The following is a 72,089-nucleotide window of genomic DNA, read 5'->3' as shown; positions in this document are numbered from 1 at the left end:
AGGCCATGGGGAGAGGGGTGGAGGGCAGGGGGAGAGGGGTGAGGGGCAGGGGGAGAGGGATGGAAGGCAGGGGGAGAGGGGTGGAGGACAGAGGGAGAGGGGTGGAGGGCAGGGGGAGAGGGGTGGAGGACAGGGGGAGAGGGGTGGAGGGCAGGGGGTGAGGGGCAGGGGGAGAGGGGGTGAGGGGCAGGGGGAGAGGGGTGGAGGGCAGGGGGAGAGGGGTGGAGGGCAGGGGGAGAGGGGTGAGGGGCAGGGGGAGAGGGATGGAAGGCAGGGGGAGAGGGATGGAGGGCAGGGGGAGAGGGGTGAGGGGCAGGGGGAGAGGGGTGGAGGGCAGGGGGAGAGGGGTTGAGAGGGGTGGAGGGCAGGGAGAGAGGGATGGAGGCCATGGGGAGAGGGGTGGAGGACAGGGGGAGAGGGGTGGAGGGCAGGTGGAGAGGGGTGAGGGGCAGGGGGAGAGGGATGGAGGCCATGGGGAGAGGGGTGGAGGGCAGGGGGAGAGGGGTGAGGGGCAGGGGGAGAGGGATGGAAGGCAGGGGGAGAGGGGTGGAGGACAGAGGGAGAGGGGTGGAGGGCAGGGGGAGAGGGGTGGAGGACAGGGGGAGAGGGGTGGAGGGCAGGGGGTGAGGGGCAGGGGGAGAGGGGGTGAGGGGCAGGGGGAGAGGGGTGGAGGGCAGGGGGAGAGGGGTGGAGGGCAGGGGGAGAGGGGTGAGGGGCAGGGGGAGAGGGATGGAAGGCAGGGGGAGAGGGATGGAGGGCAGGGGGAGAGGGGTGGAGGACAGGGGGAGAGGGGTGGAGGACAGGGGGAGAGGGGTGGAGGGCAGGGGGTGAGGGGCAGGGGGAGAGGGGGTGAGGGGCAGGGGGAGAGGGGTGGAGGGCAGGGGGAGAGGGGTGGAGGGCAGGGGGAGAGGGGTGAGGGGCAGGGGGAGAGGGATGGAAGGCAGGGGGAGAGGGATGGAGGGCAGGGGGAGAGGGGTGGAGGGCAGGGGGAGAGGGGTGGAGGACAGGGGGAGAGGGGTGGAGGGCAGGGGGTGAGGGGCAGGGGGAGAGGGGGTGAGGGGCAGGGGGAGAGGGGTGGAGGGCAGGGGGAGAGGGGTGGAGGGCAGGGGGAGAGGGGTGAGGGGCAGGGGGAGAGGGATGGAAGGCAGGGGGAGAGGGATGGAGGGCAGGGGGAGAGGGGTGAGGGGCAGGGGGAGAGGGGTGGAGGGCAGGGGGTGAGGGATGGAGGGCAGGGGGAGAGGGGTGGAGGGCAGGGGGTGAGGGGTGGAGGGCAGGGGGAGAGGGGTGGAGGACAGGGGGAGAGGGGTGGAGGACAGGGGGAGAGGGGTGGAGGACAGGGGGAGAGGGGTGGAGGGCAGGGGGAGAGGAGTGGAGGACAGGGGGAGAGGCAGAGAGGGGTGGACACAGAGTTAAGAGTGGAAACAAGCAATAGTTATTAAAACAATTTTTAAAATAATTATTAAATGCTTTCTATGCCAATTCTATTATATAACTTATTTGTAAACGTACATATTAAAGAGATAGATGGATCTTGTGTTAAGTGCTGTATGTAGCTCTATGAAACATGTCATTCCATAATTGGCTCACGCCAGTGAAAACCATGCATCCTATTAAAAGCTCAGTGCGTTACAGATACAGTACATATCTACGGTAATAAAGTAGACAAACTGTTTCCTCACCTCTCCCTCCTCCCAGACCAGACCTGTAGGCCTGGCCACCGTGCATCCTCAGGCCCCAGTGGTGTCCCAGCCTGGCTCCATCCCCCTGGCCTCCTCCTCTCTGACCCAGCACTGAGGGATGGAGGACAGGGGGAGAGGGGTGAAGGGCAGGGGGAGAGGGATGGAGGGCAGGGGGAGAGGGGTTGAGGGCAGGGGGAGAGGGGAGAGGGGTGGAGGGCAGGGGGAGAGGGGTGAGGGGCAGGGGGAGAGGGGTGGAGGGCAGGGGGAGAGGGATGGAGGGCAGGGGGAGAGGGGTTGAGGGCAGGGGGAGAGGGATGGAGGGCAGGGGGAGAGGGGTGAGGGGCAGGGGGAGAGGGGTGGAGGGCAGGGGGAGAGGGGTTGAGAGGGGTGGAGGGCAGGGGGAGAGGGATGGAGGCCATGGGGAGAGGGGTGGAGGACAGGGGGAGAGGGGTGGAGGGCAGGGGGAGAGGGGTGAGGGGCAGGGGGAGAGGGATGGAGGGCAGGGGGAGAGGGGTTGAGAGGGATGGAGGGCAGGGGGAGAGGGGTGGAGGGCAGGGGGAGAGGGGTGAAGGGCAGGGGGAGAGGGATGGAAGGCAGGGGGAGAGGGGTGAGGGGCAGGGGGAGAGGGGTGAGGGGCAGGGGGAGAGGGATGGAAGGCAGGGGGAGAGGGATGGAGGGCAGGGGGAGAGGGGTGGAGGACAGGGGGAGAGGGGTGGAGGACAGGGGGAGAGGGGTAGAGGACAGGGGGAGAGGGGTGGAGGGCAGGGGGAGAGGCAGAGAGGGGTGGACACAGAGTTAAGAGTGGAAACAAGCAATAGTTATTAAAACAATTTTTAAAATAATTATTAAATGCTTTCTATGCCAATTCTATTATATAACTTATTTGTAAACGTACATATTAAAGAGATAGATGGATCTTGTGTTAAAAGTGCTGTATGTAGCTCTATGAAACATGTCATTCCATAATTGGCTCACGCCAGTGAAAACCATGCATCCTATTAAAAGCTCAGTGCGTTACAGATACAGTACATATCTACGGTAATAAAGTAGACAAACTGTTTCCTCACCTCTCCCTCCTCCCAGACCAGACCTGTAGGCCTGGCCACCGTGCATCCTCGGGCCCCAGTGGTGTCCCAGCCTGGCTCCATCCCCCTGGCCTCCTCCTCTCTGACCCAGCACTGAGGGGACAGGACACTTCACTGAACTCGGGAAAAAAACCACTTCATTTAGATAATGTTGTTTTACATTCTAAATACAGTGCACTCCTTTTTTAGAAGGATCACATCCGTGTTTAGAAGGATCACATCCGTGTTTAGAAGGATTACATCCGTGTTTAGAAGGATCACATCCGTGTTTTAGAAGGATCACATCCGTGTTTAGAAGGATCACATCCGTGTTTAGAAGGATCACATCCGTGTTTAGAAGGATCACATCCGTGTTTTAGAAGGATCACATCCGTGTTTAGAAGGATCACATCCGTGTTTAGAAGGATCACATCCGTGTTTTAGAAGGATCACATCCGTGTTAAGAAGGATCACATCCGTGTTTAGAAGGATCACATCCGTGTTTTAGAAGGATCACATCCGTGTTTAGAAGGATCACATCCGTGTTTAGAAGGATCACATCCGTGTTTAGAAGGATCACATCCGTGTTTTAGAAGGATCACATCCGTGTTTAGAAGGATCACATCCGTGTTTAGAAGGATCACATCCGTGTTTTAGAAGGATCACATCCGTGTTTAGAAGGATCACATCCGTGTTTAGAAGGATCACATCCGTGTTTTAGAAGGATCACATCCGTGTTTTAGAAGGATCACATCCGTGTTTTAGAAGGATCACATCCGTGTTTAGAAGGATCACATCCGTGTTTTAGAAGGATCACATCCGTGTTTTAGAAGGATCACATCCGTGTTTTAGAAGGATCACATCCGTGTTTAGAAGGATCACATCCGTGTTTTAGAAGGATCACATCCGTGTTTTAGAAGGATCACATCCGTGTTTAGAAGGATCACATCCGTGTTTTAGAAGGATCACATCCGTGTTTAGAAGGATCACATCCGTGTTTTAGAAGGATCACATCCGTGTTTAGAAGGATCACATCCGTGTTAGACTGTTTGATTCTAATAACCAACAGGTTCTCTTTGATTATGTTCCTGTATATGTAAGCACTTTGTGACCCCGGGTCTGGGATAGACCCTGGTCTGGGATAGGTGCTATAGACCCCTGGTCTGGGATAGACCCTGGTCTGGTGCTGTAGAAATACATTTTACTTACTTACTTACTATATTAAAAGCATTTGTGTTGTTCTTGTTGTTGTACAGGCTGACACGTACGCCGTCCTGTTCGGCCCTTTCTACTATTTTGATATTTGTGATTCTTGACATTGTACAACATACTGATAAGACCCCAAAACCTCACAACTAAAATCCAAGCGTGTCCCATGGAAGCGTGTCCCTCTGGCTCGGGTCACACAGGATCCTCTGGCTCGGTGCACACAGGATCCTCTGGCTCGGGTCACACAGGATCCTCTGGCTCGGGTCACACAGGATCCTCTCAGCCCCCCAGCCGGCAGGCCTCTGCCTCCCCGCTGCGTCATCTCCTTCCTGGGCCGGCCGAGACGCGTCTGGACCCCCAGGCGCTGTTTCAGGCTCTGTGCAGGACAGTGAGGTGTCACAACTGTAGCTCTGTGAAGGACACACCATTAGAGAAGGTACAGAGTGGTATTACATTACATACAGTCATGGACAAAAATAATGGCACCACTTCTCCCAGAAAATTGTTGCAATTACAAATGCTTTGGTATTCACGTTTATTGCTTTTGTTTGCATTACAATACAAAAAAGCTGAGAAAAAGGCCAAATCTGATATGATTCCACATAAAAAATGGACTGGACAAAATTATTGTAAAATGTCATAATTGTAAAATGTAATATTTGGTAGCACATCCTTTGGAGAAAATAACTGAAATCAATGGCTTCCTGTAACCATGAATGAGTCTTACACCTCTCTACTGGAATTTTGGACCACTGTTCTTTTGCCAACTGCTCCAGGCTGCTCACATTGAAGGGTGCCTTCTCTCAACTGCTGTTTTGAGATGACTACACAGGTGTTCTATGGGATTTAGATCTTCATTTAGCCACTTCAGAACTCTCAAGTGCTTAAACCATGTCTGGGTGCTTTTTGAAGTATGCTGGCCATTGTCCTGCTGGATGACCCATGACCTCTGACGGAGACCCAGCTTTCTGACACTGGGCCCTACATTGCGCCCCAAAGTTCTTCAGATTTCATGATGTCATGCACACAGTCAATGCATCCATTGCCAGAAGCAGCAAAGCAACCCCAAAACATCTGTGAACCTCCACCATGTGACTGTAGGAACCGTGTTCTCTTCTTTGAAGGCCTCATTTCGTTTTCTGTAAACACTCCAATGATGTGCTTTACCAAAAAGCTCTATTTTGGTCTCATCTGTCCACAGGACGTTCTCCTAGAATGAATTTAGCTTCCCCAGGTAAGTTTTGACAAACTCCAGTCTGGCTTTGTTATGTCTCTGTGTCAGCAGTGGGGTCCTCCTGGGTCTCCTACCATAGCTTCCCATTTCATTCAGATGGTGACGGATAGCAGTGTTTCCCCTAGGTTTGCTGCCTTGGGGGGGTGGCATGGACCGTGGCATGGACTTACCCCAGGGGGTAAGACCCTGCGACATACCAGCGTCATGTCCAGGGGGTGTACAAACTTGTACATTAAGCCGCCTCACGCTACGGAAACAGGAGATAGGCTCCTTCCCTATGGGCCATTAGGCTACTTACTTATGTGGTCTTGACTACCTGTCCACTTTCTCACCTGGTTCTTGCTGTCTCTCTCTGGTGTGCTGACACCATCCTGCTCTCTCTCCTTCTCTCCCTCCCTATCCTCCTCTCTCCCTATTTTGCTGTCAACCAAAAGGCAAACATAACAACCAGAGTATTTATAATCTAATAAGAGGTATACATTGATCCATATCAATTTATAACATAATTATAATTGAATTTTGGATTGCTGTGGGCAATGCAGTCACTCTCTCACCTGGAAAAAAACATGTCCAACTATACTATACAAAACAGACATTTCAAATGCTTCAATCCACTGTCCATTTACTGTAAATATGCCATTATGGTATTACCATGAAGCCCAATTCTAGCAGAATAAGAAAGATTGTATATCTAATTTAAGTAAAATAATAAAGTGCATCCAGTTAGCTCTTTAGCTGGCAAGTGTGCAGCAGACTAGCTCATCTCATCACCTCTGAGCTAGCTAGCTAGCTTGATAGTTCTTTGACACTATTTACACAATGGAATTATAGTCATTGTCAAGTGTCAGTCAGACACTTTCTAGTCACAATAATAACGACCAATTTTAACCAACTTTCTCTATCAGAACACTCAGCAATTATATTTGCTAACGTTTCAACTTGCTTACTTTCTATCTGAAGACATCTCACCCGGCAAAAACTCTCTCGCGTCGCGCGCACAATGTTGTATTATTCTCCAGCGCGGCACAGTGCGAACCGAAGTGTGGAGAGATAGGTCTGGCTATGCGAGACTACTGGCGGACTAATGTTACCAACGAGCCTATGGGCTTGCCACTTGCCAGATTCGGGTTGGGTGCGTTTAACAAACGCGGATATTTTAGCTTGTCAGATGTTTGGCGTATGGCGTTTATGTCCGTAATAATTCCTCTTTCTTGGGGGGGCGGGTGGTTCCGCAATGGTAGGGGAAACACTGGATAGTGAGAGCTGACATTGTTGTACCTTGTGTCTGCAGGTCAGCTTGAATTTGTTTGGAAGTTGATTGAGGTTTTTTATCCACCATTCGAACAATCCTTCGTTGCAACCTTTCATAAATGTTTCTCTTCCGTCCACGTCCAGGGAGGTTAGAGACAATGCCATGGGCTGTAAACGTCTTGATGATGTTGCGCACAGTAGACACAGGAACATTAACATCTCTGGAGATGGACTTGTAGTTGAGATTCTCCATGCTTTTCCACAATTTTGGTTCTCGAATCCGCAGACAATTCTTTGCTCTTTTTCCTTTTCTCCATGCTCAGTGTGGTACACACAGACACAAAGGTTGAGTCAACCTTTCTCTATTTTAACTGGTTGCAAGAGTGATTTCAATATTGCCAGCACCTGTGATTTGCCATAGGTGAGTCTAAATACAAATTAATTAAAATAATTAATTAAATTTTGAAAAGGTGCCAATAATTTGGAGTTCTGTGTGGAATTATATGAGATTTGGCTTTTTTTCTCTGCTTTTTTATGTTGTTCCTATGCAAACGAACATGTGAATGCAAAAGAAACATGTGTAATACCAAGTAAGTAGCCTTGAGAACCAATGTGTACAAGTACACCCCCTGGACATGATGCTGGTATGTCACAGGGTCTTACCCCCAATCCAACCCTTAATGCTGAGAGCCAAGCAGGGAGGATCAGGTACCAAATGTTATAGTCTTTGGTACGACTCGGCCGGGGATCAAACTCACAACCTCCCAATCTCAGGGCAGACACTCTAACCGCAAGGCCACTGACCTGGTGTTGTGAATACCAAAGCATTTGTAACTGCAACAATTTTCTGGAGATGTGGTGCGTTATCTGACAGAAGTGCACGGGTGCCAATATTTTTGTCCATGACTGTACAAGTATTCAGTAAGTCAAAATGCTCAACTGCTGATAGAAATGAGAAAGATGTCCTCAAATGGTGCAAACCAATGAATGCCCAGGTGATGGCTCTTTTGCATTTGAATAATGTTAACTTTTCAGCAGTTCTAAATCACCCATGTAGTAATATCTTGAAATACTGAATATGCTTATGCCATATGGCCAAGCAAAATGGATGAGGATCTGCCTGTTACTGGTGTCAAAAATGTAATATTCACACCAGATAATGTTACCACTAGTTATGGGAAGGGCAGCAGTCATGCTATAATTTCTACATGTATTAGCAGCAGTCATGCTATAATTTCTACATGTATTAGCAGCTGTCACAGCAGGACTGTTCAGAACACTGATGATAGCTCTATCCTGATGATGGCCCTATCCTGCTATTTATGCAATTATGGCAAATGTGTTATTGCCAAAGTAGTCTAGAGGTAGAGGCTAGTAGTCTAAGGGTGGAGGCTAGTAGTCTAGTAGTCTAAGGGTGGAGGCTAGTAGTGTAGGGGTGAAGGCTAGTAGACCAAGGGTGGAGGCTAGTAGTCTAGTAGTCTAGAGGTGGAGGCTAGTAGTCTAGTAGTCTAGAGGTGGAGGCTAGTAGACCAAGGGTGGAGGCTAGTAGTCTAGAGGTGGAGGCTAGTAGACCAAGGGTGGAGGCTAGTAGTCTAGTAGTCTAGAGGTGGAGGCTAGTAGTCTAGTAGTCTAGAGGTGGAGGCTAGTAGACCAAGGGTGAAGGCTAGTAGTCTAGTAGTCTAGAGGTGGAGTCTAGTAGTCTAGAGGTGGAGGCTAGTAGTCTAGTAGTCTAGAGGTGGAGGCTAGTAGACCAAGGGTGGAGGCTAGTAGTCTAGTCGTCTAGGGGTGGAGGCTAGTAGTCTAGAGGTGGAGGCTAGTAGTCTAGTAGTCTAGAGGTGGAGGCTAGTAGTATAGAGGTGGAGGCTAGTAGTCTAGTAGTCTAGAGATGGAGGCTAGTAGTCCAGGGGTGGAGGCTAGTAGTCTAGAGGTGGAGGCTAGTAGTCTAGGGGTGGAGGCTAGTAGTCTAGTAGTCTAGAGGTGGAGGCTAGTAGTCTAGAGGTGGAGGCTAGTAGTCTAGAGGTGGAGGCTAGTAGTCTAGTAGTCTAGAGGTGGAGGCTAGTAGTCTAGAGGTGGAGGCTAGTAGTCTAGTAGTCTAGAGGTGGAGGATAGTAGTCTAGTAGTCTAGGGGTGGAGGCTAGTAGTCTAGTCGTCTAGAGATGGAGGCTAGTAGTCTAGAGGTGGAGGCTAGTAGTCTAGAGGTGGAGGCTAGTAGTCTAGAGGTGGAGGCTAGTAGGCTAGTAGTCTAGAGGTGGAGGCTAGTAGTCTAGTAGTCTAGGGGTGGAGGCTAGTAGTCTAGAGGTGGAGGCTAGTAGTCTAGTCGTCTAGAGATGGAGGCTAGTAGTCTAGAGGTGGAGGCTAGTAGTCTAGAGGAGGAGGCTAGTAGTCTAGAGGTGGAGGCTAGTAGTCTAGTAGTCTAGAGGTGGAGGCTAGTAGTCTAGAGGTGGAGGCTAGTAGTCTAGTAGTCTAGGGGTGGAGGCTAGTAGTCTAGAGGTGGAGGCTAGTAGTCTAGTAGTCTAGAGGTGGAGGCTAGTAGTCTAGTCGTCTAGAGATGGAGGCTAGTAGTCTAGAGGTGGAGGCTAGTAGTCTAGAGGTGGAGGCTAGTAGTCTAGAGGAGGAGGCTAGTAGTCTAGAGGTGGAGGCTAGTAGTCTAGAGGTGGAGGCTAGTAGTCTAGAGGTGGAGGCTAGTAGTCTAGTAGTCTAGAGGTGGAGGCTAGTAGTCTAGTAGTCTAGAGGTGGAGGCTAGTAGTCTAGTAGTCTAGAGGTGGAGGCTAGTAGTCTAGGGGTGGAGGCTAGTAGTCTAGAGGTGGAGGCTAGTAGTCTAGGGGTGGAGGCTAGTAGTCTAGTAGTCTAGAGGTGGAGGCTAGTAGTCTAGAGGTGGAGGCTAGTAGTCTAGAGGTGGAGGCTAGTAGTCTAGAGGTGGAGGCTAGTAGTCTAGGGGTGGAGGCTAGTAGTCTAGGGGTGGAGGCTAGTAGTCTAGTAGTCTAGAGGTGGAGGCTAGTAGTCTAGAGGTGGAGGCTAGTAGTCTAGGGGTGGAGGCTACTAGTCTAGAGGTGGAGGCTAGTAGTCTAGAGGTGGAGGCTAGTAGTCTAGAGGTGGAGGCTAGTAGTCTAGTAGTCTAGAGGTGGAGGCTAGTAGTCTAGTAGTCTAGAGGTGGAGGCTAGTAGTCTTGTAGTCTAGAGGTGGAGGCTAGTAGTCTAGAGGTGGAGGCTAGTAGTCTAGAGGTGGAGGCTAGTAGTCTTGTAGTCTAGGGGTGGAGGCTAGTAGTCTAGGGGTGGAGGCTAGTAGTCTAGAGGTGGAGGCTAGTAGTCTAGAGGTGGAGGCTAGTAGTCTAGTAGTCTAGAGGTGGAGGCTAGTAGTCTAGTAGTCTAGAGGTGGAGGCTAGTAGTCTAGTAGTCTAGAGGTGAAGGCTAGTAGTCTAGTAGTCTAGAGGTGGAGGCTAGTAGTCTAGTAGTCTAGAGGTGGAGGCTAGTAGTCTAGTAGTCTAGGGGTGGAGGCTACTAGTCTAGAGGTGGAGGCTAGTAGTCTTGTAGTCTAGGGGTGGAGGCTAGTAGTCTAGGGGTGGAGGCTAGTAGTCTAGAGGTGGAGGCTAGTAGTCTAGAGGTGGAGGCTAGTAGTCTAGTAGTCTAGAGGTGGAGGCTAGTAGTCTAGTAGTCTAGAGGTGGAGGCTAGTAGTCTAGTAGTCTAGAGGTGGAGGCTAGTAGTCTAGTAGTCCAGGGGTGGAGGCTAGTAGTCTATTAGTCTAAGGGTGGAGGCTAGTAGTCTAGTAGTCTAGAGGTGGAGGCTAGTAGTCTAGAGGTGGAGGCTAGTAGTCTAGTAGTCTAGAGGTGGAGGCTAGTAGTCTAGAGGTGGAGGCTAGTAGGCTAGTAGTCTAGAGGAGGAGGCTAGTAGTCTAGAGGTGGAGGCTAGTAGTCTAGTAGTCTAGAGGTGGAGGCTAGTAGTCTAAGGGTGGAGGCTAGTAGTCTAGTAGTCTAGGGGTGGAGGCTAGTAGTCTAGAGGTGGAGGCTAGTAGTCTAGAGGTGGAGGCTAGTAGTCTAGTAGTCTAGAGGTGGAGGCTAGTAGTCTAGTAGTCTAGAGGTGGAGGCTAGTAGTCTAGTAGTCTAGAGGTGGAGGCTAGTAGTCTAGTAGTCTAGAGGTGGAGGCTAGTAGTCTAGTAGTCTAGAGATAGAGGCTAGTAGTCTAGGGGTGGAGGCTAGTAGTCTAGAGGTGGAGGCTAGTAGTCTAGTAGTCTAGAGGTGGAGGCTAGTAGTCTAGTAGTCTAGAGATGGAGGCTAGTAGTCTAGAGGTGGAGGCTAGTAGTCTAGAGGTGGAGGCTAGTAGTCTAGAGGTGGAGGCTAGTAGTCTAGAGGTGGAGGCTAGTAGTCTAAGGGTGGAGGCTAGTAGTCTAGGGGTGGAGGCTAGTAGTCTAGGGGTGGAGGCTAGTAGTCCAGGGGTGGAGGCTAGTAGTCTAGAGGTGGAGGCTAGTAGTCTAGAGGTGGAGGCTAGTAGTCTAGGGGTGGAGGCTAGTAGTCTAGAGGTGGAGGCTAGTAGTCTAGGGGTGGAGGCTAGTAGTCCAGGGGTGGAGGCTAGTAGTCTAGGGGTGGAGGCTAGTGGCTAGTAGTCTAGGGGTGGAACACCTGACTCAGCTAGGCTGCATCAACACCTGCTGTATCAAGATCTGGGCTCCTGATTTGATTCATTCAATCAGAGGTTTCAATGACAGGCTGGAACAAATGCGAAACGTCTAACTGGGATCCGAACGGACCTCTGAAGACAGTCAAGGTAAGTAGGGTAAAGGTTAGGGTGAGGTGAGGTAAGGGCGTTCTAACTGTAACCCTGGTTAGAAAGGCTGGGTTTGGGTGAGGTAAGGGCGTTCTAACTGTAACCCTAGTTAGAAAGGCTGGGGAAATCCTCTGCAGAAAGTAGCAAGGGTTAGACATGAGCTAGGGTTAGACATGGGTTAGGGTTAGACATGGGTTAGGGTTAGACATGGGTTAGACATGGGTTAGGCATGGGTTAGACATGGGTTAGACATGGGTTAGGGTTAGACATGGGTTAGGGTTAGACATGGGTTAGACATGGGTTAGGGTTAGACATGGGTTAGGGTTAGACATGGGTTAGACATGGGTTAGGGTTAGACATGGGTTAGACATGGGTTAGGGTTAGACATGGGTTAGGGTTAGACATGGGTTAGGGTTGGACATGGGCTAGGGTTAGACATGGGTTAGGGTTAGACATGGGCTAGGGTTAGACATGGGTTAGGGTTAGACATGGGCTAGGGTTAGACATGGGTTAGGGTTAGACATGGGCTAGGGTTGGACATGGGTTAGACATGGGCTAGGGTTGGACATGGGTTAGACATGGGTTAGGGTTAGACATGGGTTAGGGTTGGACATGAGCTAGGGTTAGACATGGGTTAGACATGGGTTAGACATGGGTTAGACATGGGTTAGGGTTAGACATGGGTTAGACATGGGTTAGGGTTAGACATGGGTTAGACATGGGTTAGGGTTGGACATGGGTTAGGGTTGGACATGAGCTAGGGTTAGACATGGGCTAGGGTTAGACATGGCAAACCATTCAAATACTTGGATGAAGCTCCAAAAAAAACAGAATTCAGTGTTTCCTTCATTTTTCTCAGTATTTCAAACAAGGCAACAACTCTCCAAATTAGTTCAACACGGTCTGAAAAGACGACGCATAACAACAATTCTATTGACGTGGGGGAAGGGTTCTACAGACGTGGGGGAAGGATTCTTGGAATGTAAGATCCAATGAAATTGGGAGCCCATTCTCCCATCGCTCATCACACCCATTTAAATCCAAGCCAGATCGGCTAATCTAAAATTCTCCAGACCTCCAGGGTATGGGTTCAGGTTAGGGCAGTGGCGGGCGGTGCATTTCACACCTAGGCCTTCAGTGATGTCCGACACATTCCTACCTGAATTATTCTACCTCTTAATACCATCGTTATGACGCCATGGCTCTAGAAACTAGACAGAAACACAGTATAACCGGGCGTTGCATCACCTTAACATAGTCAGACAGAGTTATATTAATATTTCCGAAGCATTTTTAATCAATAAATCCGCATTTACAATGAAGAGTGTTAAACTAACATATTTAAGATCGCTACATTACCCACGTCTGTCGTCTCGTCCACCATAATAGCGACAAAGGGTGCCTTTTTAATCTCCATTTTGATCTCTTCTCCCATCACTTCAGCAATAGCAAAAATCAGGTCGTTTTGTATTTTGCCTGACGTCCCAGTAAACACTTTGTTTGTGGACAGGTGGTAATGTAAATCTGGGTTGTTTTCAGCAAGAAAAGAAAGAAGCTCTACGTAGTTTCCTCTGTTTGTGGACTCGGCGCTTTCATCGTGTCCCCTAAATGAAAGTTATTGTTTACCCAAAAACAGGACACAATCGATCAGTATTATCGATCAGTCAACGAAAGGGTGAGCAAAAATAGGGACATACTGATCACCCTTTCGTTGTGGAGCTCCGTTTCCCTGCGCACTTGTTCGTTGAGCTGTAAATCCACTCGGGTGTCCCCAAAGGTGTTCAAAAGTCCCACATCTACCGGCAAAGTTACGCATCTCAATAGTGAATATCAATAGTGCGTATCAATAGTGCGTATCCAATCAAAAGACGTGCTGGGTGCTGACATCATTGAGCCTTACAGCAGGCGCCGTTGTTGCTTTTGCTCGCCAACTCGAAATCTACGTAGGTTTCCACTAGGAACGCCACAGGTTTTCTCGTTCAACGTTAAGTTACAGGTCGTATTCGCGGCACGGTTTATTGTGCAGGCGGGCAGATTTTGGAGCCCCCTGGCAACACATTTTGATTGGATAAAAGCTCTAACATAAAGGCCAGCCCTCCAAATCTCAATCGGAGACTGGAAGCAGCGCAACCAAGAGGAAAGCTATGAAATGAAGAGAATAGACTATGGGGAATCATTAATACATATTTGTGGAAAAAATATATTTAAATAAAATGTATATTCTGATGATGTTTAGGCCAGCAGAGAAGGCCTTGCTGGCCCTGACGGCACACCACTGGGTTAGGGTATGGGTTAGTTAGGATATGGGTATAGGTTAATTAGGGTATTGGTTGGTTAGGGTATGGGTATAGGTTAGTTAGGGTATAGATTAAGACTAGGGTATGTGTTAAGACTAGGGTATGGGTTAAGACTAGGGTATGTGTTAAGACTAAGGTATGTGTTAAGACTAGGGTATGTGTTAAGACTAAGGTATGTGTTAAGACTAGGGTATGTGTTAAGACTAAGGTATGTGTTAAGACTAGGGTATGTGTTAAGACTAGGGTATGGGTTAAGACTAAGGTACGTGTTAAGACTAGGGTATGTGTTAAGACTAGGGTCGTCACAAGGATCCCGGGTTTTATCTACAACAGAAGCCTGCTTACCCTGTAGGCCTAGCTTTCCAGGACCAGTTACCCAACCTCCTGCTTCAAAGTACATGTGTTCCCCCCCTTTTGACCTCCCCCCTTACCCTCCTGGGCTCCAGGGCGTCCTGCACAGAAGGCCTGTCTTCCATCTGGCGGGCCAGCATCCAATTGCCCACGCTGCCCACTGGCTGCTGCTGCTGCTGCACTGGAGGCGGCTGGGTCTTCAGCATGATGGTGAAGCTTCAGAGGGAGAGGGTTAGAGTTCAGAGGGAGAGGGTTAGAGTTCAGAGGGAGAGGGTTAGGGTTCAGAGGGAGAGGGTTAGAGTTCAGAGGGAGAGGGTTAGAGTTCAGAGGGAGAGGGTTAGGGTTCAGAGGGAGAGGGTTAGAGTTCAGAGGGAGAGGGTTAGGTTTAGGGTTCAGAGGGAGAGGGTTAGGGTGAATCCCAATTCACCACTCCGGCTCCGTTTTCACCCCTACGGCTCCGTTTTGCGCGTTCACGTGTAGCCGTAGTGGCGTCCCAATTCATTACTCATTTAGGGTTAGGGTTAGGGTTTTCCATGGCTCCATTTGGATCAAATCTTGACCCTCGTTCGATTCGGAGCCATGAGACTCCCTTCCGGCATGCATTGCGAAACATCTACAGAAATGTTCTTTTCGCTCTCGTAATACAGAAGCGAGCCTGAAATGTCATTTACTTTTTCTGGAATTACTTGTAATTAAAGACTTGAAAAATTATGATAACCATCGTATTATCTTAGTTTAATGTCATTTCACCTTTTCTTTACAACAAGCATAACAAAAAAAGATCGCTATTATGCCGATATTGTGCCTATGCAAGGAGCGCCCCATGGAAGCGTCAAGCACAGCCTTCCCATAAGGAGCGCGATTCACATCGAGATGTACATTCCTGTTTAGAAATAAAAGATTACCTGTGGCGTTTGACAGCGGATGATGATAGACATATTTAATGTGAAGTTATCTATCTAACGTTAGGCTGATGTGTGCATGATAGACGCGCATGACCTATGTCCATGTTTTATTTACAGCTATGGCACGTATTAAACCAAAACAACCCGCAATCCTATCCGAGCAGTTGTTATTATGTAATATTGTTGATGGGTTATATAATTTAATGTTATTTCAATGCATTATAGACCTTTTCTTTATAACAAGCATAACAAAAGAAATCGCTGTTATGCCGAGGTGCTTAACATAGAAAGTTCCACAGTCCAGCGCGCTTGGGACAGCGGGCAGGACACCGGAGCGCGTTTGTCACAGGCTGGCGCTGCCCCGGCGTCAGTCCCATGGAAGTGTCAAGCACAGCCTTCCCAATAGAAATAAATCGGTGCGCGATTCACATTTCAGAGATGTCCAATCATGTTTATTTAGAAAAATTATTACCTGTGGTGTTTGACAGCATGACCGGCAATCTAATCTGAGCAGTTGTTATTATGTAGCCTAATATTATTGATGGATGTGCCATTTCTGATGGAGGGCAGTGAGTGGGAGACTCATCAAGGACATGTAGTTAATTAATAACAGCGGCTGTTTCTCCAGCGTTCCTGTCACATCGGATGTCGTAACGCCATAAAAAGATATCTGTGCTGTTATATATATATAAATTACATGTTATAAGGCTGATCTGCCCATGATAGTGCTGCATTTTGACATATTTCATGTTTCCGCCCGTTGATGGTATGACGCTATAGTCAGTCCCAATGGTCCAACAGTTAAGCGCTTCGTAACACAGACAGGGTGAATTTTATGAATGAAAGTGAAAGTCACAAAACGCCTGTTACGTATCCGTTACGTATCCTCACACATTTTTAAGTGGGTATATGGAAATCCTTGGCCTTTCCTAGTGGGTATACGGCGTAGTCCTGCGTATCACCTAGACTACCCCACTGGATCACAGGTTTCATACAGGTTAGAGCTTATTCTGTCATGGTCTGATAATGAAGCATTGTTCTTTTTTATTTGATGACTTGTTTGATCGATTGATAGCGTTCAAGTTCATTCAAGTTGTGAATGAATTGCGAGCGTCAATGCTTTTCTACGTGTAATGTCACTTGGACATAGAATAATAAGACACTTGAGTCTGGGTTCAACAAAGGTATAACCAGTTTACTTCGGTTCTCTCGACACCTGTCAGTCACCTACTGGTATATCATGAACTCTCTCTAAGGCGCATGCGCTGTCCTGACTATGAATTAACCCATTCATTACACTACGGATGACGTATTAGTCGTGAAGGGTTGTCCCATTTCCCCCCGGGGAACCACTACGGCTTGTGGCTCTGTTCGGAGTGACTCCAAAACGAGTGACTCCAAAACGAAGTGGTAGAAAAAAGAATCGGGATTGGGCCTTAGAGTTAGGGTTCAGAGGGAGATGGTTATGGTTCAGAGGGAGAGGGTTAGGGTTCAGAGGGAGAGGGTTAGGGTTCAAAGGGAGAGGGTTAGGGTTCAGAGGGAGAGGGTTAGGGTTATGGTTCAGAGGGAGAGGGTTAGGGTTATGGTTCAGAGGGAGAGGGTTAGGGTTCAGAGGGAGAGGGTTATGGTTCAGAGGGAGAGGGTTAGGGTTCAGAGGGAGAGGGTTAGGGTTCAGAGGGAGAGGGTTAGGGTTCAGAGGGAGAGAGTTAGGGTTCAGAGGGAGAGGGTTAGGGTTCAGAGGGAGAGGGTTAGGGTTAGGGTTCAGAGGGAGAGGGTTAGGGTTCAGAGGGAGAGGGTTAGGGTTAGGGTTCAGAGGGAGAGGGTTAGGGTTCAGAGGGAGAGGGTTAGGGTTCAGAGGGAGAGGGTTTAGAGGGAGAGGGTTAGGGTTCAGACGGAGAGGGTTAGGGTTCTGGCCTGGGTTGCACCAATTTGGCGTCACAAGTCATTACTAAATGTAGGCATTTAGTAGTTACTAAACCCTAGTAGTTACTAGCTAGTTTCAAACTAGTTGTTTACTAATTTCGGTTGCACCACGCCAATCGTTTGTCAATCTTAGCCTGTAAATACTTAGTAATGCGCAAGCAGTGGAGCCCCTAGACTTTTGGGGGCCCTAAGCAAACAACATTATGGAGGCCCCTGGTAAGGGTCTTAGGCGGGTGACGATGTGGACATTTTTAAATGTATTTACATCAAGAAGGCACAACAGCGGCTCTACGGGGGTAGTGGTGGTCTAGTGGATAGTGAGTTGGACTTGTGATCGGAAGGTTGTGAGTTCAAATCCCGCCTGAAGCCACACCACTACTAGTGTGCCCTTGGGTAAGGCACTTAGCCCTCAGTTACTCCAGGGGGAATGTCCCTGTAATTCGTCATTGTAAGTCGCTTTGGATAAAAGCGTCTGCTAAATGGCAAAATTATTATTATTATTATTACTTCCTGAGAGTCCTCAGGAAATACCACCTCAAACAGGAGCTGCTTGTGACCTTCTACCGCTGCGCAGTGGAGAGCATCCTCACCTACTGCATCTGCGTGTGGTTCTCCAGCTGCACAGCCGCAGAGAGGAAAGCGCTACAGAGAGTCGTGAGATCGGCCCAGAAGATCATCGGCGCCCCCCTCCCCTCTCTGGAATAGCTGTACAACACACGCTGCCTCAGGAAGGCCTCCAAGATCTCCAGAGACCCATCCCACCCTGGGAACGAACACTTTGCTCGGCTGCCCTCGGGCAGGCGGTTCAGGACCATGTCCGCAAGGACAAATAGACTGAAGCTCAGCTTCTACCCTAGGGCAGGGCTCGACATTAAGGCTTGTCCGCTTGTCCGGGACAAGTACATTTTATGTTCGGACAAGTGGACTTCCTCCTGCAGTTGTCCGGTGGACAAGTCAAAACTAAAAAACAAATCAATATGTATTAATATCTGCAAACATTAATTCCTCCTTCCGATCTGAATAGTAAAAAAAAATATTACAACCAAAGCGATGCCACGCCTCATTCTCGCTATTTCAGTCTCTCCTAGTTCGTTATCGTCGATGTTATAGAGTAGTTCATTCATAGTTCGTAAATTCGCTCAGAGCGCCAGAGCGCACACTGCGTTCAACGTCATAAAGAGACCAAGTCATTTGATTGGACAAAAGGCATTCCATGAGTGCTGATCAGATTCCAGAGCGAGTTTACGAACGCAGCCATAGTGTCACTAGTGCCATTCACGTGAACATGCGCATATTCGCTTCTTCTCAATGCCTATGTCTTATTTTCATGTAGTTCAATGCGATCGTATATTTTAGGTTTGAAGTTGTAAGACCAGCACATCGCAATGCGAACTTCAGAATGACACTAATGATAGATTTCTCAATTTGAATATAGGATACTATCCAAAAGCTAGCAAATAAGATTGCTTCCATTGGGGAGGGACTATAGTTACAAACATGTTTTGTAAATATTCCTAGATATTCATCCCTTTTGTGGCCAATCTTAATCTAAAAGGGTTAGGGTTAGGGTAATCACTGATTGGGTAATCACTGATTACCCCATCGTAACAATTTTAAATAATTACAAAATATTGTTTAATGAATACATTTGAAAATGAAGGATACATCATTATCAAATCAATAGTAGTCAAATGTGTTATTTGCATACACATACACTCACTGGCCACTTCATTAGGCACACCTTGGGGTTGGACCCCCTCTTTTGCCTTCAGAACTGCCTTAATTCTTCGTGGCATAGATTAAACAAGGTGCTGGAAACATTCCTCAGAGATTTGTCCATATTGACACTATAATATCACGCAACAGCCCGTCTGGCACCAACAACCATGCCAGGTTCAAAGTCACTTAAATCACCTTTATTTCCCATTCTGGTGCTGGTTTGAACTTCAGCAGATCGTCTTGACCATGTCTACATGCCTAAATGCATTGAGTTGCTGCCACATGATTGGCTGATTAGATATTTGCGTTAACAAGCAGTTGAAAAGGTGTACCTAATGAAGTGGCCGTTGAGAGTATAATATATTATTATTCATATTTATTGCTTTTTCAAAATCTTTGGATTTGGACAAGTAACTTGAGCTCTAGGACAAGTACAAGATAAGTTCACTTGTCCGAAGGACAAGTACCTGAAAAAGCTTAATGTCAAGCCCTGCTAGGGCCATTCAGGCCCTGAACACAGCAAAGACCTAGGTTCTAGGCCCTGGACAATCTAGACAATTTGATGGCAGCTACTAGATTGTAATCAAGTGCAATACTGAAACACAACTGTGAACATTTCAAACCTGCAAACTGCGAGACTTTAAATAGTGGATAGTGTATAATAGCCTTTATTTTTATTTTTTAAATGTAAACCAGCTCTTTTCCCTTCTTGTTTTTAGTATTTTTTTCCTAGCACCAGGGGAGCCCCCACTCCCAAATTTCGTTGTATGGTACCTGTACTATATTAATGACAATAAAAACCATTCATTCATTCATTCATTCATTCATTCATTCATTCATGTGTATCAGGTTACCAGTACATGTGTATCAGGGTGTGTCGTGGTCTTTTACCGGTCGTTGAGGGACACTGCTGAAGTACTCCTCAGCACGATTGGCTTTGCCGTTGGAGAAGTCATTGTGTTCTCAGTTTGATCTGTACAGATGGATAACATATTAACAGTTAGCCACTTGAATTAATGAATAAACATTGAAATACTAGGCCTACCGTTAGTGCTAGCATAGCATAGACTGACAGCTAGCAGGGTTAGGGTGCTGGCTTGGCAGGTGGCTAGCTAGCCAGCACACTTCACGACTGCTAGATAGCTAGCTAGCCAACGTTGTTGGTAAGGTCGAGTGACATCGATCGCTAACGTTACACAACCCTTCACTAACGTTACACAACCCTTCACTAACGTTACACAACCCTTCATACCTTCATTACACAACCCTTCATACCTGTGTTGTGAACAGCGTTTCTATGTGTTGCTGTCACGCGGCAAATTGTATGGAATCTCTGAAGGCTCAAATTGAAGCTCTGGGCCTATAGGCTAATCATGTCATAATGTACCACGGCATTAAATGACTCATATGTCTCATATTACTTTCTACCTTCTTAGATATTTGTTGCATAATTTATTTATTTATGGTCGCATTCATATCATAAATCTGTGATTTACAAACCGGTATTTATACAAAGAATGAGTGGACAGAATAATTATGTCAAGGAGGTCATTTTAATTTAATGACAAGTGTCACACATTACAGTGTTAGAAAATAGCAATAAACTTTATTAAATTCAGGATGAAATAAAATTGATAAGACTACGCGAGGTAAGGACAGGATAATGTAAACTTGGAGCGCTCCCGACTGAAAGAGCAGCTGGATCACTGCCGTGCCTAGCGCTACTCTAGCCCACAAGTCTGTCCCCCGGCCGTCCCCCTACTGTAGGCTACATGTAGGCCAGTTATGACATCTTGGATAGGTGGATCTATCCTACTGTAGGCTACATGTAGGCCAGTTATGACATCTTGGATAGGTGGATCTATCCTACTGTAGGCTACATGTAGGCCAGTTATGACATCTTGGATAGGTGGATCTATCCTACTGTAGGCTACATGTAGGCCAGTTATGACATCTTGGATAGGTGGATCTATCCTACTGTAGGCTACATGTAGGCCTGTAAGCTATATGCGAGATATGGCATGAGCATTAGGCTACTGTACTCTATTAACCCTTGAATTAGTGAGCAAGTTCATCAGATCTGTTGTTATTGATTTATACAAGGCTTCAGGTGATAAATGGTTGGATAAATGTTGAACAAAGTTAACGTTTAGAGGCAGACCTTAGAATAAAGCATTTCTCTTGCCCTCTTTTTCCTCTCTCCCTTCATCGTATTCCACTAAACTCATCCTGTCTGTGTTCTCTGTCTAGAGTTACCAGGGCCGTTGACGGACTCCAGGAATGAACCCCTGTGTCCCTGGAAGTGGGGTTGCGACATCAGGATGAGTGTCTGTGACTGCTACAACGTACGGACCTGCTTCCATGGTCCCCACAGCTACAGTCGTCCAGAAGACTGCGAAACAGTGAGAAAAGGTGAGTGCTGTATATACACACATGTAAAATACCTCCCTGATTTGGCCATTTCTTTTCTATTGCTTTTTTATTTTATTGTATTTATATATAAAGCCCATCATGTCTCCATTCAAGAGACTGGACTGGACTGAGGTTTGTAGTATGATTCAATGCTGAACTTTATTCAACTGACTTCCTCCCCTCATAGCAGATCGGTTCTTTTACGATGTGGAACCCGAGGTGGACCCGAATGAACCCGAGCCTGTATATAAGAGGTGGGGCTGTGATTTGCAGGGAGACCAGTGTGTGTGTTCAATGAAGGATGTCCGTACACAACAACTCTCTCAAGACCAGTGTGAAGACCTGCGGGGTGAGTAGAGTTAGAGTTTCATTGAAGTCTAATTTGATCATCGAGCATTCAACTTTTCAAAACCAGCAGAGGACAAATGAAGATTTTCAGAGGCTATATGGCTGTGGATTCTTATCTCATATTCTCTTTCTCCCCTGTGTATGTGGTCTGTGTGTGTGTGTGTGTGTGTGTGTGTGTGTGTGTGTGTGTGTGTGTGTGTGTGTGCGTGCGTGCGTGCGTGTGTGTCTGTCAGAGAAAGCTCGCTGCAGTAATGTCCACTGCCCTGAGATCCCAGCTCCACCTTGCCCTGCTGATTCCTTCTTGACTGAGCCCTTCACTCCTCCTGATCAATGCTGCCCACAAATAACTGCTATTTGCACATGCAATTTTGAGAATTGCCCCAAAGCACCCACAACCTGCCCTCCTGGGTACCACATCAGGCGTGTGAAGAGTGCAGAAGGCCGTCCAGGAGATTGTTGCCACATGTACCGGTGTGTGTAGGTTAGACACTTGTCTGGGAAACCAAGAGAGAAGAGGTGGGAAGAGGCAAAGGGATCAAATGCCACAGTGTTTCACTAGGGACTGCATGTACATTAAACTTCACATTTATTTATAGAGCTAACCCACATTATTCTTTACAAATGCCATTATTCAAGAGGAACATTATCTTGATGATTTTAAATATGATTGTCAAACGTGTAAGTCGTTAATTTCAGGAAATGTGTAATAACAAAATAAAATACTGAATTACAGAACTGATGTCTAGCGGTAAGATGTGTGTACTGATCCTAGTAGTAAATCTTTCTATGATCAGGAGGACATTCGATTTCGCATCCACAATCAAATATGATCTAGGATCCCAACCGTTGTATGTGCCACGATGTGAATAAAACCGCACATGTTCCTCACTGCATAATAAAGAAAATGTTTATTCTCTATTCTCTTCATTTCATAGCGTTCCTCTTGGTTGCGCTGCTTCCAGCCATTTGGAGATCTGTTAGAGCTTTTATCCAATCATATAATTTCAGCCATAATGTGTTGCCAGGGTACCAAGAAATCTGCCCGCCTGCAGATTCAACAGTGGCGCGAGTACAGATTGTAATTTAAAGTGAACGAGAAAAGTACTGTGGCTAGGGTTGCCACCTTTCAGTCAGAGAAATAAGGGACACCCCTCGCAGTAGGGGCCCCGCTCCTCGGGACCACGACCACCACGGGCCCAAGGGCGGGGTGGGGGCGCCAGTGCTAGTAAATCATAAGTTAAACATCGTTTCAATAAAGCCTTAAGGGCTGCCAAGTTTCACCAAAAGTTTGGAGTGAGATTTTTTGGTGGTGGAGCGACCCAAAACTGCACGTTTTGGCAGCGGCGGCCCCTCTCTCCCACCCAATTATTTGTGCTAGTTTCCTGCAATTTTACATGATGTTCACAATAAACCAGCACAAGAAATGAAAATAATTGGAAAATTTGATAAAACAAGACAAATTCAGACAATATATCATATGTATGTAAGTCTTAATAAACAAATACAGTAGCCTACAGAGTCTAAAAGAAAATTGGGCCCCATCAACAGGACTCAGCCCCTTGGTCAGCAGCAGAAAGACCCTTGGTCATCATCTTATATACAGTGCATTGCTCATAGATGGCTATCATGTTATACAGGACATACCAGGGTTTTTCTTGGGTCAGAATGAGGCCTTCTTTGAGGGACCCCCAATTGTTGTATTTGTATTGTACATTGTAATTAATAATAATAATAATAATAATAATAATAACAAATACAACAATTGGGGGTCCCTCAAAAAATCATATTATTAATGTACCTGGCTGGCAAGGCCCTCCAAAGCGCCAGGCAAGGGACCATATTATTATTTTTGCCTTTAATACATTTCTAAATGTTCACACATGTGATAATCATAGTCAATCATATATCTAAAATCTAGCATACCTGTAGACTGTGAGGACAGGGAGATTCTTAGCAACAGTCCTTATATATATATATAAAAAAAAGTAATTTCCCCCTATGTGACACCTTACGTGAAACGTGAATTTTGGGCGTGCGTTGACACTTGTTGTGCATAGTGACTGCTTATTCAGTGCAACGTACAAAATGCAGAGGGAACGAGACCGAGGAAGAAAATGTTAATCGGGTGCTGAAAAAAATAATAAAAATAAAAGAAAGGAAAGCTTCAGGACCTCGCTTAGAGGTTCGTTCAAACAATTTCTAAAAACAAGTGAGGCTCCCGTTAGCAAAAATTAAAATTAAATTAAAATTAATAAAAGGCCTCGCAAATCTGACTTCGCACAGTAACCATGGTAACCACAATAGTCTCAGCGTTCCCTGTTATGGCACTATGACGTCATATAAACCATACCACTGTCAAAGCTGATGTTTGTGCAGCTGAGCGTCAGTCTTGAACGAGACATCGATCGAGACACTCGGATGTGACATTTACGTGACATTTACCGGCTATCAACGGAGTTACCGGCTATCAACAGAGTTACCGGCTATCAACGGAGTTACCGGCTATCAACGGAGTTACCGGAATTATGATTACTCAGACCGTAAGGAACTGCGTGTAGGACAGTCTAATAATAGGCAGGCTAGCATATTTTAGTATGAATATATATTTACATTATACATATTATATATGTATTTACTTTTAAAAATCTTATAGTCATTCTTATATTATTTAGTTATTTTGTTTATCTTTGTTCTATGCCCCTTGGATTGTATGTTTTATTATGTCACTATTATGTCACTAATTAAAAAAAAAAAAAATAAGAACAACACACACCTGTCTAACACACACACACACACACGCACACCTGTCTAACACACACACACACCTGTCTAACACACACACACCTGTCTAACACACACACACACACACACCTGTCTAACACACACACACACCTGTCTAACACACACACACACACACACACACACACACACCTGTCTAACACACACACACACACCTGTCTAACACACACACACACACCTGTCTAACACACACACACACCTGTCTAACACACACACACACACACACCTGTCTAACACACACACACACACACACACACACACACACACACACACCTGTCTAACACACACACACACACACCTGTCTAACACACACACACACACACACACACACACACACCTGTCAAACACACACACACACACACACACCTGTCTAACACACACACACACACACACACACACACACCTGTCTAACACACACACACACACACCTGTCTAACACACACACACCTGTCTAACACACACACACCTGTCTAACACACACACACCTGTCTAACACACACACACACCTGTCTAACACACACACACACACACACCTGTCTAACACACACACACACACACCTGTCTAACACACACACCTGTCTAACACACACACACACACACACACCTGTCTAACACACACACACACACACCTGTCTAACACACACACACACACACACCTGTCTAACACACACACACACACACACACACACACACACCTGTCTAACACACACACACACACCTGTCTAACAAACACACACACACACACACACACCTGTCTAACACACACACACTTGTCTAACACACACACACACACCTGTCTAACACACACACACACCTGTCTAACACACACACACACACACACACCTGTCTAACACACACACACACACACACACACACCTGTCTAACACACACACACACACACACACACACCTGTCTAACACACACACACACCTGTCTAACACACACACACACCTGTCTAACACACACACACACACACCTGTCTAACACACACACACCTGTCTAACACACACACACACACACACCTGTCTAACACACACACACCTGTCTAACACACACACACACACACACACACACACCTGTCTAACACACACACACCTGTCTAACACACACACACACACACACCTGTCTAACACACACACACACCTGTCTAACACACACACACATACACACACACACCTGTCTAACACACACACCTGTCTAACACACACACACACACCTGTCTAACACACACACACCTGTCTAACACACACACACCTGTCTAACACACACACACACCTGTCCAACACACACACACACACCTGTCTAACACACACACACACACCTGTCTAACACACACACACCTGTCCAACACACACACACACACACACACCTGTCTAACACACACACACACACCTGTCTAACACACACACACACCTGTCTAACACACACACACCTGTCCAACACACACACACACACACACACCTGTCTAACACACACACACACACACCTGTCTAACACACACACACACACCTGTCTAACACACACACACACACACCTGTCTAACACACACACACACACACACACACACACCTGTCTAACACACACACACACACACCTGTCTAACACACACACACACACCTGTCTAACACACACACACACCTGTCTAACACACACACACCTGTCTAACACACACACACACACACCTGTCTAACACACACACACCTGTCTAACACACACACACACCTGTCTAACACACACACACACACCTGTCTAACACACACACACACCTGTCTAACACACACACACACCTCTCTAACACACACATACCTGTCTAACACACACACACCTGTCTAACACACACACACCTGTCTAACACACACACACACCTGTCTAACACACACACACCTGTCTAACACACACACACACCTGTCTAACACACACACACCTGTCCAACACACACACACACACACACACCTGTCTAACACACACACACACCTGTCTAACACACACACACCTGTCTAACACACACACACACCTGTCTAACACACTTACACACACCTGTCTAACACACACACACACCTGTCTAACACACACACACACACACCTGTCCAACACACACACACACCTGTCTAACACACACACACACACACACACCTGTCTAACACACACACACACCTGTCTAACACACACACACCTGTCTAACACACACACACCTGTCTAACACACACACACCTGTCCAACACACACACACACCTGTCTAACACACACACCTGTCTAACACACACACACACACACACACACACACACACACCTGTCTAACACACACACACCTGTCTCACACACACACACCTGTCTAACACACACACACACACACACACACCTGTCTAACACACACACACACACACCTGTCTAACACACACACACACACACACACACACACACCTGTCTAACACACACACACACACACACCTGTCTAGCACACACACACACACACACACCTGTCTAACAAACACACACCTGTCTAACACACACACACACCTGTCTAACACACACACACACACACCTGTCTAACACACACACACCTGTCTAACACACACACACACACACACACCTGTCTAACACACACACCTGTCTAACACACACACACACACACCTGTCTAACACACACACACACACACACACACACACCTGTCTAACACACACACACACACACACACCTGTCTAACACACACACACACACACACACCTGTCTAACACACACACACACACACACACACACACACACACACACCTGTCTAACACACACACACACACACCTGTCCAACACACACACACGTTTATGACACCTGCAACAGGTTCAACTAAAACGACTCTCTACCGTTCAAAAGCGTTTTCACATTTGCATTGACAATGCCAAACAAAACAGAGGTAACCATTTCATTAATGTGTTACTGTGTTTATGTGACTGGATCTCCTTGAGGCCGAGCTGCTCCAGTGCTGAATCTTGTTCATCATGAGCCTCTCTCTAAAATGTTTAATCATTGCCAAAATATTACATTGTGATCAGCTGCATATGACTAGCAATTAGCTGCATACATCTATGCACGAATATAACTCAACACTGGACTCTTTTAATCACGAAATGATTCAATTTGTACTCTTTCTAATTTACTATCAATTAATTACAATTGCATTGTTATTTTAGACCTAACTCCACCAGGTGTCACCTTTTTCTTGGGGGTAATACACCTTGTCGTTTAAAAAAAAAAACGGAATGGTTAAAACCCTTAATATGTAATAACCAACGTGATACAAGACAGTCATAAATAAAGTATTTATTTAAAATATATATTTTTAAATATTTTTCATAAAAAAAAAAAAAATAATAATCTTCGGCGGGCCACATGAAGATGGTCTACAGGTCTCTGATTGGCCGCCACTGTGTGCAATGTGTTATGACGTAATCACGCTTGTATAGCGCTTTTCCTGCAAACGTTGCAGCTCAAAGTGCTCCAATCATTATATAATCTTAATTGAATTATTTAGTCATTTAAAGGCAATATTAAAAAGATGGGTTTTTAGTCTTGACTTGAACATATTTGCTGAGGTTGCATCCCTAATGTAAACTGGCAGTGCATTCCACAATTTGGGTGCATAAAATGAGAATGCAGCCTCACCAAATATCTTCTTTTGTACTTGTGGTACACAGAGAAAACCAGCGTCGGAAGACCTGAGAGCTCAGTATATAGACTGTGAAGAGAAGTATAGTACTGTATAACACTGTTCAGTCAGACAGATTTTCAGTCAGACAGATTTTCATCCTTTTAATCCGTTTTTTATGTGAAGCTACTTTTTGTGTCTGAAGCTACTTTGACTTCACGTAACAAGTTGACCAGAATGTGACGATCTGAACTCTGTTGTGTTGCAGGTGAAGAGTAGGAGCACGAGGAAGAGCGCCAAATGCGTTTGGAAGAGCGCAAAGAAGAGCGCCAAATACGTTAGGAAGAGCGCAAAGAAGAGCGCCAAGACTGATGCAGGTGAGAGTTTTCTGTTGACTTCTCCCTGTAGACTTCTATGACGAAGACTATGTTGAAGACTTGGTTTGATGAGAAGAAAAAATGTCTTTCATTCCTATTAAACATCCGATCACAGACAATGATAATGACTTGAACATCATTCCAATATCCACATGCTAACATTCATTATGAATGCATGGCCATACATATCATTTTGAATGCAAGGCTGGGAAATGGCTCCATCATGGTATGCTAGTGTGAATATTGTAAACACAACCATTGATTGTCTTAATGTACTACAGACTATATTTCATAGCTGGCAATAAAACCCCAGAATCCTCTCTGTTTGGTTCTTTTAGCTCCTTCTGTGATGTCCTCTGCTTCCGGAACGAAGAGTGAGGACAGAGGAGCAGTAATCAAGCTGCTGGCGGATCAGGACTCCTTCCCCATCCTGATGAAGTTCATGAAGGGTCTCACTGATGAGTCAGTATTATGCGCTCTACTGTATCTATGCTCCCTATGTTTCTATACACACCCAATATTTTGCACCCTGCGCATAAACAGTACAACAAGTGTGAGCCAAGACCAAAACAACTGAAAATGTTGACTTGTTTCTTTACCAGGCAGTGGACGGTGATCCATGACGGCATGACAGACCCTGTAAGTGTATTTGATGTAAACCCACCAGTACCGTTGTTTCACAACTTTGTTTATCCTGTGTTGTATGTCCTATGAATGGATTTCTCAGCATGTATATTATGTGTATCAAAGCAAGGCTTTATAATTGACCTGTCTTTAGTGTTCGAGAACACACTATAAATATGTTCTGTCATTGATTCTTCTTCTGTAACAACTGATATAGTACAAGAGGACCAACCGGGTAGGTGTCCAGCCTCCAGCCCCAGGACAGGAGGGCATTGAGGTTGCCCACGACGATGGACACAGCAGAGGTAAGTCAACATGTAGAACACATCGACCAAGGACATACTAACCATACTAATGAAGTATTCTATTCTGTAGCTATAGGCCTGGTGAAGCTCATATGAACTCTCTCTCCTCTCTCTAGCGGCCAGCCCAGTGACCGCTGTGACGACGCCTTGTGAGGGGAGCGGAGCTTCAAAGCCCAAGAAGCGTTCCCTCCTCCAGCGGATTCTCAAATCTGTGAGGAGCCTTGGCAGCTGCTGTCTCAGCATGTATATTATGTGTATCAAAGCAAGGCTTTATAATTGACCTGTCTTTAGTGTTCGAGAACACACTATAAATGTATGTATTCGGTTGTTAAGTCTGACGTCAAACGTGACGTTTAGCAATTTCCGGGTCCAAACCAGAAATTCCCTCCACCAGAGTACCAGTGTACTACAGAGGTAGAATGACAGTTCAATCGTTTTTTAGACTCAGATCTATTCATACAACAAGGGACACAGCACTTTCCCGTTTTTCCCATATTTGTCAGCGTCTTTGAGCCTCGGAAAAGCGCCATATAAATATAATGAATTATTATTATTACTGAGGCATTTCGAAGACAGCGCCTCAGCCACCTTTGGACCCAGAAACACGTCACGACTAGTGCACTGTATTCTAATGGCTCATAGATAGTGTTATTGAATTCTTGCTTACACGACTGCATATTAAGCCTCAAAGGAATGTCTTTGCAGGACTCCCAGAGCAAGCAGAGTGGATACAGTATGCACCAGCTCCAGGGGAACAAAGAGTTTGGCAGCGAGAAGAAGGGCTATCTGATGAAGAAGAGTGATGGGTAGGTGGCCTGATGAAGATTGTCAAAAGCCAATCTTTAGTCTAATCCTTGAAATAAGCTTAATCAAGGTCTAGCATACCAGCCCTCTATGGACCATTGGTAACAACTTCATTTGTGGTCGTTGTTGCCACGTTTTCATGTTGCTGCCACATAGATTAGGTGATAAAAAAGGACAACAATTATTACTTGATATGTTTGTCACCTAGGTTACGAAAGGTCTGGCAAAGGAGGAAGTGTTCAGTAAAGAGTGGCTTCCTCACCATCTCACATGCCACAGTGAGTACTACATCACCCATAATCCATAACTACAGCAACGCACGCATGCACACACACACACACACACACACACACACACACACACAGAGTGATTTATGTTTCTTCTCTGTAAAGTGGCCATACCACCTCAGGAGGGTGTGGGTGGGTGCAAAGGGTTGTAGATATACCCACAATAAAAGGACTATTGCTTCATAGCATATAGCTTTCATTGGCTAAGCTCATTCATTTCTTAATATTCTCTTCCTGTCATTTAGTCCAATAAGCAGCCAGTGAGACTGAACCTGCTCACCTGTCAGGTCAAACCCACCGGGGAGGACAAGAAATGTTTTGACCTCTTCTCCCGTAAGTCACAACACTACTGGTAGTTCTTGACTTGACTCAATTGAAAAGGACTAGGATCACAAACCGGCACAGCACAGTTGAGGAGCTTAGAATGATAAGGTTCTATCTCCGTTTAGGGTAGTTCAGAGATATTGAGCGTCAAAGTTTTTACATTCCATTATGTTTTGTGAGATGGAACCTTTGTATTTTATGAATTACTAAGTAAGAAATGTCAACATTTAAAAAATAACACCACACAGGCATTAATAAACACCTAATGGATCAGATTATGTAAAAAACTAAATGTTGACAAAAATGGAGATAGAACCGTATAATTCTAACGTCACGAGTTGATGAGTGAGAGGTCACAGAGGACAACTTAACCAAAAAAACCCACATCTTCTACCTCAACAGTGATTACAGAGACAGTACCAAACTTGGCTAGGAGTTTTTTTTTACAAAATGTTAATGTTTAGTGTCACAAGAGGTACAGTATGATGTGGCATAAACTAAACTGTGGGTCATCTTTCTCTCTCACACAGTTAATCGCACATATCACTTCCAGGCTGAGGATGAGCAGGAGTTTGTGATGTAAGATACTTACATATTAAAAAACGTATTTTAGTAGCCCAGGCTTTTGTTTAGTTAAACCAACCCTGAGTATGGTTGTGCTTAACCACAGGGTGACACTATTACACAGCTCATCTCAAGAAACATAGATACTGGAAATACCTTTTTTGTCCAAAGATCATGCATATCAGATTTTGTGCAGATCCACCCAGAAACTGGTCATTTTTTATGGTGGAAGTGGGCATGATCAAAACATGAACCATACCATATCAAAACAACTAACTCTCACTGACCCATGTGTGTGTAGATGGATCTCTGTGCTGACCAACAGTACGGAGGAGGCTCTGAACATGGCGTTCCGTGGGGTGAAGGAGAGTACAGGGGGGGAGGACTCTGTGGAGGACCTGACCAAAGCCATCATAGAGGATGTGCTCCGCATGCCGGGCAACGAAGTGTGCTGTGACTGTGGCGCTGCAGGTAAGCCCAAGTGTGTGTTTGTGTGTGCATGTGTGCGTGCGTGTGCGTGCGTGCATGCGTGTCACAGAAAGAGAGAATCCAGCCCAAGACAGAGAAAGAGAGAATCCAGCCCACAGCCCTCATAGGGTTTACCACGGTCATCAGACACATCATACCCTGTCTGCTTCATGCTGCTGTGCTGCATCTATTTCCTGAGGAGATGAATCCTCCTTCTCTATTCCACTTCCTGTGGCAGGTCTCCTCCCACCCTACTGCTACCCGGGCAGATCCCATCGCTCAGGCTTGTTGTGTATTCTCTTAATGCAGCAAAAAAAATGACGCAGCTCGACCCCCTCTCACTCTCACTAATTTTCTCTCTCTTTACCTCGCTCTCTGTCTCTCTCTATCTCCCCCCTTCTTTTGATTGTTAATGTGTTCAAATAGAAAGCAAAAAAACAGGAACACGTTCCATCAATGATAACAAGGGGATGATGATATACAATAATATCCCTCTCCCTCAGCCCCATCCCTCTCTTTTTAATATTATTGATGGTTACATTTTGTGAAATGATGCATTCAGCCATACAAATATGGTGTTACAAACTCCTTTGTATACCTTTTGATTAATTATTTGTGATTAATTTGTCTTTGTGGTGCCATTATTCAGTGCTTTCAAGGGCTTGATATCAAGTCAAAATGGACTTGATATCAAGTCAAAATGGACCGTGCGCCCTCTTGTGTTTAAATAATGTAACTGCTTTGGTCTCCCTCCACAGAGCCTAAAGGGCTCTGCACACAGCGTGCGATTTCTGTTGCGCGTCAACGTTCCATTTTGAAGTTTGAATGGAAGTCTATGAGAACATCGCATTTACCCACACACGGCCCCGATTTTAATCGCACGGCGAACATTCGATTCCATTCATTTTGAATGGGACAAAGCACACGGCGTGCGAGTTTTGTCGCACTGTCAAATGAATGGAATCGAATGTTCGCCGTGCGATTAAAATCGGGGCCGTGTGTGGGTAAATGCGATGTTCTCATAGACTTCCATTCAACCTTCAAAATGGAACGTTGACGCGCAACAGAAATCGCACGCTGTGTGCAGAGCCCTTGAGTGGCTGTCCTCTAACCTGGGCATCCTGACCTGTATTGAGTGCTCTGGGATCCACAGGGAGATGGGCGTCCACATTTCCCGCATACGGTCTATGGAACTGGACAACCTAGGGTCTTCCGAGCTCTTGGTATATTACATTTTGCTGTATTTTAATTAGATAATCTTTACTTTACTATCCTGCCTAGAGACCTAGTAACTAGTCGAAATTTAAATAGCTTTTATTAAACAATCATTTTAAGCAGTAGAGACAGTATGCCTGCTCTAAATTATGGAATTGTAGAGGTGGACTTGTGGATGTGTAGTTTTATTTGATTTGATTTGTCTTTTCTCTCTCCTTAGCTGGCCAAGAACATAGGGAACAGTAGTTTCAATGACATCATGGAAGGGAACTTGCCGAGTCTCTCACCAAAGCCCACTCCGTCAAGTGACATGTGAGTCTCTACATAATCAGATTCCAGTCGGTTGAAGACACTGAGTTCAATAGGGTCTGTTGACTTTGACCACTGTCACGTCACTGTAATTGTTGCCAATGCTAGAGGGTCACTTTTAGAATGTTCTTGTCCCACTTTGGACCCCTGCTTTTTACACTGTACTGTGTTGTTGCCAGGTTTCATTTATCATGTGTGTGACTTGATGTGAACGTATTCAAACATACTGTACAGAATGCAGAACCTTTATAGAATACATGCTAAATATGGCAACATCATAGCCATGGAGATTTTAAACACGAAATAGTGTAGAAACCAACTATATTATTTTCTGTGGCAGGACGGCAAGGAAGGAGTACATCTACGCTAAATATGGGGATCATAAGTTTGCCCGTCAGACCGGTGCCACGGTAACGGGCAAGCTGGCCGAGCTGTACGAGTCGGTCCGCTCCCGAGACCTGCTGCCGCTGGTCCAGGCCTACGGCGAGGGGACGGAGCTGATGGAGCCGCTATCTGAGGCAGGGAAGGTGAGGACCCCTCTCACCGCTGAGGCGGTCCAGGCTGAGGCCAAAGGAAAGAAGAGGTCCAGGTTCCTCAAGTTCCTCCCCAAGTTCAGCCAGCTCAAGGCCGGCTTCAAGGTAAACCAGATGTTACTATACTTCATACATTCCTGTCCGAGTTTGACATTTAATAGTCTCTGTAAACATTAAGACCGTTCAATGTTTGATCTTATAGATCTGTCATCTATATACACTAGTGTTGTTCCGATACCGATACTAGTATCGGCATGGCCACCGATACGCACCAAAATGCTGGTATCGGTATCGGCGAGTACTTGACAAAAGCGTATTTTTTATTTAGTTTTACAAAAACTTTACGAGTTTTACAAAGGTTTTGAGCAGTGCCAGAATAAGTGTTAGCAATAATTTTACATCGAGGTGAGTATGCGGCTCAAAAAACATGTTTTTTTGTTTTGTTTTTTCAAACGCCGTGGTATCGGATCGGTACTCGGTATCGGCAAGTACTGCACGGTCAGGTATCGGTATCGGTATCGGGATCAAAAAATGGTATCGGAACCACACTAGTTTACGGTTTCACCAACTGCAGTCACAAATGTGCCCCTTAGGCTTGACGACTGGTATAGGAAAGATAGCAATGAAAGTAAAAATGCACTTTAGCTATGAGAGCTGTACCAGCTGTAGCCCATTGTGCGCATATACGACATATAAACGATACGTTTCTTTTCACTGTTTTCAATCCCTCATCGCTATATTCAATGCCAAAACCAGAATTAATAACCCCACAACACAGATTTGTAGCAATCCAGGGCTTCCTCAAACTGTTGCCATGTTCTCAACTCTGAACAAACATTTGAGCAAGAAGCAACTGCGTTCCAGACCAACTCCACCTCCGACTTTGAATGAAAAGCAGGATAAACCGAAAACCCGCACAGTTCACTAGTGTATTGAACCGTGGAAGGCGAACCGTACCGTCCGATATAAAACCGAGAACCGTTGCACCCCTACTGACTACCCTGTCTCACCCTCCCTCACACCACCTGACTACCCTGTCTCACCCTCCCTCACACCACCTGACTACCCTGTCTCACTCTCCGTCACACCACCTGACTACCCTGTCTCACCCTCCCTCACACCACCTACCCTGTCTCACCCTCCGTCACACCACCTGACTACCCTGTCTCACCTTCCCTCACACCACCTGACTACCCTGTCTCACCCTCCCTCACACCACCTGACTACCCTGTCTCACCTTCCCTCACACCACCGGACTATCCTGTCTCACCCTCCGTCACACCACCTGGTTATCCTGTCACACCCTTCCTCACACCACCAGCTGTCTCATCACTGCCTCTTTTTTTTTTTTTTTTCAATTCCAGCCTCATCATCTTCTCTTTCACCCTGGCTGAACATTGGGTGATAATGGATTGGAATGCCTTTGACTTGGTTTATCTGATAACAGGTTAACAGTATCAGACGAGACCTAAATACTTTTGCTCTGCTAACTGCTAATGACAACGCTTGCCTTCCTCAAGGCCTATCTATGTCAGCAACCTGCTCTTCTGGATCTTCTGAATTCTTCGTTCAAGCAGTTGACGCGCCTAATCAGACCTCTGTTTGCTGCTTGCAGTGTTACCCATACGTCGGCGAGACTGTGGTGGGCCGTGATCGACAATATTTTAGCTGAGACTGTGGTCGACCCGCCACAGTCTCACAGCATCCTGTGGGAAACACTGGCTTTACAGTACTGCAGTCGGGGTCGTATGATGGAATGAGATGTTGTCACAAGATAATGAAGCCACAGCCTTTTATAGGACTCTGTAGCTGCCACCTGCTTCTGTCAGGGGAGGGAATGCTTGTCCGTCTGCCAAGTGTATTGTCTGTCTGTCTGCAAGCAATTAGCCCTCTGCTGGCACCGCTTCTCACTGTTAAACCAGACAGCCAGACAGGCAACTTGTCAGCCCGTGTCATTTCCGTCTACTGTCAATTCCTTCCCATTCCCAAAAAGTCAATTTTTAAAGTTTGGTAGACAAGACACTGAGACTAGCCTTCTGTTGGTCAGAAACTTACCGTTAGCCTTGTTCGCAGAGCGCCAGGCTAACCAGGTGCAAGCGTCAGTGTATGTGTGGATCTTATTACCCTCACACAGTGACAAAACATATAGGGTGTAATGTGTCAAAGGTAGAGAAACAATCATTAGACTTTAAGGTATGTGGTGCTTGGATCATCTCATAATTTGTGTGAAGAATCATCATCAAACATAGGTGTCTACATAAGACTACATGGCTACAATAAATGCAGCCTACTATTATTACACATTGATCACTCATTACGTTTTCAGCCTATTCTCTTTATGATATCATCAGCTGCCTTGGCTCACTTTCTAGTCTAGGTTATACATGTAGCCACCAAAACATAACAAAGGCTTATAGCCTGCAAGTGCACACCAACCCTCGACGTATCAGTTCTGCGTGCCTCAGTAGTAAATCCTCTTTGCGTAGCCAGTGCTCAAGCAGCTTAGCAGCCAGACCTCTCCCGTGTCCACCAGGTAGGGGTCATGTCAGCGCGCAGGCACGTCACCATTGGAGAGCAGGGATGAGGTAGAGTTCAGGGAGACGGAGAGAGAAAGTGACAAGAAGAAAGAAAGAATCTGGGATTACAGCCAAGCTGTAAATGGCATTCGGAGATCCTGGAGGGAGAGGGAGACACCTCTTCTGTGACTGGGGTTGGTGCCGGCTAGGACTAGGCTGGTGGGGCTGCAGGGTGTATGACAGAAATGAAGGCTGACTTGGGGATGGAAACAGTTCCTTGACGAGTAGTGGCGTGACTAGTGGCGTAGTAGTGGTACTGCACTGTTACTTTTCAGAGGTCATTGGGGCTAGAGGGACTTTGGTTTGTTGTGCAGGTTTCAGTCAGAACTTGGAACAACTGAAGATAGAGGATAGTTGATCTCCAAGCTCTAACTGTTGAAATGCTGTACATTGCACCTTGACTTGAAGTGATGTGTAGTGCCTACCTGCTGTGTTTTGATTTGATCTCATTAACAAACTGTTTATCTCCCACCCCCCACAGGTCCCTCTCCTCCTTCCCTCCCCTGCCCCCCCCCCCGCCGGTGGCTGCCAAGTTGCCATGGAGAACTCGTCTGTGGCGTCGGCGTCCTCGGAGGCCGGCAGCACACTCTCGCAGGAGATCGAGGAGCTGGAGCGCTTCATCGACAGCTATGTGTTGGAGTACCAGGTGCAGGGCCTGCTGAGCGACAAGAACGAGAACGACGGAGACGTGGACAAGCCCCAGTCTCATGTCACCCAGGTTAGCGAATGTTTAAGTCCCAGTCCCATATCACTCAGGTTAGCTAATGCAGGGCTCTCAAGTCTCACGCATTGGGCGTGAGACACACGCATTTCAACCCGTTCACACGCTCACACGCCACACCTTGTCTCACGTCCAATGCGTGAGACTTGAGAGCCCTGCTAATGCTAAAGCCACAGTCTCACATCTCTCAGGTTAGCTAATGCTAATGGTAAAGTCCCAGTCCCATATCACTCAGGTTAGCTAATGCTAAAGCCACAGTCTCACATCTCTCAGGTTAGCTAATGCTAATGCTAAAGCCACAGTCCCACATCTCTCAGTTTAGCTAATGCTGAAGCCACAGTCCCACATCACTCAGGTTAGCTAATGCAACAGTCACAGTCGCTAGGCTAACCAGACCCAAGCCTTTATGAGTGGATCATATTACATGATCTCACACAGTGAGATTAAAACATATAGGGCGTAGTGTGCGGATAAGAGCATTAGCACTTAACCTCTCATCTCTCAGGTTAGCTAAGGCTAATGCTGTCGCTAAAACCACAGTCCCACATCTCTCAGGTTAGCTAAGGCTAACTGTAGCTATACTGTACCACTACAAGACTGCTACAGTAGAGCGCACCAATACTCTGCTATTCCGTGCTTTTGTCAGGCTAAACCAGATATATCAACAGCTAAGTTCTATTTACTGGCAATATAGTTTAAAGTTGTAGTAGACAGGTTATTTTTCATTCAAATATTGCCAAACGACCCTGGTATATCTGTAGCAGTTGGGCACCTAGTGCCTACTGCCAACCAAAATGTGCTTACGTACACAGAAAACTGGGGTAGAGAACCTCATGGGAGGTCTTGTCAGCTGAGCACTCACAAAATAGAGGTGCTAAAATTAGGAGATGAATTGACCAGAAATGCAGTCCAGAATGATGGAGAAGGTGAGATGTGCAAACCCCATCTGTAGCAACCGTGGCATGCGGACCATGCCTTTGACTTAGCTCACAATGGAAAGTAGTGTTGTTCCGATACCGATACTAGTATCGGCATGGCCACCGATACGCACAAAAATGCTGGTATCGGTATCGGCGAGTACTTTACAAAAACGTTAAAATTTTATTTTTTAATTTTCTAAATTTTTTTACTTAAGTTTTACAAAAACTTTACGAGTTTTACAAAGGTTTTGAGCAGTGCCAGACTAAAGGCCGGTTTAGGCTTCTGCGTCGAATTTACGTGCGTAGCTTACGTAAATTCTTACGTAGGTCTCGCAATTTACCTATAGTATCCATCTGCGCGCAACAAATCCAACACCCGGAAATGTGTTGGGCCACGTCATCGTAAGCGCGTCGGTAAAAGAAACCGCGAGAATCCGCGAGATTTTGAAGGATCTGATAGTTCGCTACAATTCGATACAGAGGACTACCAATCTCCGTTCGCTACAATACAATACAGACGACGAAGAAGAAGAATTACAAGTACAATGGCAAATGCAGCTCAGGTGAGAATTTCGAAATATTATTAATGAACATGTTATAGTTTTCATATATGTATTTATTATTTAGGTTGTTGCATGTGTTACGCATTTGGCTGTAGTTTTGTTCATCTAATTGGGTAATTCTATGTGGTTTAGCGTTATCAGATATGAGATTAGATTCAACTTTATTGTCATTGCTGAGTACAAGTACCAACAACAAAATGCAGTTATGCATATAACCAGAAGTGCAAATAGTGACAAAACAAAGATAAACATGTACAGCCGGCAGGGCTAAAAAACGCCGCGCTCAGGTGGGGGGAAGGGAATGACTTTCACGTGGTAATTATTACAACTAACACTAAGTTAAAGATGAACTATATGCTATTTTCGAACTTTGGTAGTGTGTTCACTGTTGTATGTAGGTTGCACATATAATATTTTGAGCTCAGGTCACATATTTTCAAGCAAGATGAATTAAAGGAATGAAATATTCAATTTAAAGGAAATGAAAGTTATTTGGAGTCACATTCGATACATTCACCTAATTATATTTTATTCTTCCATAGACCAACATGATGTTTCCAGATGGACAATATCCTGCGCTTAAGAGATTGGACTTGGACACATTCCAGTGTCCATGTTGTCACAAGGCAGGGAAGTACCCTGCTCTTCTATCTCATATGCAGTTCCACCATAGTTCTGCTGTGAAATATGGAGGTAAGTCCACCTATATATTATCATGTCATCATTTGAATTTTAAATGGTGTTAATGTGTTATTTCTGTGCCCCAGCACATCCTTGGTGTAAATTAGTTTTAGATCAGACATTGTGGGCTCATTTGATGTTTGTGTGAGCTTTCACATTCCACATTAGATTTATATTACGGTTCTGACCTGTTAGCAACGCTGAATTAATTACCTAATGTGGGTTTAATTATTAATTCAAATGCAAAAGTTCAAGTTATAGGCATGGACCCTATGTTATCGAATTTTTATTTAATAAAAGTTTGGGCATTTAGCAGACGCCTAAATGACGCCTCACGTTCCCCTGACCTGCCTATGATGTGTGTCCTGGCGGTCACGTTCCCCTGACCTGCCTATGATGTTTGTCCTGGCGGTCCCCTGACCTGCCTATGATGTGTGTCCTGGCGGTCCCCTGACCTGTCTAATGTTACTGCCATTTCTAAAGACTTGTGTTCAATCAGGAGGCATTGTGGCAATGCATGCATTATGTACTGATTGTTTGTCCAACATTCAGAAAGGATTGGCTTCCCGAAAGCTGGAGTGGACTTAAATAGACACATTTCCAACACAAGGAAAGAGAAACACAGAGAAATCCTCCTCATTGAACTTTTGCAAATAAGCATGATCGACCGACTTGCATGGTGTGAAGTGGTTCTGAAGCAGCAGTGGTACGAATGTTGTTCCTTTTTTCTCTCCTGTAGGAGGTGTGTACTTCTTTGTTTGACTTAGTTTTATTCTTGGTTGCCCAGGGGTGTTGCTGAGAAAATTGTTGCGGGATCCTGGACAGAGAAGACTGGTCTGGATTTGGAGGTATTGTTTGAATGTTACTATCATATTATAGCTATAGTCATAATTACCTACTATTCTCTAACTAACTTTTCTTCGTACAGGGGCTTCCGAGGCAGACCAGTGGCAATGACTGTGGTGTCTTCATGATAATGGTGAGTTATGGTAATGCCACCAAGTGATATGGCACACTTGATTGTTCCTTAAAACCATCAAAAAAATGTGTAAATGTATGTAACAATGACTGACCACGACTTAGTCCTGACCAACATTCTGTTTGTGCATTTGCAAATAAAAAGGTGTGCAATAAAAGGTATTAAGGAACATTCATGTGTGCAGACCTCTCATATCACTTTCCTATGGAGTTATCAGCCATGTACATTTCATTGGATGTGTGTGACTACCTTCTCACTGAGTTATAAGCTGTCACATGGTAATCTTGTCTTTGTGTCTTTTCTCATTACAGTATGCCTGGTATTTCGCCATGGAGGCTACCTTTGACTTCAGCATTGTAAGTATTAAGAAAACAAGAACCCATTATATCAATATGCTATAAGACTTTGAATGCAAATTGAGTAACTGCTCTTTCTTTAGGATGACATGTCTCTCCTGAGAAGGTGGTGGTGTATTGTCCTGGTGGAAAACATTGGGCTGGAAGGGTATGCTGCAGTGCTACAAAAATAATAATTGTATTTGTACATTTATTATCAAGAGGACTTTGGGGTAACACCTGGCCCTACAATTCAACCTTCCGGTGAAGATAATGTGTGTTAATTTCAGATATGGAAGGAAGTTTGCTCACTTTAGTGAGGAAGGCAGAGCGACCCTTCACGACAGTGTCCCACCTGTATTCAGGACCTATTCAAGTGTTAAAAGGAGTCATGCAAGCAACACCATGGTCAGTGCATCTCTCACTAAGTATCTATGACCGTGTGCCTGTTTCTGAATGGGCTACTGCTCCTAAAACACATACTCCATGCAACTTTATGGCACATGCAATATGTTTAGTGGTACTGTGTCATTCTGAATCCAGCCTGGATCTCTTTTTGAAGTAGTTAACCCTTTCATGTAAAACATACTGGCAATAATGGTGGACTCTGTACAGATGCCACTGGACACTGACGAGGACCACACGTACTTCAAGAGGCCTTACAGCTTTCCTCCTAAAGAATTGGTTAGTGTGAATGAAGTTTATTGCATACAAACATACTATCCACCATTCACAGCTGTACACATAGTCATGCTTATGTGTGTATCCTGTTACCAGGGACAAAGATGTCAGAAGCCTGGAAAGTGAAACCACACTTTATATCAGGACACTTGAGGTAGAATGATCAAGGAAAGAAAGTGAGTGACTCATTCAGTACTTAACTGCACCTTTTCATTGTAACATGGTTAAGCACTGTATTATTATTTTAGGAAAGGGCTCAACAAGTTCAACACCAACGAAGAGTGACCAATGACTTGTTAGTGCATTGCATTTGCAATGCATTTTGGAAACATGAGGAGAGTGCTAATACAAATTCCATGACAGTTTGCAACCACTGATGAATGTGAGTTTCTTAAATTAATTATTAATCACTTCTTTATAACATTTTGTCTCAACAGTGAGAAGCAGCTGTCTCACCATTATATGGTCGAAAATGTGAGAAGAAAAGGAAGCTGAAAGACCATAGAGACAATGTTGAAAGAGCACTTGTGCTAAAGTGCAATCAGCAATGATGTCTTGATTGAAGCGCATTGAGTCGTATCTTGTGAGATGCACTATACAAATAAAGCTTGAATTGATTTGATCCCTTGTACACTTTTTTTGGGCATTTGTGTTGCAACACACCTGTACATTCTGCACTCTACCCTGTTAGGCCCTTATTTTACTCTAGACAGAAGGGTTGTAACACTTGTTATTAATTCCATTTGGTATACCTCATAAACTTTCTTGCATTTCTGGTGTTTGCATTTTACATATTCTAAATATATGCTATCTACATGTCGCACTGGATGGGGTTATTGCTGTTGACTCATCAGAAAGTAAAGACTAATTCACAGAGTGTATGAAGATTCCAGTAAGGGTTTTGTGAAGGAGCCCTAGTGCTGTTGACATCAGAAATAGAATGTTTTATTTAGCTCATCAGTGTGCACTCAGCACCATGGACACCTCCAGCCCAGCACCTTGCACCACGGTTCCTGCCCTGCTCCATGGATTACAACGATGATCGCCTGACCCTTGCCTGACTCCACCAAGTCCTTTGCCTGACCCCTCAAACCTGTTTGACCTAATAAAGTCCCTCACCTGGGGTCATTGACATTCTTTTATTTATATACAGTTAGGTCTGGAAGTATTTGGACAGTGACACAATTTCCATAATTTTGTCTCTGTATGCCACCACAAAGGATTTGAAATGAAACAATCCAGATGTAATTGAAGTGCATTTTACAGCCTAAGGATGGCCTGTTTCAGTTGCATTGAGAGCTCTGTTGACTGCATGTTGTGCGTATACAGCAACAGCCTCCAAATGCAAATGCCACACTTGGAATCAACTCAGACCTTTTACCTGCTTAATTGATAAAGAAATAATGAAGGAATAAATAGCCCACACTGGCCCATGAAACAGCTTTTGAGTCAATTGTCTAATTACTTTTGGTTATTATACATAAGAGCTATAATTCATAAACCCTTCCTTCAATTTGGATGTGAATACCCTTAACCTAAAGCTGAGAGTCTGCACTTTAAGCCCAGTAAATTCTGTTGGAAATCTCATATAAGATACGTTAGATCCAAAGTATCAAGGAGTATTGCAGTATTGTGCAGGGCAAAACATATTCTGGAACAGAGGATGTTGTATACTCTATATTGTTGTCTTGTCTTACCCTATTTGAGTTACTGTGTGGAGATATGGGGAAATGAATATAAAAGCACTTTAAACCCATTGATTACACTACAGAAAAAAGCTATGAGGATTTTGATTGATTGATTGAAAACTTTATTAGAAGATTTGCAGAAGTAGGTACATGAAAGTGCATATTACATACAAGGTCAACTAACAGGATAAAAACCCAAGAAAGCCACTGGCTTATTTCAATTGGGGTCCTTGATTCTCAATTCATCGTTACATGTAAGACCGACAAAACAAACTAGTACTATCTACAAGATAATACAGACAAATAACTATTACTATCTACAAGATAAAAATACATCCATCATGGGAAGAACAATACAACAAAACATCAGGTATGTACAGCGGGTAGGGCAGGTGGGGACATACACCACAGGTGGGGGCGGGGGACAAAACACAAAGTATGTACAGTGGGTAGTTCGGGTCTTTTAATCTGATTTTTGATTTAGAGGGTCCAGTTACGGATTGCAGCCTCCTGTAAATGTTTTTTGAGAGTGGTTTTGAAGGTGGGCAGTGTTTTGCACTCCTTTAAGATTATAGGAAGGGCGTTCCACATTTTTACTGCAGTACAGATTGTACATGAGGTCGGATATCGTGATCACACTAATAACTTGTTCCTAATGTCAAAAATATGAAGAAAATATGAAGGAAAGCAGAAATATTGCTCTATTGCTCTATTTAAAAAAAGGTTTAAATAATTTTTAATGAAAAAGTATTAGAACGGATGATACTGAAATATATGTATTAATTAATTGGATTATATAATGTAAGCATAATTGTTAGGACAGGCTTCTTCCTACTCCTTTTCGAACAATTGATAGGACTGTACTCTACATATTAGTTTTTTTCCGTAGTTTTCACCGTAGTAAGGCCGTAGTAAGGCGATTCATGGTTTACTCCTAGTGTATCCATCTGCGCTGCGCGCATCAAATCCATCACCCGGAAATGTGATGTACCATACGTCATCATACCGCGCCTGCATATTTGCATAACACATTTCCGGGTGTTGGATTTGTTGCGCGCAGATGGACCCTACTCCAATTTACACTTCTGCGTAGGCCGCGCTGCAATTACACCGTCACATCGCTAGGTGGCAGTGTGTTTTCAGCCCCTGTGCTGTGCCTCTTCCGGTTAGGAACTCAACGGAGCTCAAAGCTCTAAGCGGCATAATAGCGATCTTTTTGTTGTTATGTTGTTGTAAATAAAAGTTCTATGATGCATTGAAATGACATTAAACTAAGATAATACGATGGTTATCATAATTTTTCAAATCTTTATTAATAAGTAATTACAGAAAAGGTGAATGACATTTCTGTCATGACTTCCGCATTTTGGGCGACGAGAGAGTCGGAATCTTGTCTGAATCATGTGCTACCAAGCGGACCAATCACAGAGCTTACGGTTAACGTGCGCTCTGACGCGTGGATAGATTTTTTGAGAGGAGCACGTCCAGGCTACGCACGTCCACGCGGGACTACGTAAGCTTACGCGTAGCCTACGGCGTCGACTTTACGCAGAAGCCTAAACCGGCCTTAAGTGTTAGCAATAATTTTACATCGAGGTGAGTATGCGGCTCAAAAAACATGTTTTTTTGTTTTGTTTTTTCAAACGCCGTGGTATCGGATCGGTACTCGGTATCGGCAAGTACTGCACAGTCAGGTATCGGTATCGGCAAGTACTGCACGGTCAGGTATCGGTATCGGCAAGTACTGCACGGTCAGGTATCGGTATCGGTATCGGGATCAAAAAATGGTATCGGAACAACACTAATATACACAATCTCCTCTCATACACAGTGTTTTTAGGAGTTATGGTGTCTTACCAATTCCATTAATTATAGATAGATAGATAGATAGATAGGCCTATCACGTAAACATGTTACTTTTTTTGTAATACTTTCACAGAGCTCCAAGAAGAGTCAGAAGAAGGACAGCCCAGCCCCAGAGGAAGCAGAGGAGCCCAAGGCTGAAGGCTGCATCTGTAAGTCTACTGATTGGAAGATCCTTCTGCTGTAGGGTTGATACTGCATGAATCAGCTAATCCTCAACATTACTACAAGCACCAATACACTATGAGACTAAATGTAATCCTTGAAAAACCAAGAATTCTGTGTTACGTTAATGTCTCTCTCTCTCCCCCCCCCCCCCCCCCCCCCTCCCTCCTGTCCCTAGCGGCCGTCTTCAGGAGGATGGCATCAGCCCTCAACCCCTTCAAGAAGACCTCCAGGAAGACCCAGAAGCCCACCTGAATGAGTCAATAAATGTTTGATTCTGTGCATTCAATCTATTGTATTCCTTGTCTTTTCTCATTTCACAGTTGGATTTAATCATCCACATTACCAGACTGATTCATTGACACCGAATAGGAAATACTCCACTCCTACATTTATTTTACATATATTTTCAGAATATCTGAAAGACCTTTTGCTAGCATATCAGCTCAATAGAGCTCTCAGGTCTTCTGATGCTGGAGGGTCACTTTTAGAATGTTCTTGTCCCACTTTGGACCCCTGCTTTTTACACTGTACTGTGTTGTTGCCAGGTTTCATTTATCATTTGTGTGACTTGATGTGAACGTATTCTAACATACTGTACAGAATGCAGAACCTTTATAGAATACATGCTAAATATGGCAACATCATAGCCATGGAGATTTTAAACACGAAATAGTGTAGAAACCAACTATATTATTTTCTGTGGCAGGACGGCAAGGAAGGAGTACATCAACCCTAAATATGTGGATCATAAGTTTGCCCGTCAGACCGGTGCCACGGTAACGGGCAAGCTGGCCGAGCTGTACGAGGCGGTCCGCTCCCGAGACCTGCTGGCGCTGGTCCAGGCCTACGGCGAGGGGACGGAGCTGATGGAGCCGCTACCCGAGGCAGGGAAGGTGAGGACCCCTCTCATTCTCACTAAATGTAAACTTCTCATACAGTGCCCTCCATAAGAATTTAAACTTCACATATGTTCTGTCATTGATTCTTCTTCTGTAACAACTGATATAGTGCAAGAGGACCAACCGGGTAGGTGTCCAGCCTCCAGCCCCACAGCAGGACATTAATTTTAATTTAATTAATTAATTAATTAATTAATTTAGCCATTTAGCAGACGCCTTTAATCCAAAGCGATTTACAATTACGAATTACAGGGACATTCCCCCTGGAGTAACTGAGAGCTAAGTGCCTTACTCAAGGGCACACTAGTAGTGGTGTGGTTTCAGGCGGGATTTGAACTCACAACCTTCCGATCACAAGTCCAACTCACTATCCACTAGACCACCACTACCCCTATGTAAGGACACTAACACTACCCCTATGTAAGGACATCAAGGTAGGTCTCCAGCCTCCAGCTCCAAGACAGGAGGATATGAAGGTAAGTGTCCCGCCTCCAGCCCCAGGACAGGAGGGCATTGAGGTTGCCCACGACGATGGACACAGCAGAGGTAAGTCAACATGTAGAACACATCGACCAAGGACATACTAACTATACTAATGAAGTATTCTATTCTGTAGCTATAGGCCTGGTGAAGCTCATATGAACTCTCTCTCCTCTCTCTAGCGGCCAGCCCAGTGACAGCTGTGATGACGCCTTGTGAGGGGAGCGGAGCTTCAAAGCCCAAGAAGCGTTCCCTCCTCCAGCGGATTCTCAAATCTGTGAGGAGCCTTGGCAGCTGCTGTCCACGCAGACAGTCTCCGTCCAACGAGACCCAGTAACCGTCTTCACGACGATGGACACAGCAGAGGTAAGTCAACATATAGAACACATAGACCAAGGACATACGAACTAAACTAATGACGTATTCTATTCTGTAGCGATGGGCCTGGTGAAGCTCATATGAACTCTCTCTCCTGTCTCTAGTGCCCGGCACAGTGGCGGCTGTGACGACGCCTCCAGAGGATGCATCAAAATTAAATTTGGATTCCATTCCTTTTGCTTGTGCATTTTTCATATCTTATGAACTTGTTATGCTGAAGATTGTGTAACTAGATAAGTGGTCTTAACAATATCATAGCTAGAAGCAACTGCGATTACAGCAACAAATATAGTAGCTAAGCATGTTTACAGCTATGCCTGAGGCAATATCCCAATAGAAATGTAATCATAAGAAGAATCATATACAAGAATCATAACAAGACATATAAGGAATCATTAGAAATATACATGAGCTAGAAATGGTAGGCCTACTGAAGAAAGATGGTCATACATTCTCCCTCCCTCCCTGATACTAAACAACAAAGTAATTACTATTAAAGTGATTATTACTATAAATGTATTAACTTTAACTTCATGAAGCAGTTTAATTGGAGTTGTGTTAGCCACATAAAGAAAATACATATCTAAAACTGAATTATGAAGGTTACTATGGGATTAGGTTAGAGAGAGGGAAGGAATGAGGATTGTGTTAGTTACAAGCAATATCCCCCTACCTGGTCCTACCCTTAAATGTCCACTAGATGGCAGGCATGTATCAGCATAAATCAGGGGTCTCCAACCTTTTTTCATCTGAGAGCTACTTTGAAAAAATGTAAGTGTCCTGAGCTACTCATATCTTATTACTTACCTTCATTCACATAACGTATTCTTTTGTCTTTTTGTCTCTTTCACAACATATTTTGCATGTGTGTTATAAGTGCATTGACTCCTGTATTTTGAAGAGGAACCCCCAAGCAACAAGAAACAGGAGAGAAAAAAACGTTACTCGACAAAACAAGGTTCATCAAAAAAGCAGGCTTTGGCTTGGCAAGGGATTGGTTTAAATCACACTCCTGGGCCCGATAACATGATGTGTCCTCAACCAGTATCAGTCAAGCCTGACAATAAACGTGTGGTATAAATGCACAGCAAAAAAGTGAGGAGTTTAGGAACCGGCAAAGAGCTCTCATGAACTACATTTCCCATGAGGCCGAGCCGCTCCAGTGCTGAATCTTGTTCATCATGGGCCTCTCTCTAAAATGTTTAATCATTGCCAAAATATTTAATTGTGATCAGCTGCATATGACTAGCAATTAGCTGCATGTACACATCAGTAGCCAGCTGCCATCTCCCCAACAACACAATATTAAACTGTGTCAAAAGCAATTCAGTTGTAGGACACGCTTTAATTCTTTAATTGAATGTTTAGATTAGGCTACGACGATCATTAGAACACCTGTGCAGCGGAATGATACTTTCATTATTCGGTCGGATCTAGCTCTTACCCAAGCATCTTCACCTGTTTCTGATCCGCCGTTAGACGGACATGGATGCGCCCTCAAGCTTTTATAGCCATGGAACACGACAGGAACCAACAAGCTGGATGGGGAAGTAGTCTACAAGAAACTACCCCGATTACTGTAAGTAGAACATAGGCTCAGTCTATTCTTTCGGCCGCCGTAATTATGTTTGTAGGCAATGGCGCCCCGTCTAGGCATTAGCCATTGGGATATAGAGATAGATAGATAGATAGATTTTTCATTACCAAATTCTAGATGTGATTTTTTTATTCCTATACATCCCTATATTATGTTTTGATATGATAGACCTTTTGGTTTGGCAGCTTATTAGTGGTTATCACCTCTTAAAGGTATGGAGTGCCTTTTTTCAAAACCGGAGTTTTGACAGAAAAAGTCCCCTGCCATATCTTGCTCCCCTTCGTATGATTCGCGCCTAGCTGTGCTGTGGTTGTGATAGAGACATGAATGAATGAATGAATGAATGAATGAATGAATGAATGGACTTTATTGTCATTGCTACAGTACAGGTACCAAACAACGAAATTTAGGAGGGGTGGCTCCCCTGGTGTTAGGAAAGGATTTTTTTTTTTTTTTTTAGAAAAAGAATAAAATCACAAGAAGGTAAGGAGCTGGTTTACATAAATAAATGCTATGTACACAATCCACTGTACTATACTGCACAGATAGTCAACTAGGGTTGTCATATTGCACATAAGTATTTTTTCACGTTATTTAAAGTGTCACAGTTTGCAGGCTTGAAATGTACATGTTTGTGCCTCAGCACTAGCTGCCATACAATCCGTCCAGACTGTCCTGGGCCCAGAACTTAGGCCTTTGCTGTGTTCAGGGCCTTGACGGCCCTGTGGTAGAAGCAGTTCTTCAGTCTGTTTGTCTTAGCGGCCGGGGTCCTGTACCTCCTTTTCGAGGGCAGCCTGATAAAGTGTGTGTGCCCAGTGTGTGTGCCCAGGGTGGGTCGGGTCCCTGGAGATCTTGGAGGCCTTCCTGAGACAGCGTGTGTTGTACAGCTCTTCCAGAGAGGGGAGGGGGGCGCCGGTGATCTTCTGTGCTGTTCTCACGACTCTCTGTAGCGCGTTTCTCTCCACTGTTGTGCAGCTGTAGAACCAGTTGCAGATGCCGTAGGTGAGGATGCTCTCCACTGCGCCGCGGTAGAAGGCCACCAGTATCTCCTGCTTGTGTCCTTTCCTGAGGCATCTCAGGGTGTATAGCCGCCGTTGTGCCCTCTTGATGGTGCCTTTTGTGTTGTCCTTCCAGGCCAGGTCATCCCGCATGTGATGTCCCAGGAATCGGAGGGTTGAGACTCTCTCCACGCTCTCTCCGTCGATGAGCAGGGGCTGGATCTCGGACTTTTCCCTCCTGAAGTCTACGATGAATTCCTGGGTCTTTGACTTGTTTAGCAAGGTTGTTAACCTTGCACAGCTTGCTCAGTTGCTCTACCTCATCCCTGTACGCCGACATGAGCCCTTTCAAGTTCTTTATGCGCCTGAGTCTCCTAAACACGTAGAGACCAACCCCGAGTCCATCAGAGATTCCTACGCTGAGCTATGGTAACTTTCCCGCACCTACCCCCTACGGGTGAATGCCTAATTTTTGCGGTTTTCCGGAGGTAATATGCGGTAGGTGCGGGAAAGTTACCATAGCTCAGCGTAGGATGTTCTGATCGACTCGGGGTTGGTCTCACTGTGTACAGTCTAAATGTAAGGGGTATGGTATTGGGGCTTTTCCACTACTGGCCTGCTTCTTTTTCCATTTGTCGGCCTGGGTCGTGTCGGGTTGCTTCTTTAGCTACCCATCCAGGGCAGGAACCTTTTTTGAGACCCGGAACCTTTTTGCCAGGCTGCGTGTGACGTGTGCCGCTGCACACCGTTGATTGGTCAATGGAAATCGTCATCCCATGTTCATAGATTTCTTCGCTAACCGCCATCTTTAAATACCACATTCGCTCTTGGAAAATGTCACTACAGTTTCTGTAATAGCTTATTAATAAAGATTCGAAAAATTATGCTGACCATCGTATTATCTTAGTTTAATGTCATTTCAATGCATCATAGAACTTTTATTTACAACAAGCATAACACAAAAATCGCTATTATGCACCGTCTTTGCCCATGAATAACACCGGCTGTGAAGGTGGTAGAAACACAATACTCCTTTGCTAACTTCACCATCGGTATACGGTCATTGTGAGCCCTTAACCACCGCGCTGACACCCCGAGAAGTTATGCTTTTAACCGTAAACTCAATGAACCGGGAGTTCACCCGCTGGCGCCTGCTGGTTGAAAGTCCCGTTGACAGCGGGGGGAGGGAATAGTTTTACCAGGGAATTCGCTCCGCGCTGTGTCGACCGTGATAGCAGTGTAGTATCGACACCATTCAAATGGTTTTGGATTCCCTGTCCTCTCCCCTATCCGGACACGTTTGAATTGTTATCCTAACCCACGGTAAACCGAAGTTATTAACCAGCAAAGGGCACCGTCTTTGCCCGTGAATAACACCGGCTATGGAGGTGGTACAATCACAATACTCCTTTGCTAACTTCACCATCGGTATACGGTCATTTTGAGCCCTGAACCACCGCGCTGACACCCCGAGAAGTTATGCTTTTAACCGTAAACTCAATGAACCGGGAGTTCACCCACTGCTGCAAGCGTATCTATAACGAACGCGGAGATTGAATGAGCCCCGCGTCAGTCAGCCTTTCCGTAGAAATACATCGCTCCGTTATATATCTAACGTTACATGTTTAAGGCTGATCTGTGCATGATAGTGCTGCATTATGTTTATCTATTTATATCGATCTATTCTTGCCAATTCCTTATTACCAGTGGAAAGGGGGATGGCTAAAACACTTTGAATGGGATAGATAGGACTTTCCGTTCAATGAGGCATGATACTCGACTCGCGAGTTCATCTCGCTTTCCCCCCCGTTGATGTATTAAACAATCTAAGCAATCTAATCAGAGCAGTTGTTATTGTGTAATATTATTGATGGATGTGCCCTTTTTGATGGACAGCAGTGAGCGGATGACTTGATGTGAGCATGTATTTGACTAATGCCGATAGTCTTGCTCCGAAACCGGAGCTGTCTACAGCGGATTCAAACTACCGTAATTCATGAACTATAATGCCCAATCTAAAAAATTCAAAGAGTTTCTGAAAGCAGAGAAGTTGCACTTTTTGAACAGTTGAACTTTCCCCCTGCTGATCTGTATAGCGGGGGGAATCTTATGACACTGTTATGACGCGTAACTCCGCCTACTATCTCCTGCTCCTCCTACTCGTTCCTGGTCTGTTGTGTATAGTGGAAAACCAGAACTGTTCAAAAGCGTGCCGAAGCGTGCCGAAGCGAGCCGAGCCGAAGCGAGCCGGGCCGATAGTGGAAAAGCGCCATATGTGGGCAGTGGGGGGAGAGGATGGCCGGGGGTGCGCGGGGGGATATCCCTTATTTTCCCTTATTTTTGGGGAAAATATCCCTTATTTTCAAATCCCAATGTTGCTAACTAGTATAATGTTAACTTACATGCTAATCACGTCATGCACAGATGCAGCTTCAGGGTCAGCAGGACTCCTCCCAGTTGAAGGAGAAGGAGGTGAGCAGTAGGAGTTTCGGGTTAACAAACAGATTTTGAATATTTTAATGCATTACTATGCAAGCATTGAATACAAATTTAGCTAATATTCATATTTAGTTAATAGTTCTTCCAGTAATTGCAATAACATTGACCACTGGCATGTTAAAATAAGATTGTTAGCTAGCTAGATAACATTTAAGTTAGCTAATCTGGTGTAATGTATGCATTACTATGTTAATACTATTATAGGACATGAATTATGTACCTATGGATACTCCATGCCAGGGCCCACTTCAAGCCAGGCAGCCAGAGAGGAGAGCAGAGGCCAAGAGGCAGAAGAAGAAGCAAAGGACAATGGCAGCAGCACAGATGAGAAGGAGGAAGCAGCTATGGACAGTCAAAGCCAGGGACAAAATGAGGCTCAGATACAGGATGCCTTAGATACTGAGCCACCTGTAGTTGTATCTGAAATAGAACATTTGCTGTCACTTGACCCAGGTTTGTTTCCACCTAAATTGAGTGACAAGGACAGGGCAACTATTGTCAAGAAATTAGCAACGAGAGAAGACAAACAAATCCCGCATGATTCACAGGGGAAGCCATTTCCAGAGTACCTAAAATACACTAAAGCAGCAAAAGTATGGGAAAAGTGAAAAGGGACTGGTTGATTCACAGTGAAAGTGCAAATGCACTGTTTTGCATACCATGTGTTCTTTTCTCCAAGGAGCAAAACATTCCATGTCATAGTGCTTTGAGTAGTGACCAGGGGTGCACATAACTGTCGCGTCGCCAAAATGCGTGCTGCGCGGCAGATCAGCCGCATGAAGGCGCTTTTGCGCACCAACAGCTGGGTCCAAGAAGCAAGCCCCACCAAGTAAGTAACTATTTGCCGTCCCCTCAGCCGAAGGCCCGACGAGTATCCATCACGACGACCACGGCGACTCCCCTCACGAAAACATTCGGAAAGTATCGTAACTCGTACTTTCATTCCGCGTATCGCGTATCACACGGTTATCACGGTTATCACGCCGACACGTGAAGATTCAGTCCCGAACAACTCGTCGCTAAAAGGAAAAACAACACCAAGGGACTTCACGTTTCTTTTCTCTGAAGCTTTCAAACGTTCAGACGTTTGTTTTACAGCTTCATTATCGCACTTAGACCCCTGACCCAGGGAATATGGTTGGGAATTCTATTAGAAGAAGAAAAAAAAAAGACTTTGTTGCACAATCAAAATAACGAGCTATTTAAAGTGATGGCCTGCCCTACAACATCCTCTACCATGGTTGAAATTGAGGACAGTGATAACTTACAGCAGTCAAGAGAGCAGTGATGATGATTAAGCATAAGTAAATGCTTAGGCTGTAACTTTTTGTTGAAAAGTTGATTTCAGTGTTTACAGAACAGAGCAGTGCTTAAAGAGATGTCAGTTGATTTCATTGTGTTTAAAGAACAGACATTCAGTTAGTGCTTAAAGAGATGTCAGTTGATTTCATTGTGTTTAAAGAACAGACATTCAGTTAGTGCTTAAAGAGATGTCAGTTGATTTCAGTGTGTTTAAAGGAGTCTGACAGACTTTCATGCTTAAAGCAGTCATTTGATTTTGCATTTGTTTATTTTGTTTTGCACACAATCATTTGTTCGTTCATCTTTATTTATGAATAAATGTCGTTTTGCTAATATAAGTTATCCATGTATCCCTTTTTCATCCATCCTGTGGGACGGGTCGTGACTCGCGAGCTCGGGGAGCACCAAGCAGCATCCCTAGGTGCTCCTCTGAGCACTGGCCCCAAAAAGTTATGTGCACCCCTGGTAGTGACCATGGTTACAAGATGTGTGATGTTGTGTGGTGTCGCATGTTTGATAAATTCCCACGCCATGAAAAAAGTAGGAATCACAGGGACTGTTATTTGCAATGGAAAAACCTACAGTGTTCTGTTATGACTTCAGGTGGCATCGACCATCAGTTGCAGAGAGAGCTACAGTCTAAAATTGAGAAAAACAAAGCTCTCTTGCAGAGACTCCTTGATGTCACTCTGCACTTGGCAACAAGGAATTTACCTTTTAGAGGTAAAACAAAAGATTTCGGCGATGTCCACAATGGAAATTTCTTAGGTACGCTAGAACTTTTGGCCCATTATGATCCACTCTTAAAAGAGCACTTAGAGAAAATCAAGACATCCAAAAAAGAAAGCCGGCTAACTCATCGTTTCTCAACGGGGGCGTTCAGACAACATCGGGGGGCGCTGGAACAAATGTTTTTTAAAGGGGGGCGTTGAGGTGTTCTTGGGGGGCGTTCGTTCACGCATAAAGTATTTTTCTCATGAAAAACAGCTGTGTTATTACGGGCACATTCGTAAATGCACGAACGGTCAGTTCGCTCGGACAAACCGTGTTTTCAGTCAGAGCACCCATCTCTGAGCGCTCTGAACTTGGCCGGGCTCTGTGACGCAGACACACGTAGCGCCACGCCCAAAAAAATAAAAGTTTCCAATGTGTCTGGGTAAGCTGCATTGTAGAAGAATCTTGACAGTTCATGTACAGTGCAGAAATTGCAATACTATGCTACGATAGAAAGAACCCCGGTTCATCCCATCTGTAACATCATGTTGACCAATGCCCAACTTCTATGAGTGTTTTCCTTGTAGGCTATGCTTGAGTGACATATGTTTCAGTTTGTGGGCTCATTGTAATTGTTGCGTTCGCTTCGTTCGCTTCCTTTCAATACAGCTTATTTAATTTAGTTAAAATGAGTGCTAATACCATACCACAATACCAGAACATCACAGCAGGAACAACCTATCTCAAAAAAGCGATCGTAATAAACCAGTCCTGAAAGTTCTCTGTCGCTTACCAATAATCGAACCTAGAGAAATCAGCTACGAATGTCCCCTCCCCTCGCAGGTTCATCACAGTATATTACATAACTGTATTACTGTTAAGTGTTGTTGTGGATGTTATCCCTAGTGCCATTCTGAGGTTAGCATTGCGATGTGTTTGCAAACTAAAATATACGATCGCTTTTTTGTGATATGTTGCTCCTCTTGTGATGTCCTGGAAACGAACGCATCAGCTGCAGCGTCTTTTGTATTGATCAGCTGTCAGCAGTGTTATTACGGTTACGTTCGTAAATGCACGAACGGTCAGTTCGCTCGGACAAAACCGTGTTTTCAGTCAGAGCGCCCATCTCTGAGCGCTCCCAGAGCGCAGAGCTCTGAACTTTGGAACTTTGTTATGTTTTGATATGTTTTGATATGAGAAATTCGAAGTGGTCAGTTTATGAGAATAATACCATAGAATACTAAATAAATGTATTAAAAGAATAGCCCCCTAGCGTTTGCCGCCATATTGTGACCCCCCCCCCCCCCCCCCCCCAAAGTCCAATCAAAAATGAATAAATATTAGCATCATAAAACAGCAATTTGGAGAAATGCAACACCAGCACACTTAAAAAAACTAACAATGTTAGTTGTAATGTACAGTTCTCCATCCTACTGTTTGTTCTGCATCGGACATGTGTGAAATTGCTGCTGTTCCGTAGCAGTCTGTTTGTATTCTCTGATGTTGTCTGAGTTTGTTTAACACTCAGAAACAGCATTTTTATTCACATTCACATGGCTTTTCTGCTCTCTGGTAAACTAATGATAATGATATTCCAACTGCCCAGTTAAATCCAATCTATTATTTGCCATTCAGTGACATGCTTTTTAAATTATATAACACAGAATATTAGTCAACATTAATATTTAGGGAAGAAAATAAGCCTAATTTTTTTGATGGGGGGGGGGGGCGGTAAGAGGCCTGGATAATGGACAGGGGGGCGCTGGCCCAAAAAAGGTTGAGAACCACTGGGCTAACTCATTATTTGAGCACAGAAATCCAGAATGAGTTTATTGAATTGTGTGGGGGAAACGTTTTAAAAACCATTCTGAAGGAAAGGGAGGATGCCATATACTATGGAATCATTTGTGATGCTACGCCAGACATTTCCCACACTGAGCAAAATGTTGTTCTCATACGATATGTCCATTATAATGAAGATACGGGCGAATGGGAGATTACTGAAAGATTCATTGAATTCAAAGATTTCAACCAAAAAACAGGAAGTGAAATAGCAGGGATGATAGAGTGTGCTTCTGGATCTAGGGATAGACATCAGTGATTGCAGGGGGCAAGGGTATGATAATGGGGCAAATATGTCAGGGAAAGCCAAGGGAGTCCAAGCCCAAATACTGAAAAGAAATAATCTTGCTACATTCTCACCTTGTGCCTCTCACACGTTAAATCTGAAGCTGTTGGTCTGAGGAACTACCTCATGTCATTTGATGCCATTGTCCTTCTCACCATTTGGGTGAAAGTATTGCAATGTATTGATGACAGAAATGTAATACTCCAGTCAGGGAAAATCTCACTTGAGGTAGAGTTAGCTAATGTAACTGCACTTAAAGATGAGATGCAGGCTCTTAGAAATGGATGGGATGCTCTTGTGTCTGAGGCATCAATGGTAGCTAAGGAAATGGAGGTTCCACCTCATTTAAAAAAAGAACTTAGCCGTGAGAGGAGGAGGAAGAGGTTCCATGATGAGACTGCTGAAGAAACAGGTCAGAAGGATAGGCCAGAAACAACATTTCGGAACACTGTGTTTTTCTCTGCCATGGACTAGATAATAAGTGACTTGGACACTCGGTTCAGAAGCACAGCAAATATTGTTGAAGAATTTGCTGCCATACTTAAAGTTGGGCAGTTGAGTGACAGTGTTATGGCTTCTGTGTGTCAGCCACTGAGGGAGAAGTACAAAAAAGACCTCACAGATCAGTTTGAGAGCAAAATCAGGCATCTCAATGCAATCTTTTCAGCCACTTTCCCCTCTGGCTGTAGCTCTCTTGCACTCCTGAATGCAATCTATAAAATGGAACTCCAGAGCCTTTTTGGAGAGGTTTGCATTGCTCTGAGGATTTTCTGCACTCTCCCAGTTACCGTTGCCGGTGGAGAAAGGGTATTCAGCAAACTGAAACTGATCAAGCGCTATCTGAGATCAACAATGTCTCAAGAGAGGTTGAACAATCTTGCAATATTCTTGCAATAATCTTGCTTTGCTTTGCAAGTTGGCTTTATCGCTAGATTTTAAGGATCTTATTAAAGATTTTGCTACCAAGAAGGCCCGGCGCTTAGCTTTGATTTGACTTGTAATTCTTCATTTCTTTATTTGTGTGATTTATTTATAATTTGGTTCATATCTTTATTTATTTTTTATTTTTGTCCTTGTTTTGATCAAATCTTAAGGTAATTAAGTTAAAGAATGTTGAGATTTTTATTTTTATTTATGTGTGTGATTTATTTATAATTTGGTTCATATCTTTATTTAATTTATATTTTTGTCCTTGTTTTGTTCAAATCTTTAAAAAAGTGAAAGAATGTTGAGATTTTTTTGGGCTGAATTGTTCCTGTATTAACTGTAATTTTCCATTAAATTTACAAAAGATGGCCATCATTGGATTTCTTGCAGTGCATCAATAGTTCATCAACTTCAACTGGGTTGTCTATGTTGATGGGTGGTTTAGGTGATTCAACAGATTAGTGACCTTGAGCTTGTATATCCTCAAAGCATGTATGTATGAGTTGACTTGGAAACTGTTGACATTCAGGCTCTGAGTCAAAAATATCCTGAAATATAGATAGGATTCAGATAGGAAAGAGTTCTAAATGGATTGACTTCTATAGCGCCTTATTCCAAAGCACTTTACAATGGCATCTCATTCACCCATTCACCTACCAATGGTGGCAAGCTACCATGCAAGGCCCGCCGGGTTGTCTAGGTTGATGGGTGGTTTAGGTGGAGGGGGCCCAAAATGATATTCTGTCATGGGGCCCAGAATCTCTAGCGGCGCCCCTGGTCAAACAAACAAAAAAACATATCATGTAGGCAGGCTGCTGTCAGGAGCTGCTCTGTACATGTGGTGTAGGCTAAATGCCTATTATTCTGCGCAAAGTCCAGTATCTGCGCGCGCGTCGGCTCTCAATACTAAGAATTGATAACCCAGACAGTCTCTCTTGCGACATTGTGCTCCTCAAACATGTCTTTATTAATTTTAGTTTTGAGAAAGATCTCTGCACTGGCAACAGTCAGAGTATTAGCCTATTAAAACAACTTCAGTGCTGTGGCAACATCGGGGATACTTGGCAAAATGGACAGATTTTAGAGGAGTAGGGTTTGTGCAAGGTCTTTGATTGTGCCACGTTCAATTGTCTTTCGCATTTCGGAGGGACAGGATCTGGAAAGGAAACTCGGCTGACAAGTCGTCTTTATACTGGGCTGCTAAAGCATTTGTGGAGTCCGACAGATCCATGTCTGTTGCGCGCAAAAGTTCACGGGGAAGCAGAAAAGAACTCAAACTGGAATTTCAGCAAACTGGAATTTATTTCAAGATGACCTTGAAGCCACACACAACGTACTGTATATATGTTACACTTACTGTTGTGACTGGGGGGGGGAACCAGGGCTGCAGCTTTACTGAAGGTTATTCCTTTGATATAACTGTTAGTCAAATGTTTGCATGCTGTAAATCCTGATGATGATGATGATGATGATGATGACAGATGGACCTCATTAAATTCATTAGTTTCATTGGAGATAGAGACATTACAGTAGAATGTCGGCTAACGGTTCATCTCCACCTGCTTCAGAGCTCTCTTGGGAGACGTGTGAAAGTACTTTGCTCAGGGGAAGTCCGCCAGATAGATTTACATGAGCTGAAATAGCTGCGAGGGTAATGAAGCATATAGCCATAGGGTGCTAAGATGTCTTCAACTGTAAATGAGTGTAAGCTAGGAACTAGAGCCAGAATCTGGGCTGGATTGTACTTTGTTTCATTGTAATCAAATGGAACTGGGACAAAGTTCTATCTGATAAACAATCAACTCATTTATGTTTTATTCCATTATGCCTTTACGTTTTCTGGAAGACAGTAGAGTAAGTCATATTTTAATATCCACTCATACCAGGTGGCTGGTGGAGTTGAGAGAAGTGATTTGCATATAGTTTCATTTCTGACCTCTTTAAGAGCACTAAAGAATAGATCCGCTCAGACCATCTCTCCTCCCAGAGAAATCATCAGATTCAACATGAAACCAGCCTGCAACATGTTTTTCCTTTTAGCTTTGTGGATTGGAGGTGAGTTTGATTTAGATTTAGATATTAAACAAGAAGTACTCTGAATTTCTCTGATTTATTTTCTTTCTTTCTCTTGTCCTGTCTGCAGGTTCATTGGGGGACATCACAGTGACCCAGTCTCCTCCAGTCATCACTGCCAAGCCTGGAGACACTGTCAATATCCTCTGTGTAGCCTCACAAGACATTAGCAACTACATGGCACTGCACCAGCTAAAACCTAAACAAGCACCTAGAGGTCTTATGTACTCTAGTAGCAGTCGCTACTCTTACACCCCTGGTCGGTTCAGTGGCTCATATACAGGGACTCGCTTCACCTTCACCATCACAGGGGTCCAGGTAGAGGATGACGCTGTGTATTACTGTCAACAGCATCAAGCGTATCCATTCACACAGTGAAATACGGCCGTACAAAAACCTCTGTGATTCACACACAGCAGATCAGTGGGCTCATGTGGTCAAGCTTCAGAGCACTGTTCAGCATCAGTGATGACACAGCTGCATGGAACCTCAATCTACAATAGCTCAACAACAGACTCTATCTCTACTGTAGCAAAGATGGACATTCACCTTGAGGAATATTGAATCTGGAGTATTATACCTGTGTGGATAATACTGCTGACAGAGTGATCCCTGAGAGTGAATATGTGGCCTATCAGTGCAGAGGGAAGATATCTCTCTTTGTTGTGGAGAGAGGGACATACAAAGGATTGAGCAGTTATGGTAAGCATTTATCATAGATATTATTGTTGTCATAATTCTATTTTTTAAATAATCTGTGTTCACCTTCACCTGTGTTATTCATTTCTGTAGTATATCAGTTAGTTTCTTAGTTTCTCTGCTTTCTATCATGCACACTTCTTGGATACTTGAATAATTAAGCGTTATCAAGCCTAACAATGATTCTATAATGAGTTAGAGGGGTTTTATCTTAAGATAATGTTACGTTTGGTAAAACTCTGTCATCTGATTTCACAGTGGTGGTCACGGACCAGTGAGCTTCATGAAGAAGAGGTTTTTGTACAGCGTCCTCGTCTGTTTGAATCACTGTGACTCACTTTCGGGCAAGGAACCAAACTCATTGTTACAAGTAAGTTACTGTTCTAATGTTAAATTAAAATGTTAAATCAGATTACAATTGAGACTCTAGGCTACTGTGTTATTTGTGAAATGTTTGTTTTTAAATTGAAATGTTGAATTGATTTTTATAATGTAAAAGTAAAACATAGTTTATCTCAGTGTAAATCACATTGGTCTTACTTTTCTCAGAGCAACGGAGTCTTGTATTCAATAACCTTTCTATCCATTTCATAGAAACACTGCAGTGTCTAATTATTCGACTTGCTAAACAAACAGTTTTTGTAGATCAATTATTTGTGTAATGTAACTAATGTAAATGCATTTTTAAAATGTACATACCCTGTTCCTAATTATTTAAGGAGACAAATAGTGTATATTCATATTGATGCAGTATAATCTGCACATATGTCTGTATTTCATTTAATTAATTCATTAATGAATCACTATTAGAAGAATTCCTCTCATATACTGTAATTTTTATTATTTTAGATTATTTATTTAGTATTTTACTGTGCAACATTGAATGTTTTTTTCTATGTGTTCTGGTCACCTTGATACAATACTGTAGCGAACGGGAATCTTCTAGTGTAACTCGCCCCATGCGGGAGTCGAACCCCGACCTCCCACATAACCGACGGCCGCGCTAACCATGATTAGACCAAGAGGAGGAGCTGTTAACGGGGCCTCATACAGGATCGTTACAATACTGTATATATCACCATAATTCAATGGCTTCTAGTTCCACGGTCTGGTGAAAAGGTCCGCATGCCGGCAATTCTTAACTCGCGCAAATGATGATTTTGTGTTTTCCGTTTTATTTTCATATGACGAATGTTTAAGTGTTGAAGAGTCCTCTCAATATAACAGACAACAGTTTTAGGATCACTAAATACTTGTAATTTGTGAATTGGATTCACTGCACCGTCTGCCATCCTGCATCAAGGCTACTGGCTTAGTGATACAAGGCTTTGTGATACAAGGCTTGTAAACAAACTTACGTTTTAGGACGTGTTCAAAAGCAAGGACTGTGTGGTCATCTAATTATGTGTAGTCATGTGTTTTTAGCATGTTGATATTCTCTCAGCATGTTGTGATGTGCTAAACATGCAGTTTGATGTTCCATTTTAGCTGCTAGCTCGCTACCAACGTGATGGTAGCAAACATTTCTGTTTCTCCGGTATTTTGCTTGAGGTGTACCAACATTCAAATAAGCATAAGCAAGTATTTTCAGATTTCAATATATGACACGTCATTTGAAAGCTTACAATCTGCACTTTCATTATCAGACTTTTTCACCAGACCCTGTCACATGTTGTTTATTCCCTCAGACCGCGCTCCGTCCCCCCCTCAGGTCAGTATTCTTGCTCCATCTGGCAAGGACCCGTCCAGCACCGGCCTCACCTCGCTGGTCTGTCTGATCAACAACTACTTCCCAGATCAACTCACAGCCACCTGGACCATCGATGGACGGAGTCCCACAGGGGACAAACAGGACGACCAGTCAGTGCGTCAGTCTGACGGGACCTACAGCACCAGCAGCACACTGACCGTCTCCAGCTCTGTCTGGGAGGCCGGCCAGAACTATGTCTGTCAGGTCCAGCATGAGAACAAGGGGGCACCCATCACTGCAACCCTGCAGAAGGGCCAGTGCCAGATGGAGTAGGATGAGTAGCATCTGAAACAAGTTGATCCTTTCAGCATAACAAATGGTTTCATTACGTCCATCTTGTGTTTTCAATTCTGCTTTTTACTTGAATGGTTTTGTTACTATGATTACTGCATCAGATAAATGCATGTTTCACTTCAGTATTTCAGAATAAACAGAGATCAGATCAATTACTGCTAATGTTTTGCGTTCATTTGTTTAATGTTTTTTAGCAATTTTTATCAAATTATAAGAGGGGCATTTCACTATTAGATTATCTTTTGATATTGAACCGTGAGACTTACCCTTCTGTTTATTTGAAACAGCTTAGTTTGGCAGTTTGGGGGGTGGTGGTATATTAGTTTGCTGTCGATCTTGTGGTGGAATTCAATATTAGATCTTAGTAATTTCCTGATCTAAACAGATTGAAGCAATTAAAGGGTGTAAATTCAACCTTCATTAGTGGACTTGGGTGGTTAGTTGTGTGAGTGAGTGAGTGAGTGTGTGTATGTGTGTGTATGTGTATGTGTGTGTGTGTGTGTGTGTTTGTGTATGTGGGGTGTGTGTGTGTGTGTGTGTGTGTGTGTGTGTGTCTTTTTTAAGTCTGTAATTTTACCTTTACTTGAGTATATGTTTTATATTTTATATTCAGCAGAATTATATCTGCATTTGCCAGCAGAAAAAAAAAGTTTTTCAACAGAAACTATCCGGGCCGTAGCCAGAGGTGATGCACAGCACAGTGGGTGTGGGGGTTCAGGAAGAATCCCTCCCCAAGAGATCATATTTAAGATCAAAAGTTCAAAACTGTATTTTGGTCACTATGGTGTGAATAGATCTATTACATTATTTAGTATTCTCCATCTATTAATATTGGGCCCCGATCTATAAGCAGAGAGCGAGATGTTTTGGTCTCTATAAGCAGAGCTAGATGTTTTGGTCTCATCCAAAGTTTTCAATCTAAATTACTTTCCAGAATGCACAGCATTTGTAACAGGAGAGTCTTTGTACACAACAGTTAATTTGTATTTTTGTACTTTTATCATCATGGTCCAGTTTACCGTTTTAGCACAGTACATTTTGGTCATTTTGTAATGAAATCATTTATTAATATTGCAATATTTGGAGAGTTTGAAGTCCTGATCTTAGTCACTTCAAACTCAAACTGGGAAACTCAAAAAGGTCAGATTTATGTGCAGCCTCCTTAGCCTAGTGGGCTTGCAGCACAGCGACCGCTTCATCCACCTTGGAGCGCAGGGACTCTGGAGCAGTTCAGAGTTGTCCATCTGAAGCAGCAGTGACCTTGGGAGCTAGACTAGGGTGTGTGTTGTTGATAGATGAGATGCTCACCTGGAGGGATGGAGAATAAAACATCAGTAACAGTTACAGCTAATGGAGGTCTAAAGAAACAAGTAGACTCACCCAGCAATTGTTTCTGCTGCTCAGGAGGAGTGGCAGCCAGCATAGAGGTAGCCAGAGGCTCCTGGACATGGACAGCTGCTGCAGCATGGGGACCTGGGGCTGGAGAGCATCGTACTGCTGGGGGTTACGTACACCAGCTGCATACTTGTACTGGAGCATGGTGCGCATCCTGGTCATCATATATGGGGCACCACATGATTTTTGGCCTGTTCTGGAAGTGCTCAGGTGTCACTCTCTGGGTGGCCCACAGAGGAGTGGGTCTCAGCTGAGCCAGCTTTTGATTTGATTTGATTTATTTGAAAGTTAAAAAGAGACACATGCATAAAATCACAGTGTGACACTCAATAACTAACGAGGATAAAACATAGAAAAGTCAGAGACTTATTTCCGCTGTGGTCCTCTTCGACATGACAGACCTGACATACATCATGGCATCAACATACATTGGCAACAATCAAGACAACAATATAAAAGACAATATGAAACACTATAAAACATTATGAAGCACTTTAAACAAGGCATCCAGAAAACAAAAGCAGGTCCTCCCATGGAGGGTCTCTACTGCTCCAGGCTGCCAACAGACACCTTTTCACTGCCACTTCAAACTGATTTGCAGGGCTAATAGATTTAAGAGAAGCTGGAAGATTATTCCATGCTACCGGTCCAGAGTAAGCAACTGTATTTTTCCCTACCAATGTCCTAAAACTCGGGGTGCTCACATTTCGAAAACTGGCCCTGGTCCTATGGTTATGGGTGTCCAAAACCCGTTTAAAATAACCTAGAAGATAATTGGGTGCAGAGTCACGGTGAATACGATGGACCAGTCTGAGCTTTAGCATGGCCACTCTGTCCTCCACCTTGAGCCATCCCAGGGTTTTAAAGTGTTGGGCCGTCAGGTGAGTGTGAGGGGGGAGCTTCAGAACAACTCTAATACGTTTATTTTGGGCAGTTTGTAATCTATTACATATCTTTTTTTGAAATATTACTGTACCAACTTGTTGGTGGAGTTGTAGGCAGCAGGGAATCATGAAGTATGCAGATGGTTGACAGGCTGGTCAGGGTTGATAACTGGACTGGGCACCATGACGACGGCCGTCCTCTGCATGCACTGGTTGTTTATGTGTGCCTGGCGCTGTGTGCCTCCTTGCCCTGGGCCAGGGCCATCATGTATAGGGGCTTGACAGCCACGATGCGGCCATTCATCTCAGTCACAGCCACAGCGATACTCGGTTTGTATACAAACATGTTGTTACTTGCCAAGGGTGTTCTGGTGGAGTGGACTCACCAATTTTCACCATTCTGACTGGCTGCCTCTTTGAATCATGCATGCATGCCAAAACCCAGCTAATGTCAGGCCTTATGAACCTCTTCGAAAGAGAAGGGGGTGAAAGAGAAAGTGTGGCTACTAGTGGCTTGACTGACAGGGGGTGGAGTGAGTGAGTTACCATCACATTATGTGTCAAACAGAGAGCTGGAGGCTATCAAATGTTTGTTAAAACAGTTAAGCATCTCAGATTTGTCTTATATAGGGGAGGAGTCGACAACTATTAGGAGGCAGTTCTGAGGAGCAAGTATTGGCTGAAAGATATTTGACGGTTTTCCAAAATGTCCTGGGGTCATTTAAGTTGTCAGTGGTCTGCAATAAGTAATAATCACGTTTAGCTTCGCTAATTGAGGCAGTGCAGCTATTGAGTACTTAGTAGCCTCAGAACCCGACTTCCCTGTATTGGCACAGAGCTGATCCCTCGTGTAGGAGGTCTGTCAGCTCAGTAGTGAACCAGGGGCTATCTCAGTATCTCAGAACCAGGGGCTGGTTCACGTCCCTTCACCCTGAACCCGCCAAGAGGAGCATGTTTGTTGAGAAGCCTGACCTGGGTGATGTCAAGGAGGAGTCTGTGAGACAGACGGTCCGGGCCATACTGGACCTCTGCACCAGTCTGGAGGGAGACATCAGACCCAGACACACAAGTCATCACAGCCCTGCTCCTCATTACCAGTGCCTTGATTTGATTTGATCTTTATTTATCTCGAACATTTCAACCATAAAAACACACACATTTGTAATAAAAAATAATAAAAAATAAATGAATTTAAAAATAAAATAAAAACTCAAATAAAATAAAATACAAATAAAATAAGATATAAATTAAAATAAAATATATCTTCCTAGACATGGAAGCAACAGTCAACAATGGTTTTGTTCAAGAAGGGACAGAAAGATAAGGAAAGCTTATCTGGTCCTGCCCCTTCCTTACAATATCATATTATTATGCAATAAATTATCTCAAATAATATACCTATCCACTATAGCAAAAGATAACTAAATAATTACAAAAATACTAGTTCACGTTATTTTCAAGCTCCTCTAACTTATATTTATCAAAGAATTCCTGTTTATATTTGCTTTTAAACATTTGAATAGTATTACTTGTTTTTATTGTTACATCAAGGCCATTCCAAATGGATACCCCTTATATAATTAACCCCTTATAATTAGCCTTATGGTAACAGAGAGCACAGGACTCGAATCAAAGTAACTTTCAATTGTCTTGGGCATTCTCTTGTCTTGGGTATTCTCTTGTCTTGGGTATTCTCTTGTCTTGGGTATTCTCATTGCTGCCAATCATTTTTGTTACAGAGAAAAGTTATTTAGAGAGGAAATGTTAACATAGAGAGAAGCTCAGTTTGAACACATGATGAACACATTATTTATGTGACCTATGGTCATAATATTCAGCCCATGTAACGTCTTCCGTTTGCAGTTTCATACTGTACTTGCAGGATATTTCGTTTCAGAAATGACAGATGATGGTCTCTCCGTACTGGCATCCTGTTGCAGTCGTCCAGTCCGCCAGCGGCCCTGCAGCTCCTGGTGAGTTCAAACTTGGTTTCTCAGTATTGGTGTACTGTACAGTACATGGGCTTATCCCTGTGTGTGGTCTCCAGGTGCAGAGTGTGACAGACAGTAGGGAGTCCTCTCTGAAAGATGCAGGTCTGGCTCCTCTGGCTGATAAGAAGGTGTATGAGAGGGTAGAGCGTCTCTTTGCCTCCTCAGATGTGACTCTGAAGAGACAGGAGGACACACTGCGGACAGAGATTGGCAAGAGAAATTCAATAATGAAACTATGGAGTTTTGGGGGCTTTTAGTCTCTTAAAGTATGCTTGGTTATGTTTATATTTGAAAATGCTAGACAATGATATTCTAGCCAATAGCTGGTTGGATGGAGTTAGATGCTATTATGTTGCTGTATTCAAGAGACAACAGTGTTGTTGCAGTTTTTTTTTAAGCTACAATTGTCCTCGTATAACATCTCTTGTTTATGTACAGTAGTATCTAATCCATATACTAATATACGATATACTAATATACTACGATATACAATCCTACGATATACTAATCCGATACGATATACTAATCCAACCCCCCAATAGCCCCCTGTTCTCTGCTCTGTTTAGTTTGTCATGTATTTTTGTATTTTTGTATCATTGTATTTTGTATTTCTTTTACCCCCTACCCCTCAAAAGGCTGTGCCTTTTGCCAGGTCGGCATTGTAAATAAGAATCTGTTCTTAATTGTCTTACCTGGTTGAATAAAATAAATAAAATAAATAAATAAAGAATGACACCAGGAAACAACAGTCTGGAATGGTAAAGGGGGATTTCAGACATCTCTTTTTTATGTACAGTATTTCCTTGTGTATGTTACTGAACAGGTCTGTCTTCTGAAAAAGACACTTGAGGCTTGAATCCCAATCACGAGTTGCCTGAACGAGGCTTTTATTTTAATCGCCGATATACAAATCCAACGTACGTGGAATAGCCCCCTGTTCTCTGCTCTGTTTTGTTTGTCATGTTTAATGTGTTTTAACTTTTGTAACTTTTGTAAGGCTGTGCCTTTTGCTAGGTCGGCATTGTAAATAAGAATCTGTTCTTAATTGTCTCAATTGTCTTAATTGACCTGGTTGAATAAAGGTTAAATCAAATAAATAAATAAAGAATGATAATTGTTTATGTAGAGTAGTATTTCCTTGTGTATGTTACTGAACAGGTCTGACTTCTGTATGAAGACGTAACACAGGTAAAAGGATCCTAGTGTCTGGTCCAATCCCAATGTTGGTACGTGGCTATGGCTGCTTTACCAGGCTGCCTTCGCTCCTCAACTGGCTCAAGGCAGAGTGCACAACCTTTGGAATCCACTTTAGTGACAACTTTGACCTCTTAGTGAACCGTAGCGAGTACTATAAGAGAGATGGACTCCATCCCAACTTCACTGGTGCACACTTCCTCTCTGCAAACATGAACTTTGCCATCCAACACACTGTCATAGCTGACTAAGTCCACGCCCCCACAATCACACCACCCATGCCAAGGAAGTTGGGCGTGTTGGAATTCAGCAACTGTGTCACTTGATCCAAGTGTCTTGATACCAACAGCTACTTCCACCAGGCGATCAGGCTCATAAACAAGCCTACTGTAGGCAATTGACTATCATCCCCAAGCACATATAATGTATACAGTCTACCAAAACCTTATCTCAGTCACTCACAGCTCACTTTCCTCACTTTACTCAACATTACCTCTCACACCCACAGCCACCGACTGCAATGTCCATGACATTCTACTTGTACTATTTTATTTATGTATTGCTAATTGTATCCTGTCTTATTTGTCACTTGTGTCTTGTACTATTGTCACTTTTCATCTTGACTTATCTTGCTTTTTGCCTTATTGTCTGGTGCTGCAATGTCAGGAACTTACACTTTGTGTAATGTGATGTAACAGTAAAACGGGAAACTTGAAACTTGAAACTTGACACAGTTAGGGGGTGGAGTGAAGACACTCTATAAGGCTCTTCGTTTGTACCATACAGACACATCCCCATCACAAACACAGAGAGGAAGAACTGAAACGGTGAGAACCTGGTATTGGAGCTCTTGCAGATTTGATCTTTTTGTTTAGATTTACATTTGTCTGAAACATAGATTATCCTTCTTTGAATGCTACGTATTTAGAATGCTTGTTTTGAGTCATCTTGTGTTTTGTTTGTTGTCTCTGTCCTTTCTGCTTTCATCTGCAATTGTAGACACTTTTCGGAGTCATCTCCCTCGCCTCTTTGAAATGTTTGCCACGGCCACCAAAAGATTTGTGAAGGCTGTTGATGATGAGGGCAGCCTGATGCCTGTGTCCAGTCCAAATGACTCAGAAAAACTGAACCTACTCTCGCTGGTTGTCAAGCAGAAGGATGGCTGGTTTGGGAAGAAAACCAAATACGTGTATACTGACTTTACCCTTAATGATGTGCTTGCTGGAGACACACCCCTCACCCCAGGTAAATTCCAGACTAGTACATCATCAGTTAAATAATAGGTTACACATACTACACCTGATTACATTGTCTCTGTAACAAGCAATTTCTCTTAATGTGTTTGTTGTGAAAGATCTGAATTTTTTTTCTCCTACAGCTGTTGATAAGAAGGAATTCGTGAAGTATTCTGGGAAATATGTTGGCAAGAAAGAAATGAACTTGGGAGGGGAAGGAGATGCCGATCTTGTTCGTTTGAACCTTGACGTGGGAAAAGACCAGTCCTCCACACACCAGTCCACCTTTGGCAGGTTGAAGAAAGAGGAGCTGGATGTGAACAAGTTACTGAACGATTCAAAAAACCAGTGAGTTGCTCTCTTACAGATATGCAGTCATTCAGTAAATCTGCTCAGACACAATGTGACACGGTCAAGTGTTTTGGTCCGCATGTCGGCATCCGATTTAATGTTCTGACTTTCCTTTCGAAAAATGTGAATACATTTCCATGTTGTTGAAAATCAATGACACACATCGCTAGTCAACTAACACAGCTTGTTTTGTGAGCCTGCTAACAATGTAAAGTAGTGTTCTAGTTAACTAGGTAGCAGTGAGGATTACTCACCGAATCCGTTGCATTGCAGTATTTTGGCTTGACTAGCGAGTTTGTGTTGAAACGTTGAAATGTATTTCCGTGTTTCAAAATAAAAGTCTGAACATTTTGATTGGTTGCCGATATGCGGACCAAAACACTAGACCGTGTCACCAATGTTCAACGGTGTAGCAGTACCTGGAGTTGGGCGCTGCCTGCGGGGTGTCTTACAGAGGCTCAGTCACAGACGAGGCCCCCCCTAGCTGTGAAATGTATGTGGTCTATCTCTATCTCTCCTGCAGGGCTCTAGACATGTCACACTGTCTGATCAAGCAGATCCGGGAGAAGTCTGGAGATGTGCTTGGGGTGGTGAAGGAGAGGATTTTGACAATCAATCCAAGCTCTATTTTAGAGAAAGCGGAGCAGAGTGTCCACATGGGTGCTGATCTGGGAATCCCTGCACTCCCGGTAGGAGAAACAACACATGACTGTGACCATACAGTTTACCACAGTCTACCACAGTTTACCACAGTTTACCACAGTCTACCACAGTTTACCACAGTCTACCACAGTTTACCACAGTTTACCACAGTCTACCACAGTTTACCACAGTTTACCACAGTCTACCACAGTTTACCACAGTTTACCACAGTCTACCACAGTTTACCACAGTTTACCACAGTCTACCACAGTTTACCACAGTTTACCACAGTCTACCACAGTTTACCACAGTTTACCACAGTTTACCACAGTCTACCACAGTTTACCACAGTCTACCACAGTTTACCACAGTTTACCACAGTTTACCACAGTTTACCACAGTTTACCACAGTTTACCACAGTCTACCACAGTTTACCACAGTTTACCACAGTTTACCACAGTCTACCACAGTTTACCACAGTTTACCACAGTCTACCACAGTTTTCCACAGTTTACCACAGTTTACCACAGTTTACCACAGTTTACCATAGTCTACCACAGTCTACCACAGTTTACCACAGTTTACCACAGTTTACCACAGTTTACCACAGTCTACCACAGTCTACCACAGTTTACCACAGTTTACCACAGTTTACCACAGTTTACCACAGTCTACCACAGTTTACCACAGTCTACCACAGTTTACCACAGTTTACCACAGTCTACCACAGTCTACCACAGTTTACCACAGTTTACCACAGTTTACCACAGTCTACCACAGTTTACCACAGTTTACCACAGTTTACCACAGTTTACCACAGTCTACCACAGTTTACCACAGTTTACCACAGTTTACCACAGTCTACCACAGTTTACCACAGTTTACCACAGTCTACCACAGTTTACCACAGTTTACCACAGTTTACCACAGTCTACCACAGTCTACCACAGTTTACCACAGTTTACCACAGTCTACCACAGTCTACCACAGTTTACCACAGTTTACCACAGTTTACCACAGTTTACCACAGTCTACCACAGTTTACCACAGTTTACCACAGTCTACCACAGTTTACCACAGTTTACCACAGTTTACCACAGTTTACCACAGTCTACCACAGTTTACCACAGTTTACCACAGTTTACCACAGTTTACCACAGTCTACCACAGTTTACCACAGTCTACCACAGTTTACCACAGTTTACCACAGTTTACCACAGTCTACCACAGTCTACCACAGTTTACCACAGTTTACCACAGTCTACCACAGTCTACCACAGTTTACCACAGTTTACCACAGTTTACCACAGTTTACCACAGTCTACCACAGTTTACCACAGTTTACCACAGTTTACCACAGTCTACCACAGTTTACCACAGTCTACCACAGTTTACCACAGTCTACCACAGTTTACCACAGTTTACCACAGTCTACCACAGTCTACCACAGTTTACCACAGTTTACCACAGTCTACCACAGTCTACCACAGTTTACCACAGTCTACCACAGTCTACCACAGTCTACCACAGTTTACCACAGTCTACCACAGTTTACCACAGTTTACCACAGTCTACCACAGTTTACCACAGTTTACCACAGTTTACCACAGTCTACCACAGTTTACCACAGTTTACCACAGTTTACCACAGTCTACCACAGTCTACCACAGTTTACCACAGTTTACCACAGTCTACCACAGTCTACCACAGTTTACCACAGTCTACCACAGTTTACCACAGTTTACCACAGTTTACCACAGTCTACCACAGTCTACCACAGTTTACCACAGTCTACCACAGTTTACCACAGTTTACCACAGTCTACCACAGTTTACCACAGTTTACCACAGTCTACCACAGTCTACCACAGTTTACCACAGTTTACCACAGTCTACCACAGTTTACCACAGTTTACCACAGTCTACCACAGTTTACCACAGTTTACCACAGTCTACCACAGTTTACCACAGTTTACCACAGTTTACCACAGTCTACCACAGTTTACCACAGTTTACCAAAGTTTACCACAGTTTACCACAGTTTACCACAGTCTACCACAGTTTACCACAGTTTACCACAGTTTACCACAGTTTACCACAGTTTACCACAGTCTACCACAGTTTACCACAGTTTACCACAGTCTACCACAGTCTACCACAGTTTACCACAGTTTACCACAGTTTACCACAGTTTACCACAGTCTACCACAGTTTACCACAGTTTACCACAGTTTACCACAGTTTACCACAGTCTACCACAGTTTACCACAGTTTACCACAGTTTACCACAGTCTACCACAGTTTTCCACAGTTTACCACAGTTTACCACAGTCTACCACAGTCTACCACAGTCTACCACAGTTTACCACAGTTTACCACAGTTTTCCACAGTTTACCACAGTTTACCACAGTTTACCACAGTTTACCACAGTCTACCACAGTTTACCACAGTCTACCACAGTTTACCACAGTTTACCACAGTTTACCACAGTTTACCACAGTTTACCACAGTCTACCACAGTTTACCACAGTCTACCACAGTTTACCACAGTTTACCACAGTTTACCACAGTCTACCACAGTTTACCACAGTTTACCACAGTTTACCACAGTTTACCACAGTTTACCACAGTCTACCACAGTTTTCCACAGTTTACCACAGTTTACCACAGTCTACCACAGTCTACCACAGTTTACCACAGTTTACCACAGTTTACCACAGTTTATCACAGTTTACCACAGTTTACCACAGTTTACCACAGTTTACCACAGTTTACCACAGTCTACCACAGTTTTCCACAGTTTACCACAGTTTACCACAGTTTACCACAGTTTACCACAGTCTACCACAGTTTACCACAGTTTACCACAGTTTACCACAGTTTACCACAGTTTACCACAGTTTACCACAGTCTACCACAGTTTTCCACAGTTTACCACAGTTTACCACAGTTTACCACAGTTTACCACAGTCTACCACAGTTTTCCACAGTTTACCACAGTTTACCACAGTCTACCACAGTTTACCACAGTCTACCACAGTTTACCACAGTTTACCACAGTTTACCACAGTTTACCACAGTCTAC

The 72,089-nt window shown here is 44.2% G+C and overlaps 2 protein-coding genes across 6 annotated transcripts in view; both read left to right on the top strand.

The window, feature by feature from the left end:
* Window positions 1-39,445: 39,445 nt before the first annotated feature.
* Window positions 39,446-41,422, top strand: LOC308167050 (uncharacterized protein). Of its 5 annotated transcripts, none has more exons than XR_013937701.1 (9): window positions 39,446-39,565; window positions 39,647-39,707; window positions 39,788-39,838; window positions 40,150-40,194; window positions 40,278-40,342; window positions 40,464-40,581; window positions 40,789-40,857; window positions 40,951-41,030; window positions 41,292-41,422. XR_013937701.1 is itself a non-coding variant. In XM_080541402.1 (9 exons), the coding sequence occupies exons 1-8, from the start codon at window positions 39,519-39,521 to the stop codon at window positions 41,010-41,012; spliced, it is 510 nt and encodes a 169-aa protein (XP_080397528.1). In that variant the 5' UTR covers window positions 39,446-39,518; the 3' UTR covers window positions 41,013-41,030; window positions 41,292-41,422. The 5 variants fall into 5 exon arrangements, 4 of the variants coding, with proteins under 4 accessions (XP_080397528.1, XP_080397530.1, XP_080397527.1 ...); XM_080541402.1 differs by having other exon boundaries at window positions 40,959-41,030; XM_080541404.1 differs by lacking the exon at window positions 40,951-41,030 and having other exon boundaries at window positions 41,292-41,415.
* A 26,387-nt stretch (window positions 41,423-67,809) lies between these two features.
* Window positions 67,810-72,089, top strand: part of LOC308166895 (gasdermin-E-like) — a gene marked incomplete at both ends in the record, with an annotated part of 9,149 nt that continues 4,869 nt past the window's right edge. Inside the window, 3 exons of the mRNA XM_080541220.1 lie at window positions 67,810-68,020; window positions 68,154-68,358; window positions 68,885-69,050. Of these exons, the coding sequence (XP_080397346.1) occupies window positions 67,810-68,020; window positions 68,154-68,358; window positions 68,885-69,050 (582 nt within the window). The remainder of the gene's footprint in view (window positions 68,021-68,153; window positions 68,359-68,884; window positions 69,051-72,089) is intronic.

The sequence above is a fragment of the Nansenia antarctica genome, assembly GCF_963989245.1.
Source record: "Nansenia antarctica genome assembly, chromosome: 10".
NCBI classification, from domain to species: domain Eukaryota; kingdom Metazoa; phylum Chordata; class Actinopteri; order Argentiniformes; family Microstomatidae; genus Nansenia; species Nansenia antarctica.
This window is presented reverse-complemented; position numbering and strand designations above follow the sequence as displayed.

Coding starts and splice junctions, on each gene's coding strand:
- LOC308167050 (XM_080541402.1), top strand. CDS start 39,519: ATGATCGACCGACTTGCATGGTGTGAAGTGGTTCTGAAGCAGCAGTG. Junction 39,839..40,149: donor GTGGTGTCTTCATGATAATG/GTGAGTTATGGT, acceptor TTCTCATTACAG/TATGCCTGGTATTTCGCCAT. Junction 40,582..40,788: donor GTCATGCAAGCAACACCATG/GTCAGTGCATCT, acceptor GACTCTGTACAG/ATGCCACTGGACACTGACGA.